Source organism: Eretmochelys imbricata, chromosome 5, assembly GCF_965152235.1.
Source record: "Eretmochelys imbricata isolate rEreImb1 chromosome 5, rEreImb1.hap1, whole genome shotgun sequence".
Classification (NCBI taxonomy): Eukaryota; Metazoa; Chordata; order Testudines; family Cheloniidae; genus Eretmochelys; species Eretmochelys imbricata.
Genome location: NC_135576.1, coordinates 49,428,844 through 49,490,201, shown reverse-complemented (window position 1 = coordinate 49,490,201; position 61,358 = coordinate 49,428,844). Strand labels below are relative to the sequence as shown.

General features: G+C 48.2%; 1 protein-coding gene across 2 annotated transcripts; it reads left to right on the top strand.

Moving 5' to 3' along the window:
* Positions 1-12,090: 12,090 nt before the first annotated feature.
* Positions 12,091-47,003, top strand: TMEM171 (transmembrane protein 171). 2 transcript variants are annotated; one of them, XM_077817077.1, is made up of 4 exons: positions 12,091-12,258; positions 42,165-42,871; positions 45,207-45,348; positions 46,137-47,003. In XM_077817077.1, exons 2-4 carry the CDS (start codon positions 42,244-42,246, stop codon positions 46,324-46,326), a joined length of 960 nt encoding a protein of 319 aa, XP_077673203.1. In that variant the 5' UTR covers positions 12,091-12,258; positions 42,165-42,243; the 3' UTR covers positions 46,327-47,003. The 2 variants fall into 2 exon arrangements, with proteins under 2 accessions (XP_077673203.1, XP_077673205.1); XM_077817079.1 differs by lacking the exon at positions 12,091-12,258 and having other exon boundaries at positions 41,409-42,871.
* The last annotated feature ends 14,355 nt before the right edge of the window (positions 47,004-61,358 follow it).

The window sequence follows — 61,358 nt, the reverse complement described above, 5'->3', positions numbered from 1 at the left end:
ATGGTTTGTCCCTGTAACCTCAACAGGGATTCCTTGAAATACAGCCAGCTCTCCTGGACTCCTTTCCCCTTCATGTTAGTCCCCCAGGGGATCCCACCCATCCGTTCCCTGAGGGAGTCGAAGTCTGCTTTCCTGAAGTCCAGGGTCCGTATCCTGCTGCTTACCTTTCTTCCCTGTGTCAGGATCCTGAACACAACCAACTCATGGTCACTGCCTCCCAGATTCCCATCCACTTTTGCTTCCCCTACTAATTCTTCCCGGTCCTTAAAAGCTCCTCAGGTTCAGACCACGTATAAAGTATTTGAGGGTTCCTCCTTCAAAAGTGCCTCCCCTGCTCCCTGCCATCCTCAGAATCATCATTGGAAGAGTTGGACCCACATGGAGAAGTTCTCTCTATCATAAAAAAGATAGTCTCTCCAGAGACTCTGGATAGGTCATTGTCTATCCCATATTCTGGTTCACTGAGGCCTATTGCAATTTCCTGAGCTTTGCCATTTCACATCCATTTCCAGCTTGTTACTCTTCCATCCAGGCTATTCTTCATCTCCTGAATTTTTACCAAACTATCAACAATTACCTTGGACAGCCTTTGTTAGCCAAAAAGTTTCCTTTGGCTAGGAAGTCCCTGAAGTGACACATTCAGGTAAGACCGCCGACGCTTACTGCTCTCCACATCTGCCGTCTGTCTTGCCTTTCTCCTCGTGTAAGAATCTTCATCTCAACAGTCCCTCCACTTCACCTCAAGGAGGACTGGTGCCACTTGTCTTCTTTTCACTCTTCTCATATGCACTTTTTTCCTGGAAGTTGTAGACCAAAGTGGTGGACTACTATACCAAACTTCCTTGCGAGATCTGCTGTCTGATCACACTGGCTCTACTGGTAGAATGGAAGAAAAGAGGACTATAGCTAAAGGAATGCAAGTAAGAAATTCTCCCACATTTGCTTTTAAACCTAAGTTTCCCTTTGCTCAGTTTCAGTCCATTACTCCTCTATTTATAGCCCCTTGGACCACTGTAAACATTTAGTATTTATACCCTTCAATCTCTTAACTTCAATAAAAGCAATAGAGATGATTATCTTCATTTTACCAGCGATTCTAGTATGGAAAGTTAACTTTAAAAAATGGGTAAGACACTACTTACCTTGCAAGATGTATGAGGCTTAATTAGTTGATATTTGCAAAGTGCTCTTTGATCCTCAAATGAAAAACATTTTACAAACACAATGTGTTGTTAGTACTAGTCATGTGCTGATTCTACCTGCATTTTATTCCTGAGGGCATTCTGTGCCAAAAAAATTAAAATTCTGCACACAATATTTTAAAATTCTGCAAATTTTATTTGTCAAATAAATGTGAAGGCTCCAGCATGGCATTGGGGAGCACAAGCCACTGGTTGCACATAGGTGGGAGATCACTGTGCAACGCCCTCCTCCCCCAGGATACTGACTCAGCAGTGCTGCAACCAACCGTGACACAGCGCAAGGTCCAAGCCTGCCCCAGGAACACCCAGAGCCCTGCCCCTCCGTGCCAGGTGCATTAGGTGTGGGCAGGCAGGATCAGCAATGCAGGATCCAAGTGTGGAGGGGCTTAGTGTAGGGGGAATCCAGATGTGGGTTGAGAGGGTTGTGTGTGGGGCAATCTGTGTGCAGGCAGCTCAGTGGAGGATCTGGGGGCAGTGGGATCTGGATGCACAGGGGCTTGTTGGGGGGTTCTGGGTGCAATAGTAATGGGACTGTCTAGGGGGATCCAGGTGAAGGTGGTTGGGGCTCAGCATGGGGGAGGGAGGAGATAGAGCTTGGCAGGGGTTCTGGGGGGGGGAGCTTGGTGGGGGGTCCAGATGGCTGGGGGAGTGGGGCTCAGGGGGGTGGGGATCCAGGTACAGCTGGTTGGGGCTTGGTGGGGTGGGGATCTGGGTGCAGGTGGCTCGTTGGGGTGGTCCAAGTGTAGGAGGAGTTAGGCTCATTTGGGGGGGGGGGGTCTGAGTGCAGGACCTGGTGGGAGGGTCTGAGTATGAGGGGGTCTGGATGCATGGGGGTTGGGCGGATGCAGAAGTAGCTCCCTGTACAGCTGAGAAGTGATGGTCGCAGGAAGCGGGGCAGTTTGCAAAGCAAGATCTCCAGAATGGTGATGACCTTCAAGAGGAATATTCCAGACCCTTTTGAACCTATGATAATACCTGCATCCTCACCCGGTGGAGCAGTTAACCTCTCAGTACTGTTCACTGTTGACAATTTTAAGGCCTTTCAAGACCTACCAAAACAAATGGTAGACACCTTACAGATCCCTGTAGATGTCATGAAAAACAAGTCACAAACTGTTTGACATCTTACACCCTCTGATTCCAGTCATATTAGTGATGTCCACTAATGAGGGCATCCTTGAGTCAGCCAAGGATCTGTGGCAGAGCCTGGCCACTATCTCAGCCATTTCTGAAGAAGCAGACTGCTTTTACCAATCCCTCCACAGGGATTTGAGTATTTTTACACCCATCCTATTCTAATAGTGGTTCCAGTACTAAAAAAACAAAACAAAATGGCCCTCCTAGATTGATACCTAAAGATATTGTTCCAAAGAAACTAGACCTGTGTGGGGGAAAAAAGGTCTACTCTTCTGCTAGCCTCCAAGTTCATGCAGCAAGTTACCAAGTTTGCTAATGAAGTACGATTACCTCCAATGGGACAAAAATCTCCCAGCCCATGGACAAACTTCTGCAAGACTCAAAAACTGAACTAAAGTCTATTTATACTGAGGATCAGCTGATTGCCAACATGGCATTAAAACCAGCTCTAGATGCTTTCAACACAGCTGCAAGGACAATGGCTACTTCGGTCACAAACGGCAAACCATCATGGCTGCAATAACTGGACATAACAGCAGAGGTTCAGATCATAATTGAGTGCATGCTTTTTGAAGGTCATGACCTTTTCAACTCTAAGACAGATGAAGTGCTGTGGCAGGTAAAGCGTGCAAGAAGAAAGATCCACTAGTTCTATTGGTAACTCCAGCTCCGAAACACAAGGACCGTCATCTGCTGGTTCCATCTAGGAGTGGGGATCTGAACTCATCATTGGTACCGGCTTTCTCGTCCAAGGAGTGCATTGCCTCCAGACACATGACGGAAAAATCAATCTCAACTGTTGGGAACCCCCCCAAACACTGGGATGTATGGGCACATATACAACACTGGAGGATATCTTCCTCTCTTATTCACAGTTTCCCATCCTCTCTGGCCTGGCCTGCTGTGGAACATTACTACACTGGTGGATGATACTACTTCGGTGTATCAGCAGCCATCTCCTCTCCAGCCATCAGGCAGGAGTGCCCCCAGTACCGATGGCCCCACCGTTGGAATAAGAGCAGTTTTCGGACTTGGACAAGTTAGACATGCCAGCCATTCCTCCATCTCCTTGGAGAGAGACAAGCCTGGAAAGGCAGTCAAGGAGATCTGGATGCTACCCGTCAGATATGACTCTCCGATGGACCGCTGGTACCTGATGCCATGGGGTCCTCCACAAATGGCTGATCCCTCTTTCTGGCCCTACTGGTGCTTATGGGATCCCTGTGTAGATGCCTGGGGACCCATCCAGGAATCACACTTCTCCTTTTTGGCACTTGGATCCATCAGAGTATGAGGGGGAGGATATTGACCTGGATCTGCAGGTTCTGACAGTACTGACATGAGTCTTATCCTTGTCTCTGGATGAGGTAGTCACTCTTTCCTCTTCATCTCAGCTGGACCATCCTAGGCAGTACCAGCAGCTACTGCAGAGGATTGCCAATGACCTCCAGATACTATTGGAGAAGATCCAAGACCCACAATACCGGCTCCTGGATATTTTGCAACCTGCAGGCCCAAGTAAGGTGGCATTTCCAGTTAACAAGGCCATCATGGAGCCAGCTAGATTGGTCTGGCACAATCCGTACCATTGATCTGGCACAACCCAGTACCGTGTGCCCCCACACCTAGAAAAGCCAAGACGCACTATTTCATCCCCACCAAGGGAGCTGAATTTCTTTTCTCCCACCCCAACCCTTACTCTCTGGTGGCACACACAGTTACAGAGAGAGCTAGGTCAAAACATCAAAGGAACAAACTGACTGACAAGGGCTCAAAGAGGTTGGACATCTTGGGGAGAAAGTCTTTTCTTCTATGGCCCACAATTCCTTATTGCTAACTATCAGGCCTTGTTAGCGAGAGATGATTTTAACAATTATTGCAGGCTGGTGGACTTTAAGGACAAGCTTCTCCTTGAGTACAGAGCCTAATTTCAGTCCTTCATAAAGGAGGGAAAGAAGATCGCTTCAGGCTACAGTGGATGCTGAAGATACAGCATCCAGATGCCTTGCCACTGGAATAGTCATGAGGAGGGACTCTTGGCTACAGTCGTTGGGTTTCCCCAGGAAGTTCCTCAATACCACATGGGACCTCCCTTTTGACAAGCTAAATCTCTCCAGCAAGAAAATGGATGAGTCCCTACACTTGCTGAGGGACTCAAGATTGACTGTTCTCCCTGGGAATTTACGCCCTGGCTCCAACAAGAAAATACTGCCCCTCCTCAAGCATTCTATCATCAGTGTCCAGCCGAGCCTACATAGAAATGTCAGAGGTTTCAGAGGCCTTGCTTCTTGGCTCCCTCTACCACCATGCCCTCTACCCATTCCCCACTGCCTGCAAAAGGCTACTTTTGACATCTCGGTGGAGACCTGCCTATGACCACAGATACCACCCACCTCTTCCCCCACTATTTTGGGGGGCCATCTTGCACTCTTCACCCACAATTGGGACTTGATAACTACAGATAGTTGGGTCTTGGAAATTATCCATCAAGGATACTCCATCGAGTTCCTTTCCCTCCTCCCTCATAAACCCCTTTCCTGGTCCCCTTTCAGGGACCACTACCATGAGGTGATTCTTCATCAAGAGACTGATTCCCTCCTACAAGGGGCAGTAGAGTGTGTCTCACCTCCGTATCAAGGGAGAAGGTTCTGTTCCCCATATTGTGTAGCCCCCACAAAAGATGGAGGGTGGAGATCCTTTCTGGACCTTCGGCAACTAAACATCTTTATTCAAAAGTCAAAAGTCAGGTTGGCTATGTTAGTATCGATAGCCCCTGCCCCACCGGAAGGATGTGGTTTCACCTTGGCTGAAGCATGCTTAGCGAGGACAGAATCTTCAAAGATTTTAGCTGTTAAGTTCTAGCAAGTGTGCTAGCAAGTGTGCAAGCAAGTACAAACTGCAATTTCTCAAAGGCTTATAAACTGGCCAAATTTGGAAGATCATCATCAAAAGCCACGCCCCCGCCAAACTCCAAGTCTCTGCTCCAAAGCATGGTGGCTCTAAAGCTTTTCCAGACAAAAGGTCACCAGCATTTTTTAACATGAACAAAACATATTTAGGCTTGGTAGGATTTCATTTAAATTAGTAGATGACTGTAAACATCAAATTCAGCCAACATTCCAGAATCGACAAAAAAATCTCCATCAGTAACAGCTCCAGTGCAACCTCCCCCCATACATTGCACCTACAGGGATTGGGTGTCACTGCCCCGCAGCAGCAGATAGAGCCCTCTGCAACCCTTCTGGCAAGGGAGAGAGGGAGCAGGGCCATGACAGCAGACCTACAGAGGGCTTCCTGCACAGCTATGGGGCAAAAGAACCTGGAGCCCTGCAGGTGCAAGGAAGGGTATGGTCCTGGCCAGGAAGACAGAAGATCCCTGGGCCAGGACTGCAAGGAGTGGAACTAGTTCTTGGCTGTAGGGGAGGGCACCCTGCTGCTGAGTGGCTCCTGATTGGGGACAGGCTCACCCTGCTCCTTGCAGTCCTAGGCAGAAGTTTCTGTTCTGTTTTGCCAGGATGTCTTTCCTACACCTTGTGCTAGCAGGGATCAGGTGCCACCAGCCCTTTGGCAGAACAGAAAGTTCTCTGCAGCCTAGTACTGGATTTTGCGCCATGGGGCCGGGCCCACAGTCCAAAGGGGCCTCAGCCTGGACCACTCTTCTCCGCCCCCCGTTCTCTCCTGTGGGGGCAGAAGCTTCTTGCTGCCGGCTCCTGCTATAGCAGGACAGGCTCTGCCAGCAGCCAAGCTCCTCCCCGCCTCTTCCCCAAGGGTGCTACATTCCCTCCCCTCCCCCTCTCCCTGCAGCCAATCAGCTGTTTGCCAGCAGGAGGGAGGGGGATGAGCGGAGCCTCAGCATACTCGCTGCTCCTGGGAGGAGGATGAGAAGAGGCGGGGACAGGACCTTGGCGAAGCACCCCCATGACCCCAGCCCACACCCCTAGCCCCCCTGCCCTGACTTCTGCACACCCCACACATGCCCAGCCCCCCTCACACCCCATGCCTGACTCCTGCACCCCTCCACATCCGCACCCCCACTCTGAGCACCAAACTGGAGCTCCTGCACCCTCCCATTCCCACCTGCACCCCTTGCTGCCCCAGGTAAGCGCTCCACACCCCAAGCTCCTGCCCCAACCCTGAGCCCCCTCCTTCACCCTAGCTCGTGGCCAGACCCACCACCCCGACATTTTTTTAAGATTTTTTTTATAAAGCGCTCTTACCCAAAGCACTTTACAATAGTTAGCTAATGGTACAAACAATATTTGGAAAGATCATTAAGTGGTCCGTCGAGACTCTCCATGATTTCCAAGTGGTCTGTGGACAAATAAATTAGACTACAAGAACAATCAAGGTACTCACTTTATTTTCTGAATTTATTTACTATTACCTATAGGAGGAGGATGAAGAAAAAAATGAAAAATGGGGGTGGGGGGAGATAAGAGAGAATGTTCTTTATCCTGGCTGGGTCATAGAATCATAGAATCATAGAATATCAGGGTTGGAAGGGACCCCTGAAGGTCATCTAGTCCAACCCCCTGCTCGAAGCAGGACCAATTCCCAGTTAAATCATCCCAGCCAGGGCTTTGTCAAGCCTGACCTTAAAAACTTCCAAGGAAGGAGATTCCACCACCTCCCTAGGCAACGCATTCCAGTGTTTCACCACCCTCTTAGTGAAAAAGTTTTTCCTAATATCCAATCTAAACCTCCCCCACTGCAACTTGAGGCCATTACTCCTCGTTCTGTCATCTGCTACCATTGAGAACAGTCTAGAGCCATCCTCTTTGGAACCCCCTTTCAGGTAGTTGAAAGCAGCTATCAAATCCCCCCTCATTCTTCTCTTCCGCAGGCTAAACAATCCCAGCTCCCTCAGCCTCTCCTCATAAGTCATGTGTTCTAGACCCCTAATCATTTTTGTTGCCCTTCGCTGGACTCTCTCCAATTTATCCACATCCTTCTTGTAGTGTGGGGCCCAAAACTGGACACAGTACTCCAGATGAGGCCTCACCAATGTCGAATAGAGGGGGACGATCACGTCCCTCGATCTGCTCGCTATGCCCCTACATATACATCCCAAAATGCCATTGGCCTTTTTGGCAACAAGGGCACACTGCTGACTCATATCCAGCTTCTCGTCCACTGTCACCCCTAGGTCCTTTTCCGCAGAACTGCTGCCTAGCCATTCGGTCCCTAGTCTGTAGCGGTGCATTGGATTCTTCCGTCCTAAGTGCAGGACCCTGCACTTATCCTTATTGAACCTCATCAGATTTCTTTTGGCCCAATCCTCCAATTTGTCTAGGTCCTTCTGTATCCTATCCCTCCCCTCCAGCGTATCTACCACTCCTCCCAGTTTAGTATCGTCCGCAAATTTGCTGAGAGTGCAATCCACACCATCCTCCAGATCATTTATGAAGATATTGAACAAAACCGGCCCCAGGACAGACCCCTGGGGCACTCCACTTGACACCGGCAGCCAACTAGACATGGAGCCGTTGATCACTACCCGTTGAGCCCGACAATCTAGCCAGCTTTCTACCCACCCTATAGTGCATTCATCCAGCCCATACTTCCTTAACTTGCTGACAAGAATACTGTGGGAGACCGTGTCAAAAGCTTTGCTAAAGTCAAGAAACAATACATCCACTGCTTTCCCTTCATCCACAGAACCAGTAATCTCATGATAAAAGGCGATTAGATTAGTCAGGCATGACCTTCCCTTGGTGAATCCATGCTGGCTGTTCCTGATCACTTTCCTCTCATGCAAGTACTTCAAGATTGATTCTTTGAGGACCTGCTCCATGATTTTTCCAGGGACTGAGGTGAGGCTGACTGGCCTGTAGTTCCCAGGATCCTCCTTCTTCCCTTTTTTAAAGATTGGCACTACATTAGCCTTTTTCCAGTCATCCGGGACTTCCCCGGTTCGCCACGAGTTTTCAAAGATAATGGCCAATGGCTCTGCAATCACAGCCGCCAATTCCTTCAGCACTCTCAGATGCAACTCGTCCGGCCCCATGGACTTGTGCACGTCCAGCTTTTCTAAATAGTCCCTAACCACCTCTATCTCCACAGAGGGCTGGCCATCTCTTCCCCATTTTGTGATGGGTCCCAAGGAGGGGCCCCAAAAATGAAGCTGAACACAAGGCTGGGGGGCCCCCACTAACTCTAAATCCACCACTGGCTGTCACATCACCTGGGCTGCGGATACTGTCAGCTGATCCCCACCTGCTAGTTGGGCAGTACAGCAGACATGGTCCTGCCCACTAGCTCCTCTCCAACTCCCTAGTCCACCCACCACTTGCTCCCCCCAGCCGGCTTAAAAATGATTGCCCCCCCCCCCCCGCCTTTTCTGGCAGCCCTGTTGTCAGGTATCCAGTTTTAGACTGGAAACTCCAGTAGAAAACAGGACCTAAGGGCAGGTCTTCACTACCCGGATTGGCAGGTAATGATCGATCTATCGGGGATCGATTTATCACGTCTCATCTAGATGCAAATAAACTGATCCCCGAACGTGCTCCCTGTTGACGCTGGAATTTAGGTTGACCCCCGCCCCCGCCCCCAGTGTAGAGCAGGGCTGAGTGTCCGGTTAGCAGTGCTGACTGGAAACTAAAAGTCCAGTTATAGAAGTAACCACATTAACCTACGCTCCTCCCGCTCCCAACACCCACCCCAAAGGCTAGAAGAGAACCTGTCCTACTGCTGCGGGAGGAGGGGCAGCTCAGTGCAGAGAGAGACAAAGAGAATGAGCTAGAACAGAGGTGGGCAAACTATGGCCCGTGGGACACATCCAGCCAGCGGGACCCTCCTGCCCGACCCCTGAGCTCCTGGCTCCGACCCTGCTGTTCCCCGCAGTCTCAGGGAGCCATGCTGCTGGCACAATGCTCTGGGCATCTGGGCAGCTCAGTTGCAGAGCCATGGCCTGACCCGGTGCTCTGGGTGGTGCAGCTGGAGCACCACCAGCCACTGGTGCTCCAGGCAGCATGGTAAGGGGGCAGGGGGAGTTGGACAGAGGGCAGGGGTGTGGATAGGGGTCAGGGCAGTCAGAGGGTGGGGAACAGGGGTGTTGGATGGGGCAGGGTCCCAGGGGGGCAGTCAGGAATGAGAGGGGGGTTGGATGGGGTGGCAGGGGGCAGCCAGGGGTGGCGGGTCGGGGGTGGTCAGGGGACAGGGGGAAGGGGTGGTTGGATGGGGTAGGAGTTCCAGGGGGGCTGTCAGGGGGCAAGAAGTGGGACGGGTGGTCGGATAGGAGGTGGGGGCCAGGCCACGCCACGCCACGCCTGGCTGTTTGGGGAGACACAGCCTCCCCTAACCAGCCCTCCATACAATTTTGGAAACCCTATGTGGCCCTCGGGCCAAAAACTTTGCCTGCCCCTGGGCTAGAACCAGGTAGGTACCTGCTCTATGTGGGCAGGGTCGGAGGGGAATCCTGTTTACCCTCTCCCCAGCCCTGCTGCGCTTGCTGTTTACCCATGACCCCTCCCTTGCTCCAGGGACCAACCCTAGCTCCCCCCCCCCCACTGTGCTTTTGCCCCTGGCCCCTTTTACAATCATTCGCAAGGGGGGACCCACAAATATGTTTGGTGCTGGGCCCACAAAAAGTTAATCCAGCCCCGCTGTCACGGCTTTTTCACTTACTCATCAGCCAGGCGCAGGGGGCCAACCCCAGACAGAACAGCTCAGCAGCAGAGTCAGTGGCCTCCCGCATGGTCACAGGCTCAACTTTCTCCTTGCAGCCCTGAGCAGAGTGTCTGTTCTGCTTGGCCAGGACTGCAGTCTTCTCCACACCTTGCACTTGGGTGTTTTGTGCCCCTGGGCTGTGCAGAGAGTCCTGCAGCCTTCTTGTCAGTACGGCCCTATCCCTAATCCTAACCCTATCCCACTTAGTTTCCCACAAAAATAAAAAATAAAAAATTGGAAAAAACAAAACTTTATATATGTTGTGTAAAGCCTCCGCTCAATCCAGTAGAATGCGATTGTAAAATCTGTAACTTTTCAGTCATTGCTAGTATGATCATTAAGTTCTGTAACCTTTTGCAAATGTAACTTTTAGTCATTGTTAGCATAGCCTTTTAAATTTTGTAACTTTTGCAAGCTTTGTAACCATTTCAGTTACCACTTGTATAACCCCGGAGCTTTGCAACATCGCATCATGCGATAAGGGCGTGTGAACAAGGGTGTGTGTGTGGGACTGGGCGGAGAGGAACTGCAAACAGAAAAGAGCTCGGAGTCAGGCGTGTCTGATGTAATCTGCTCTGAGAAGGCAATCACGGGATGCTGTAAGGAAAAGAAGAACCTGATATGCATGAAAAGAATAAGGTCTGGGAATGCTTCTTGGTGATGGACACAGAAGGAAAACTCAGTGTATGTGACAGGAACTGCCCAGTTCCAATAAAAGGAAGAAAGCACGCTCACAAGCTCTCTTCTTCTTGACCTGCTCGCCGGCCTGGATCCGTGACCGCAGGCGGACACACCAGATCTACTATACTGCGGCTTCTTGCCTTCCTCTGCTGTCTCTGGATTCTCCACCTACATGAGTGTATGGGTGCATGAGGGTACAAATGCGTTGAACGTGTGTGTGCATGAATAAGCTCCATCCTTTTTCTGTTTGATCCAATAGTGGCATTTAATGAAACGAATATAAATGTAACCCTGGGCTGGTTTCTAGTGAAACTGAGGGTAACCATATTAATCATCAAAATTGAAAAAAAATAAGAACTGAAGTCTAAGCCTACATATATTTTTTCCCTAGCCTCACTCTTGGAAATGGCTGAATACCCCTTTTAGCTTAAAAAATAAAAATCCCCAACTCCACCTGAGGCCCACACCTGGCCTGGAAACACTTCAGCCCTCTGGCAAAATTATAAGCAACTGAAAGCAGGGACCTATAATGAGAAGGGTGGGGTACAATAGTAAATTATGTTACTCCTCCTGATGATAATAAATGACTTGCTAGCCGTTCTGGGGCACTTCTGTATTTTTCTCCTAGCTGGCTTTAAAATACCCCCCCCCCGTGTGTGTTTGCTCCTCAGTTAATCCGCTGGGAAATTTCCCATCTTCCCCAACTAGCAATAGTTTATTTAGAAGTGTATTCTAACCAGTTATGCTCAAATAAATTGGTTAGTCTCTAAGGTGCCCACAAGTACTCCTTTTCTTTTTGCAGTTTTAGGGAGTGCAACCAGGAAGAGCTCTTCAGCTCAGCCTTCCCTTTTCCCTCCAGCCAATCAAGGAGAACAGGGCACCTTGGCTCCAGGCGGTAAAACACGCCGCTCGTCAGGCAAACTGGTGGGGCTGGTCTGGGTTTACTGGTTGGTCCTAACCCAGCGCAGGGAGCTGGACTTGATTTATCCAGGTCCCTTCCCGCTGTACTGGGCTGTGTGTATTATTAACTCACTCCCATGGCAGTGTCCACACCCTTGCCCTGCCGTTGCGGGAGGGGGCGGGGCGGAGGGAATAGGTCCGGCTGTACATTGCACCAGGGGGGCGCGCGCGGGGGAAGGGGGATCTGCCGCACCCCCGGGAGTTTCGGGTCCCTGCGGCTGTTGCGGGGCTAGACACCGCGCCACGACCTCTATGAACCGGCCGCTGCCCCTCCCGCCTCGGGAGCCGCTGGGCCCGGCCCGTCTGCGCTTCCCCCCAGCGCCCTGCGGCTCGCTGCCTCCCTCAGGCTGCCGAGGCGAGGCGAGGCGAGGCGGGGTCCAGCGGCCGGGCTCTGGCCGCCGCGCCGGGGCACAGGGCGCGGCCTGCCCGCCCCGAGCTCAAGGTCGCAGAAGGTGCCAGCCAGAGCCGCCTGGCCCCGAGCCCGCAGCCAGCGCCGCCCATCGCTCCCTGGGCGCCGCCTCAGAGGCTTAAATAGCAGCTCCCGCCGCCGCGCCGGCCAGCACGAGCCGGGCGCGCTGCCCCTGCCCCGCCACCGCCACCGCCTCCTCAGGTAAGGGCCGCGGCAGCCCTGCGCTCCCCGCGGGCTGGGGCTGGGGCGAGGACGGGAAGCGGGCGGATACCGCTCCCCCCCCGAGCAGCGGGAGCCTCGGGATCCGGCGCCGCTGCCTAGGCTGGAGCCGGCAGGGATGGGCGCGTTAGAAACGGCGGGGCAGCTGGGTCCGGGCCCGGTGCGGGAGGGGCTCAGCCGGAGCCAGCCGCGCGCGTTGCGCTGAGGGCGGGGAGAGGCGGAGTGTCGCCGTCCTGCGCCTCCCCTTCCCACCAAGCTCCGCTCCCTTGGGGCCCCTGCGCTTGGGGCCGGTCTTCGACGGGGGTTTACCTCGCGCTGCGTGAGCGGCCGGCGTGACGGGCCGCCCTGGGCGGCGTGCAGAGCTCCGCGGCTGAGCCTCGGCTGGCGGCTGCCCGGCGTTTCCCAAACGCCGCAGCTACGGCTGGGGCGCCCACCAGGGGCTTCTCCTGCGGCAGCAGCCTCCCTGGCGGGTTGGGGCGGGGCTAAGCCATGGCCCCGCCCCCGCCAGCGAGGGTTGGGCCCTGTCCCGCTCAGGAGCCGCAAACCCTGGGGGCAGTGGGGCTGGGGCTTCGGCTTGCGCTCAGGTGTGGCAGGCAGCAGGCTCCGGCCCCAGGCTCACCATCCCCTCCCATGGCCCCCGGCCCCCACCGCCTCCTCTGGCCCCGGGCGTGCAGCAGACGCCTGCCATGGGCTCTGACCGTGGGGCTTCTGGTTCTGTCCCTGGACTCCGACCGTGGGGCGTCGGGCTCTGTCTCTGGGCTTCGCCCACATGGCAGCAGGCTGCAGCCACATGGTTTTGGGCTCTGGCAATGGGATCCAGCCCCAGCCTCTCATCGCCCCTGACCCCACGGTGTCTTCCGGCCCCAGGTTTCAGCCACAGGCCCCAACTTTCATTTTTCTGGGAGGGGGGGATGCTCCTCCACCTTGAGGCTCGGACCCCACTTTGCCCCTTCCCTTAAGGTCCCACCTTCGCTCCACTTCTTCCTGTCCCCCCTCTGCCTTGCCAAACAGCTGATCAGCGAGTGGCTGGTGGGTGCTGAGCACACACTATTTTTTTTCCATGGATGCTCCAGTCCCGAAGCACCCACGGAGTTGGCACCTATGGTTTCGGCTGCATGCTCCATTCCCTGGCCATGGGCACCTGGCTCCAGCCATTGGGCTTCAGCCTCTGGCCCCGGTTGTGCGATGGCGGGAGCCAGCCCCAGGCTAACCCCTCATGCTCCTGTTGCTCCAGCCCCCATGCCTGACTGTGCAGCTATAGGGCTCTGTCCCTGGTCTCTCCCCTATCACTCCTGGCCCTGCTGTCTCCCCCAGTTCCCTGTCCATCCCCCCAGGCACCCACTGCTTCCCTCATCCTTCATCCCTGACCCCCAGCTGCCTCCCTACACACCTCCCCTTCCAGGGTTTAATTTGTCCCCCAGCTTGCCAGGGCTGTGCATGTCTGTTGTGAAAAGTGATATTTGTATGTTTGTTGATATAACTTTTCACTGCCTCCCAGCTAGCTAGCAAGTCTGCTGCTGTGCAAAGTGATATTAACAAACACAAATAGCACTTTTTACAGAAACAGATTTACTGGCTAGCAAGTCTATAAAGAAAAAAGCAACCAAAAGAGCAAAAGAAACAACAACAAAAGGCAAGAACATGCAAAGCACCTTATTACTCCTCATATACCTGACAAGGTTCGAAATTAATGGTATCAACTCAAGAAAGGAACCTGAGTGTCACTGTGGACATTCAGTGAAGACATTGGCTCAATGTGCAGCTGCACTTTTAAAAAAGCAATCTAACTGTTAGGCTGCATAAGGAATGGGATGGAGAATTCATAGAGTCCAAGGCCAGAAAGCAGGGCCATAACCAGGGCAGGGCAAGCAGGGCAGCCGCTCAGGGTGCAAAGCCAAATGGGGCAGAAAAATTATGAAAAAACAGTAGGGAGAGCAAATATGCTTGCTTGCCCCAAGTGCTAATATCCCTAGTTACAGCTCTGCCGGAAGGGACCATTATGATCATCTAGTCCAGGGATTCTCAAACTGGGGGGCGGGACCCCTCAGGGGGTCACAAGGTTATTACATGGGGGGTTGCGAGCTGTCAACCTCCACTCGAAACCCCGCTTTGCCTCCAGCATTTATAATGTGCTAAATATATAAAAAGTGTTTTTAATTTATAAGGGCAGGGTTACACTCAGAGGCACCACGCGGCTCAGCCCCACTCTGGCACTCCGTCCGGGGCACTGGGTCAGGGGCCGCATTCTGCGGCTCAGCCCCGCTCTGTCGGGGCACTGGGTCCGGGGCCGCATCACGCAGCTCCCGGAAGCTGCAGCATAGTCCCGTTCCAGCTCCTACGTGCTCCAATGGGAGCTTCAGAGATGGTGCCTGAGGATGGGGCAGCGTGCAGAGCTGCCTGGCTGCGCCTCCGCGTAGGAGCCAGAGAAGGGACATGCTACTGCTTCTGGGAGCCGCTTGAGGTAAGCGCTGCTAAGAGCCTGCACCCCTATAGCCTCTCCTCTCGTCCCAATCCCCTGCCCCAGCCCTGATCCCCCTCCTTCTCTCCAAACTCCTCCTCAATCCCAGCCCGGAGCACCCTCTTGCACCCCAAACCTCTCATCCCCAGCCCCACCCCAGAGTCCGCACCCCCTCCTGCATGCCAATCCCAATTTTGTGAGAATTCATGGTCCACTATACAATTTCTATTCCCCGATGTGGCCCTCGGGACAAAAAGTTTGCCTACCCCTGAACTATAGTGATGAGTACTACAGGAAAGCCCATGAGAAAATTAACAATTCTGTCTTCAGAGTAGGGCCACACTCTGAATGAGAATAAAACAAAATATTGAATAGCTGCTTATTCAGTGAACACTGTTCATTCTGGGCAATGAAGAGGCAGGGGTCACTGTGGAGAAAAAATGTATGTGATCATGTAATTAAAGACTGTGTCATAATGCATATGCCCCCGAAAGCTGAATTAAGTTTCCACAGGCAACCATAATTCTGGTATTTCTAATTTTTAAGTGTTGACATTGCAACTTTAATAATCTTTTAATTTAGGGAGTTTTTTGTGTGTAATATCTTAAATTTTTCAAAAAAGCAAATTGAAAAAACATGTGGCCTATCTATCATGTGGTTTCCTATTAACACTTCTATGGTACATCAGCAGGGTTGGAACCTTTAGATCCACTTCACAGACCTCTGCCACTTGAGCTAATGGAGTCACTGTTAACAGTAATAAGTTGTCATCCTCTCTAGGTGGACCAGCACCAACACTTTGCCACTGTGTTTCACAGGTTTTGCTGACAGCAGAGGAATGGCAAGACTCAGGAATCTAGGGTTCCATTTCAGGTGTTGGAGAGGAGTGTGCTGTAGTGGGAACAGACACTTCTGCACCATCCCCAGCAATCTGTCCATGTCCTTCCACTGGCTCTTTGTTCCAGTCCCAATCTCCATTCCTCGGGCTTCTCATCCCAGGCCCAGCCTGTCACAGTTCACCACATCACAGTTCTTGAATTAACTGCACCCCTGACTCTCTCATGGTTTTCATGAGGGTGTCCCACGTAGGTCTGAGGCCACTAGCCATCACCTTTCTTGGGGTGGGATGCCTTAATGCTTTCCCTCTAGCTCACAGTCTTAAGCTTCCAATTCTTTCAATTCACTGTGATCATCAGAGCAGGTCTGAGTTCAGTTCAGCACCTGCAGTTGTACTCTCTGAGGCAATGATAGGGATAGCCAGTGATCAGCCAGCTCTCATTAAACCAAAGTACTATTTATTTAGAAAAAAAATTATTACAAAGAAAACACATCTTAAAACAATGACCAGCTAACATGCATCCCTGGTTTTCCAGACAGTCACCCATCTTTCATGTGGAGACTCTGATAGGTTCTAAAATACTTCAGGCCCTCTCACAGGGACTGATTCTGTTGGACACAGTCTCATGCCTGTCAGTTTCCAGATGACGTCTGTGTACCAGCCTCTCCCTAGGTTAGAGCCATCCCTTAAAACAGTCCTTTGTATTTAGGCCTCTAGAACCAGGTTGAACCAGGATATGAACTTCACCCTGGGGTGGTGCTGTGAAACTTCAAAAGGTACTTTACCTGCATTGTTGCAGTATTGGGGATTTGCATTGCATTGAGGATTTGCTGTTGTCTTTAGTTCCTGCAGGAAATGCCCCTTATCTGACCTGTTTGGCCCTGAATACAATCATGAGCCTGCCCATAAAGAGACATATATTATAAAGTTAACACAATAATCTTTGTGTATTGCCTGTTTACATAGAATTGCATCTGTCACACACCACTCCCAGTTCCTTTGTTCAATCTGGTAGCCGCGTTAGTCTGTAGTCAGCAAAAACAACAAGGAGTACTAGTGGCACCTTAGAGACTAACAAATTTATTTGGGCATAAGCTTTCGTGGGCTAAAACCCACTTCATCAGATGCATGGAGTGGATGAATGCATCTGATGAAGTGGGTTTTAGCCCACGAAAGCTTACTCCCAAATAAATTTGTTAGTATCTAAGGTGCCACTAGTACGCCTCACTGTTTTTGTTTTTGTTCAATCTGTGTCCCACCTGCACTCCCAGCCTTTTAGCCCAACCAGTTCCCTCCCTCCTGGCTCCTGTCTACCCAGTCTCTGATCGGTCTTCCTTTCCCCCATGCCGACTTCCATTTGTCTGCCACTGTTTCTCCTTCCTTCCCAGGCTGTTCATCCAATCTCAGTCAGTCTACCTCCTCCCCCCTGCCAGATCCTTGTCTCAGTTTTCTCCCTGCATACCAGCTCCTTGTCAGATCTGGCCCCTTCCTCTCCACTGATTGCTAGTGCTATATTCTTTGCCCAGCTAGTCGCAGACTCCCCACATCCTCATTCAATCTCCATCTCCTTCCTGTCCCCCTAACCAGTCATTTCCCTCCCTGGCTGCCAGTCCCAATCTCTTTTTCCCAGCCTGTCCCACCTGTCTGGCCCTTTGTCTCAAACTACTCTTTCTTCCCTCCCCACTGTCTAGCTCTTGTCCCTGCTGCATTTGAGTCAGACACCTTCCATGCTGCCTGGACCCAGGGCTGAAGGGGTGAAGCCAATCTTCCTCTGCAGCTGTAGTTCCTAGCTGCTGCAGAGCAGAGTGGGACCGGCTTTGGAACTGAGAGCAAGAGAATTGTCACTCCTATGCTCTCCATGCCCCTGCTGGGCTCAGGCACCTTGGAGGAAGAAGGTGACTGAGGTTTCAGATGGCACTCAGTCAAAATGGCTTGATTTCCCTATAGTCTTCACATATGGAAATGAGACTAATCTCCAGTAAAGATGACTGTCCTCTCCCTTGGCTTTTAATTGGGCTCAACAGCTGTTCTCAGGGAAGATGGCTACCTGGAACTCTATGGTTAAAGTATGGGAACAGAGAGGGAAATTGAGAGAAAAAGGAGGGAAAACACAGCGGTCAAGTGAGACCTATAGAAGCAGAATGAGAGTGGGACCAGTGTGGGGATTAGCCACCGGCCAACAGGGCCTGTGCGCAGGGGCCCTGGGGACTGCAGCAGAAGGGATGAAGAGGGCCCCCCCACCTGCTCTGGCCCAGGCCCCACAAAAGCTTAATCCACCTACGTGTGGGACAGGAAACTGGATGTGGTAGGGAGGAAAATAGAGCAGTGATAAGGAAGGTGTATGGAGAGAGTGGCTGGCTAGGACAAAAGGAGTTTCCCATAGTGGAAGGCTCGCACTGTGTGCATTTTTAATGTTAAATTTTGAACCTGGAATAATCACACACAAATTGAGGGCAGGCAGTTTAAAGGTTTAAAAACTCAGGAGGCAGACAAAGAAAAATATTTCTTTTACATCTTGATTATTATTTTTTTTAATAATTAGAGGTGCCAATTCTGATCACAATTACTAATGATGGAAGATCACTCATTACCGAGTATGATCATCTTCCATGGGAGTTATGGGTCCTCAGGTGGCTAATAAGGCCAATCCTTGAACCACAAGCTCTATTACAATGAGGACAGATGTTTTCAGGCTCAGCAGGAGGCTGTTGACCATGACTGGAAACCAGTCTCTCCTTCCTCCTGCACTTCTTGTCCCCTTCGGCTTGTCAGTGAGCAAGTTCAAAATGCAAGGGACCATCACATAGGACTTCACTCCATTTTAAGCGATCCTACGCAAGTGTCTCCCAAGTGTCAATGTCAATATTACACTTTTTTAGGTTGTCCTTCAGCAAGTCCTTGTAACGCTTCCATTGTTCACCCACGTTACGGTACCCTTCTTTCAGCTGAGAGAGCAGGACCTGTTTTGGGAGGCAATGGTCTGGCATCCGGACAACTTGACCAGTCCAGTGGAATTGCTGACAGATGATCATTGTCTCAATACTGGTGGTCTTTGCCTCTTCCAGAACACTAATATTGGTGCACCTGTCTTCCCATTTGATTTTCAGAATCTTACAAAGGCAGCATTGATGGTGCCTCTCAAGGACTTTCAAGTGGTGTCTATAGGTTGTCCAAGTTATGGACTCATACAACAGTGTTGGGAGAATAATGGCTTGATAAACAAGAAGCTTGGTGTCTGTTCAAATGTCATGATCTTCAAAAACCCTGTGCCGTAAACGAGAAAAAGCTACACTGGCACAGCTCAGGCGATGTTGAATTTCTGCATCAATATCTGCCTAGGATGAAAGATGACTTCCAAGGTAGAGGAAATGATCGACATTCTCCAGTGCCACTCCATTGATTTTTATAGATGGGGCATGTAATACCTCATTTGGAGAGGGCTGATAGAGCACTTTAGTCTTCTTGATATTAAGAGTGCCAATGCTTACGCATGTCTTCGTTTCAAACACATGCAAGATCGTTTGAAGATCTTTCTGGGAGTGGGCAAAGATTGTGTTGTAATCAGCATACTGAAGTTCCACAATAGATGTTGTGGAAATCTTACCCTTGGCTTTCAGACTGCTAAGCCTGAACAGCTTTCCATCCATTCTGTAAATGATTTCAATACCAGTTGTCAGAGTAACAGCCATGTTAGTCTGTATTCGCAAAAAGAAAAGGAGTACTTGTGGCATCCAATGAAGTGAGCTGTAGCTCATGAAAGCTTATGCTCAAATAAATTGGTTAGTCTCTAAGGTGCCACAAGTACTCCTTTTCTTTTTGCGAATACCAGTTGTAAGCTTCCCAGCAATTAAGTAAGGAATGATGGCAATAAAAACCGCAAACATGGTTGGAGCGATTATATAGCCCTGTTTGACTCCTGTTTGTACTTTGAAAGGTTCTCAAAACAGTCGCTTTCATGTTATCATCAATTGTAGGACATTGATGTATTTATCAGGACATCCAATCTTAGAAAGTACAGTCCAGAGGGCCCGGCAATTCACTGAATCAAAGGCTTTAGTTAGATCAATAAAAGCCATGTACAGTGGTTGGTTTTGCTCCTGACATTCTTCTTACAGCTGCCGTGCTGTGAAGATCGTATCCGCAGTTCCATGACATGGTCGGAAGCCACTCTGTGATTCCGGTAAAATTTCTTCTGACGGGCAGAAGGTAGGTTGCAAGGATCCGCACCTGCAATGGCTAGGAGGGAGATAGTTTCCACGATAGTTTCCACAATCCACTTTATCCCCTTTCTTGAAGAGGGTGACAATCAGGGCATCCCTCATTTCACTGAGTATCTCCTCCTTTATCCAGATTTTAAGGATAAGCAGGTAAAGCTACCGAATTAGCTCTGGTCCACTGTTTTTAAAGATTTCAGCGGGGATCCCATCTAGACCAGCTGCCTTGTTGTTCTTCATCTGTTTGGTGGCATTGTGTACCTCATACAAATTGGGAGGGTCTCCGAGCTCAACCCTAAATGGTCGTTAAGGGATTTGCTCAAGGACTTCATCCGGAACCATAGAATTACAGTTAAGGAGATCTTCAAAATGTTCTTTCCAGCAAGAATTGATGACTTCGTTGTCCTTCAGAAGTGTGGTTCCGTCCTTAGAGCGAAGAGGATTCGTACCATGACAAATTGGCCCCTAAACAGCCTTGGTGGCAATAAAGAAACCACATGTACTGTGGATTTCCATGAGATGTTGGCATTCTTGCGCTTTCTCAGTCCACCATTTGTTCTTGAGTTCTCTGGTTTTACATTGGCATCAGCTTCTCTCTTTATATTACTATTTATGTCATTCTGCCAAGCACGAAATGCCATTCTTTTCTCATGTATGAGTTGCTCAATTTCAGCATCATTCTCATCAGACCAGTCCTGATGTTTTCTGGTTTGGTAGCCTATAGTTTCCTCACAGGCATTGATTATTACTGCTTTCAACTGACTCCAATGTTCCCCAGTTTTTTCCGGAAACTCTGATGGGAGCTGTTCTTCTTAGATTGCTTGGTCATACTTAATAGGGTCCTTCAAATCTTGAACCTTCAGCTTGTGCCTGACCTGCTTATTTTGCAGCCTCCATTTGGGAGCGATCTTAATTTTCATTGTGGATCGAATAAGGTGATGATCAGTCCAACAGTCATCAGCACTTGTCATTGCTCTTGTGAGAAGTAGGTCACTACGATCTCGGGCATGAGCTATGATGTAGTCGAGGAGATGTCAGTGCTTTGACCATGGGTGTCTTGGACTTTTCCTTTTGTCGGAAAAGAGTGTTTGTAATAATAAGTTCATGTTCAGCACGCTTGGTCAGGAGCAGAATTTCATTTGAATTGCTTTTGCCAATTCTTTTTCCCGATTGTTCCTTTCCACAGGTTTGAGTCTTGTCCAACACATGCATTGAAATCCCCCAGAAGGATGATCTTATCTTCTGTAGGGGTTTCTGATAAAATGGTTTCCAACTGAGAATAAAAATCTTCCTTTACATTCTCATCGGCATCCAGTGTTGGTGCATAGGCGCTCCCAATAGTTGTCTGTTGATTTTTGGTGAGCCTCAATCAGAGTGTCCTAAACCGCTCATTGATGCCAACTGGTACCTTAGAGAGGCACCTTATGAGCTTGTTCTTTATAGCAAAGCCCACTCCATTCAATCGGGGTTCATCTATAGATTGTTCCCTTGCAGAAGTAGGTGTATCCTCCTTTGTCCTTCATCAGCTCTTCTAGTTTCGGACAAAGTAGCAATATCGACGTTAAACCAACTCAATTCACGAGCAATAATGACTGTACATCGCTCTGGTCGGTCACTGTTTGCGTTGTCCATCAGGGTACATATGTTCCAAGTTCCAAAGTTTAAAAGTTTCTTACATTTTCGACCACTGAGGTGGTGATCTCGCTGGATGCAGGTATCCAGCCAGGAAAAACAGAGGCAAGACTATTTTAGAGTACCTTTTCTAACCCTCTGCCCATGTGGGGTGAGCATAGTGGATCCTAAAAAGGACTGCTCAGACATGGGTGCAGCTGTCGAGATGCTCGATCTGCCTCAATCTTTGAGCAAGGCAACTATATCACACACACACACCGCCTGTGTGTCAGTCTGTGACTAGGAACTTCCAATTTTCTCTGTCGTGTTCCCATCACTACTCGCCGATTGCCACCGGACTTTTGACTTGCGCACTGTCATTTTCCCAAAAACTGGAAGATGCCTGTGTGGGACTTCTTTTAAAGTGGGGAGACTGGTGAATAACAGTCACCATGCTATCCTTGACAGATAGAGGATCACCACCTTGTAGTGGTGGAGAGACTTGCATGTCTCAATGACCCCGAGAGCAATGCTGCCTGGAGTCATGTAATCCCTTAGGGTCAGCCATGGCAGAACGGTCAAGGTCGAGGTTCCAGACAAAGTGTGATCCAAGAAGTCCCTAACGGCAGAGCAGACGGAGGATAATTGCACAATGGAGGTGAAACTGTTGTGTAATGTTACAACAGCTGTGAAGGTGGATGAAGGCTGCAGCAGATATAGGATCTCCAATCGTCATGGTGTCAATGAATTGGTTTCAATTGCTAATATATAATATCATATTAAAGTTTGCATTTATGTAGCACTTCAAAGTACTGCACAAACTCTAAAGCACTAATCCTGCAGTTGGGTCTGCGTGCATAGATTTTTGTGCCATGCTGATCCCCTAACTTGGGAAGTATTCGCTAACAGGAGGACAGCAGTATTGTCAACTTGTGATATTTTTTGTTTTGTTTTTAAAGTCCCAGCTCCTTAAGTCATATGATTTAATGAGAATCTCCGCTTTCAAGACAGGGGAAGAGGAAGTAAATTTCTAGCCCTCGTGGTCATGGAGAAAAGTTTGAGACTGTGAACTCTACAGGCATAAAAAGTACCAGTTTATTATGTTTGGTACTTTTTAAAATGTTGATTTGGGCTGTGACTCATGATCTTTGAATGCATGGGGTTGGCACTAATGTGAAAGTTGTAATCTGAGTGACATGCAGGAATGATGTTAAGAGACTGGTCTCTATTTCCTGTCCCTGGTTAACTGACATAGGTCAGGATTAACACCCCTGTGACTCTGTTTATTGTGGCGATAATCACACTGTAATGAGGTGGTGTGGTTCCCCACCGTCCCTCTGGAAACCAGAGTGGGCAGAGCCAGGGAGCTGCTAGGGCCCCGGGCTAGGAAGCAGTGGAATGGGAGGGCCTGCATCCCCGCTGCCACCCAACTTGCGGGTGGCAGAGTGGGCAGAGCCAGAGAGCTGCTAGGGCCCTGGGCTAGGAAGCAGTGGAATGGGAGGGCCTGCGTCCCCACTGCCACCCAACTTGCGGGTGGCAGTCTCCCCCACTCCCAGCCCCTTCGGAGCTAAGGGCCTGGGTTTACTATTATATTCTGTTGTTGCTCAGCCCCTGCCTGAGCGCCTGACTCACTATTGACCTGCCCTGACCCAGGGCCTGGGCTTACTGTGTTTATTTCTACCCTCACAAAGGCTGCAGAGGAAGACTCCTGCAGCCAGACTAATTCCCCGCAAGACCTCTTTAGTGAGGCGGTGTGGTTCCCCGCTGCACCAGAGAGAGATGAGCCCCAGGTAACCTCTCTACACATACAGTGTTCCCTTTAATAGCTATTTGTGTATGTGTATTTAGTGTGTAGGGAATGCTGGTCATAACATTGTCTTAGTTAAAGTTGCAGTCAGACTTGTATTTTCAGTTCTCTCTCCTCCAGGGTGGATTTGATTTAAATCAAATTGATTTAAATTATGATTTACATCACTAATCAGGAAGACTCGATTTAATCATGGATTTCTACATAAAAGTGCATTCTTGTTGGTTGTTATAACCTTAATACACATTCTTCACCACTCAGAGATAAATGTAGGTTTCATTTTTAGAAAGAACACACTATACATTTTTAAACAGTGATTTATTTTGAAAACTTTTCAGATTAGTTTCACAGCTATATCAGAAAATGAATGCTTGTTTGGTTATTTCATTTACCAAAGGTAACTGAAGCAGATAGTTCACCGCCCAAAGACTGCATAAATATCTCCAATTCAACAGGTTAATCATTAATATCTGGAGGATTTTCTTGCCATGATGTATTAGGAGGAGAACATCACCAGACAGACATTTAAATTGTTTTATTTAACTAAAACAACAACTTTGCATATTCTGGATTTTTTTTCTTCAGCAACAAACATATAATACTTTAACAAAACAAGCATATGAATTTTTGAATTTAGTTAAACATTCAAGATTTTTAAAATCAGGTTTGTTTTTGTTAAAATTGTTTTTAACTAAAATAGTTAAAATATTTTTTAAAAAAATTAAATCAACTATGTCAGCCAGGTCAACATGAGAAACTTAAAATATAGTTGCTTCTGCAACTAACTCGGTCATCTTTATCTTCATTTCCCTGTGTTCACAATCTGGAAAAGAAAAACAAGCTTTCCTGCTTTTTCAGGTCCCAAACAATTTCTCAGTTTGGAATGAATTAGTCTAAAGCAGGGGTGGGCGGACTTTTGGGGTCTAGGGCCACATCTGGGTGGGGAAATTGTATGCAGGGCAGGGGGTTGGCGTGCGGGAGGGAGAGCAGGGTGTGTGTGGGGGTGCGGTGTGCAGGAACGGGCTCAGGGCAAGGACTGGGGCAGAGGAGGGGTGCGGGGTGTATGAGGGGGCTCAGGGAAGGGGTGCAGGAGAGATGCGGACTGCAGGAGGGAACTCAGGGCAGGGGGTTGGGGTGTGGCGGGGGCTCAGGGCAGGGAGTTGGGGTGTGGTGGGGGCTCAGGGCAGGGAGTTGGGGTGCGGGGTGTGGCGGGGGCTCAGGGCAGGGAGTTGGGGTGCGGGGTGTGGCGGGGGCTCAGGGCAGGGAGTTGGGGTGCGGAGTGTGGTGGGGGCTCAGGGCAGGGAGTTGGGGTGCGGAGTGTGGTGGGGGCTCAGGGCAGGGAGTTGGGGTGCAGGGTGCAGCAGGGGCTCAGGGCAGGGGGTTGGGGTGCGGGAGGGAGTGCAGGGTGTGGGAGGGGGTGCGGTATGCAGGAACGGGCTTAGGGCAAGGGACTGGGGAAGAGGAGGGGTGCGGGGTGTATGAGGGGGCTCAGGGAAGGGGTGCAGGAGAGATGCGGACTGCAGGAGGGAGCTCAGGGCAGGTGGCTGGGGTGTGGCGGGAGCTCAGGGTAGGGAGTTGGGGTGTGGGGTGTGGCAGGGGGCTCAGGGCAGGAGACTGGGGTGCAGGGTACGGCAGGGGGTTAGGGTGCAGGAGGAGTGCGAGGTGCAGGCAGGGGGCTCAGGGCAGGGAGTTGGGGTGCAGGAGGGGTGCGGGGTGCAGGCAGGGAGTTGGGGGGCGAGGTGCAGGAGGGTTTCGGGCTCCGGCCCGGCGCCGCTTACCTAAAGCGGCTCTGGGGTGGCAGCAGTGCGCACTGGGGCCAGAGCAGGCTGCCTGCCTGCCCTGGCCCCACACTGTGCCGCTCCAGGAAGCGTCCGGAACCACGTCCCTGCGCGACCCCTGGTGGAGGGGGCCACAGGCCTCTGCGTTCTGCCCTTTCCACACCTCCATGTACCTCCTCCGAAGTTTCCATTGGCTGCGGTTCCCTGTTCCCAGCCAATCGGAGCTGTGGGGGGCTGTGCCTGGAGGCAACGGCAATGCACGGAGCCCTTTGCCCACCCCCCGGGGCCCCAGGGACGTGGCGCTGGCTGCTTCTGAGAGCAGCGCGGGGCCTGCGGCACCACGGGGGGCAATCCCATGGCTGGATCCAAAGCCCTGATGGATCTGGATCCGGATCCGGATCCAGCCCGCGGGCCGTAGTTTGCCCACCGCTCATCTAAAGGAAGAAAATATTCTTTCTACACTGGCAGAAGAAGTTACTGCTGTTAAAAGTGAGATTATCACTTCAACAGTCTCTGAATCCAAGTGCTTAAGTGACTTCCACCAGTTCACTAGTGTGACTTTCTTTAAAACATCATCAGCAAACATATATTTCTTGAATAGTTCTCCCTTAAATCTGGAGTTTATTATAGTTGGCATTGTGGAGGGATGATTGCTGGATGTCCATGTCACAGCCAACTCCTCTTCTTCAGCAGTTAAGGTTTGACCCTGGTACCGAGTACTGAGAATATTTGCAAGAAAATGAGCTCGAGAGAGTGCTTGTCCCTTTGGTTTTTTAAATACTTGTAATTTAAATCTATCATTGCATATTTCTCTTTTTAAGATCTCACTCAGTTCCTTCCAAATTTCAACAGTGTCAGCAATAAAACAGATATTTTTCCCTGCATTGTGTTTAAGGCTACAGAAATAGGATTTAGGGTACTCAGCATGTGTTCAACATGTCTCTTAAGCCCAATGTTGAGAACTTTGGCTGTGACAGTGCCATCTATTTTTTTCACGATTTTGTTCACAAACTGTCATCAGATTAGGCCAGTTCTTGATATAGTGCTCAAAACAGTCCACTACTGAGTTCCGTCGCATGTCTTGTGGGAGAGTTAGCTTGGTTCGTCCCACTTTTTTCAGAGCAGCTGCTGCAAAGTGGTTGTTATGGAAGTATTTTGCAATTTCAACAACATTAGCCTTTATTTCTGGAACACTGAAGTCTTTGGCTAGGAGGTGCCGCAAATGAGCACTGCAACCGTATGTTATTAGCTTGAGACTCTCTTCACTCTCTTCTAAATAATTTCTTCTCATCTTGGATACATTTGCAGCATTGTCTGTGACCAAGCTGCGTACTAGACATTTGAATTTTTTTTCCACAGTTTGTTGTAGCTTTTACTGCTGCTACTTGTAAGTATTCTACTGTGTGTGCATTTCCTGATGTATCAATTGTTTCTGTAAGGAAGACATTCCCTCCTTCTGTTGTCACACAAGCACATACAACCGGATCATTGTGGACACTGCTCCACCCATCAAGACCCAGGTTAACAATTTCACCCTCTAGACCTTTTGCACACTGCTCAATTTCTCTTTCATACACTTTATCCAGCAATTTGCCTGCAACATCTGCTCTGTTGGGTAGACTGTATCCTGGTCTTAATGACTGAACCATGTTAATGAAGTGTGGGTTCTCAATCATACGGAAAGGAGAGTTTGTTGCATTAAAAAAATGAGCAATTTTTTCATCAATTACCTCTTTTTGTAATCTGCTGGTTCTTATCACAAACTTATCTATGGTGGTTTCTGGATGATGGCGATTTTTTTTCTTCTTTTTGCTACAGGTGATGTACTGTGGCTATGTGACAAACATGATGTGACTGAAACATTGTCATTGGCAGATAATTCTGAAACTATAGAAAATGATGGTGATCTTGAAGGTGGATAGTCTTCAGAATCCTGTATGTTGAGGATGGATTCTCCTAAACAAAATAAGTCAATTATTTAATTATTATTACCATACTGCTCATCTAGTATAATTCATTGCATTCACTAACACTCTGTACTACTTTAAAGGTGAAATTGTAAAAGGAAGATCTGCCTATTTCAGCTATTTATTTTTTATCACAACTGCATCTAAAATGGCAGTACCATAGAGTAACAACTATATTTTTTGCTCAAACATAAGAATTCAAGAATAGCCCAAAAGGAAGACAAACAGTCCTTAAGAAAGAAGCATGAAATAAAAATGTTTACCAACCTGAAGATCTTGCATGTTCAGACATGTTCCTTTCATCATTTACAATGCAGCTTCCTCCTGAGAAGGAATACTTCTCATGATATTGTTTCATTCGGACAGCCAGACCTTGCATTTCTTTGTTGCACTGTTTGCATTTTGCACACATGCCTGTCTTACCCATAGGTAGAGGAACTTCATTAAAATATTCCCAAACTGGGTCTCTTTTATGGCCTGCTGCCATTATATGTTTTCCTTTCTAGTGGGAGAATGGTATGGTAGATCTCAAATCAATGAAGGCTACACTCAGAAAGACCTCAAGACTTCTGGAAGATGCTGCTCAAACAGTTTCACTTTTGTTTCTACTGCCTGTCCCTCCCTTCTCACATTTATCTCCAGACTTCTTCTCCTTGTCCAGATCTATTCTGCCCCCAACAATCTTCTATTCATTGAACTTTTTGAAACTTTGCACTTTTAGAGCGAGGTAAGGGATTGACTCTGTACACAAATTTGCAGAGGGACTATTTAATAGGGTTGAGGTTTGTTATTTCTCACCTCTCTATATTTATTTATTTATTTATATGTTTAAACATATTTTTGATGTTAACAAGTATGTTACCTCTGGAGACATAAATCCACAGTTTGAGAACTGCAAAACTAAGCAGCTCTGATCATAGAATATCAGGGTTGGAAGGGACCTTAGAAGATCATTTAGTCCAACCCCCTGCTCAAAGCAGGACCAATCCCCAATTTTTGCCCCAGATCCCTCAATGGCCCCCCAAGGATTGAACTCACAACCCTGGGTTTAACAGGCCAAAGCTCAAACCACTTGAGCTATCCCTCCCCCCATGGTATCTTCGAGACCAGACTGAGCACTGAGTCCCATTGCGTAGATAGAAAGATTAACCTAAATAATCTATACAGGAGCCCTTGGGACCCCGTAAGATTGGGTCCCTAATTCTTGAACTATTGGAACTCATCTCCAAAACTTTTCTTAAACATTACATGACTATATTGTCTCATACTATAGCATTAGAATTTATAATCCCTATTCTATGATGAGATATCTTTGAGCTATAATATATCTTTATCTTTAGATAGGTTTTTTCCCCCTCACAAATCTGATTTAAATTAAAAAAATTCATTTTTTTTTAATCATTGATTTTTATCCACCCTGCTCTCCCCTGTTACTCAACTACTTCCACCCCACCCTACCAATTTTGTCTTAACAGTTTTTGGCCTGAACATTTTCATGGTTGCTCTCAAGCCAAAGAAGAACGTTGAGAGCAAACTTTTTTGCATACACATGGACCTGGTGGCATCTGATCTGATGAAAATGCTGACAGGCACACAGTCAGCTATGGGCATAATTCTTTTTAAAATACTCTTTTGGTGGGACTCTTAAGTAGTAGAGCTTAATCATGCAATGTTTTTACCATTAAAGTTTGGTGGTAGCATAAGTGAAATTAGTCCTCCTCTGGATTTTGCTGCATAGAATCTGGTTCTTTGATCTGCAAAGCCACAACAGACTGTTCTGAATGTTCCTTCTTTTGTGGTACTGAAAAAATTAAGAAAATATGTACAAACTCCATTTTTAAATGTATGTGTTTCAACTTAATCATGTAATAGCAAAATTAGTGCAGGAGAAGGAGGCACTGTGTCGGAGTAGTCAAAACAAATTTATGGGCTCTTTAAGAGGTTTTAAATTAGAATTATTTTTTTCATTTCAAATTGTTTCCTTTTGTCCTAACTTCACTTTATTTTCTATTTTGTGCTGGAAAAAAATAGATGGAAATGAATAAAGTATTATTTTATTGAAGGTTTCTCCCTAATTCCACTGTCCCACTACTATAATTGATAATATAATGTGCTTCAAGAGAAAAATAGTTAGACACAGCATAGTCTGAAAAGCTAGTTAGCCATTTTTGTTATTGGTGAAGTTTGTGAGGCCCTATACTCAACTTGATGGCGCTTCTCTGTTTGGATGTAATACAATTACTTTAGAATACCACATCCAATCAATTAAAAAAAGTCAGGAAATATTCTAGGCATCACTGGGCAGAACTCTATTAATTTTGGGGAGGGGGAATCCGAAAACCAGAAGGGGTGAAATGGGGGACATATTGAGCCCCTGGCATCTGTTAGCAGAGCCACATGTAAGGGGACTGTTGCCCCCTTACTAACATTCAGTGGGGGTGTTTTAGTTGCTAGCTCCTAGTACTAAAAAGGGGGAAGGGTTGATGGGGAATCAGGACCCTGAGACTGACAGCCCCCAGGAACAATGGGGAGAGGCCAATGCTCCAGGTTAGCCTGAATGACAGGGCAAGCAGGCTAATCAGGGAGTCAGGAGGCCAGGGAGGTCCTGTCCTCTGTGTGAGCTGGAATTGCTTGTGTCAGACAGAGTGGGGCTGAGCTAAAGAGAAAGCAGGGGCCTAAGCTAAGCTGGGGAGCAGACCTGTGCCAGATCCAGAAAGATCAGAAAAGCAGCCCAGAGAGAGCAGACCCTGTCCTGGGAGCAGAGCTGCAGCCCCAAAGCTAGAGGCACAGCCCAGAGAGAGCAGACTTGCCCTGGGAGGAGAGCTGCAGCAACCAGAGCCAGTGGGGCCATAAAAGCAGCCCAGGAAGCAGGTCAGTGCCGGGAGCAGAGTCACAGAAGCAGCCTGCAGAGCAGACCTGTCCTGGGAGCAGAGCTGTAGCAACCAGAGGCAGATGGGCAAAAGAAGCAGCCCAGGGAGCTGGCGGCAGAGCAGCAGCAGCAGCAGTGCAGAGACAGAGTGGTGCAGCTGGGGCTGGAGCAGTCTGGAGCTGGGTGCGGTGAGCAGCTGGGGAGAGCGATGGGGACCCTGGGCAGCAGGCCCAGCACAGGGAGACGCCCCAGCCAAGAGGCTCTGTAGGCCAGGCTTGGATCATAACCCCGACAGGGTGGGGGCAACACTGGGAAGAAGGTCCCTACCACTTAGAGCCTGAGAGTGTGTGGCCACCACCAGAGCAAGTGTCCAACCCACAGCATCCCTGCAGCAAAGCCAGGGCCTGAGAAGGCGGCCTGGGACTTACAAGGAACAGACTGTGAACTGCCCTGACATTCCAGAGACACTGTTTGTGATGTTCCCTGCCACAGAGCGGGGTGATGTGTTTCCTTTAACCTTTCCCATTTTTCCTTATTCTTTTTAAAATTAATTGTTGATTAAATAACTTGCATTTGCTTTAACGTGTATGTAATGGTCAGTGCGTCAGGGAAGTGCCCAGTGCAGAGAGAGTACCCCGGAGTGGGGACACCCTAGCTCCTGTCCTAGGTGACTACAGCAGGGTTGGGGTTGAGCCCCCCAGGAATCCTGGGCCCAGCCTTGTTGGGGTTACGAGGACTCTGCCAGACAGGAGAGTGGAAGGGGAGTCCTCAGGGGCAGGGAAGCCACTAGGTAAAGGAAGTGGGAGCGAGGACTCAGATCCTTTCGCTAGCCCACTTCACCGGGGTAGTGCAGAAGCCAGGAAAGTTCCCCACAAGAGCAGGACTATTCCTCCGCTTACACACAGTTGCAAGCACCCATGTAATTGTCTATAGATCAAACTAATTGATGGCACCCATTAACATCTTCCAGCATAACAGTATCGCCATTCATCCTCCCAATAGGGTTTAACATGTTGACACCCTGCATGATTTATCATTCAGACAGAAAAAAGAGAAATAATAATAGAGGCTGTTGTAATAACTGGACCTACAACTTTACCCTAATTGTGAGCTCAACTGTAAAAAGTAAGTGAAAGTTCATAAGATGTCACAATAAATTATGACAACAAATGTTGATGGGGGGGTGGAGGGTACAAAAGGGAGCCAGACAGACTAGTGAATTAGTCTAAATGAAAAGGCATACTGATATAATTCAGACTGTTATTATCATGCTTGGTAAACAAGAAAAGCTTGGAATCAGAAAGGAGTGAACCAAAATTGATGTGTCACAAACTAAACCTAGTGGGTGGACAAAACAATGAAGGAATGGGCTATTCTGCTCTTTTGCGGGTCCTTAAAAAAAGACTTTAGGGAGAAAAATTGGCTAATGGAGCAAGGTTCACCATCGTGGCTATAACCCACTATGTCCTGGGACCAGGGCCGGATTAATGCAAGCGCTTTAGGGGCTGCAGCCCAGGGCCTCGGGCTAAGTGGGGCCCTGCAGGGCCTCAGCCCAATGTTCCTTTTCATCCAGCAAGTCTCCGCACCACAGGCCAGACACTGGTCCCCGAGCCTTGATGCCCTCCCTGGGGCCAGAGCCATAAGTGCCAGCTCGCTGATGTGCCCCTGCGGCCCCTAGGCGAGGGGCATTCAGGGAATCTCTGCACACTGCCCCCGCCCCCCTAGCGCCTGCTCCGCAGCTCCCATTGGCAGGGTACCGAGGCCAATGGGAGCTGCAGGGGCGGTGCCTGCAGGCATGGACAGCGTGCACTGCGCAGAGTGGCCTGGCCCCTCTGCCTGGGGGCTGGTCATGCTGGCCACCTTGGGGAGCAGAGCAGCGTGGACCCAGGGCATGCAGGGATCCTGCCTTAGCCCTGCTGCACTGTCGACCAGGAGCCACCCGAGGTAAGCGCCTCCCGGCCGGAGCCTGCACCCCATACCCCCTCCTGCACCCCTACTCCAGCCCGGAGCCCCCTTCTGCGCCAAAACTCCCTCCCAGATCCTGCACCCCGTCCCAGCCCTGAGCCCCTTCCTTCACCCCAACTCCCACCCAGAGCCCGAACCTCCTGCTGCAGCCCGACTCCCTGGCCCCACCCCAGAGCCCACCTCCCAGCAGGAGCTGCACCCACTCCCGCACCCCAATCCCCTGCCTGAGCTCATTCCCCCACTCCAAACCCCCGGGGACCCCACAAAATCTAATAGCCCCAAGCCCACAGGAGAGTTAATCTGGCCCTACCTGGGACCCCAGGCCTTTGTCATCCTGAGAGGTCTGACCTAACCAGGCCAGAGAGGAGGATCCAGATACAGTTCCCAGCTGGAGTCTCCCAGAATCAGCATAGATCTCCCAGTGACTAATGAAAGCAACCTGGGAGATTTTAATAGGATATTTTAAGAAAATGACATTACATCATGTTGGGGGAAAAAAATCTCCAGGAATAGCTTCTGTCAGAGTTGGGAACCCAGATGACATTGCCACTTCTACCAATTCCAGCTGAGTCCCAAACACAATTTGGGGTGGAACAGGATTGGATTTAACAGCCCATCTCTATTAATTTCTTCTCTTTTCCCCAAGAGGACAATTACTACCATCTTTAATACTACCTATGAAACTGTAGGTCAAGTTCATTGCACACACCATTTGCTTGCATTCCTCTGTCCCCCAGCCCCACCCCCTTGTTTTTCTTTCTGAAAAGTCTCTTCAGATAAAGAGCAAGGCATGTTGCTAAAATGGAAGATTTATTTAATACTTTATAGATCAAATGCTTTAGCTGTTTTGCCTTCTTGTTAACTTTTCATCAAAAGATAAAGAAAGGGTTTTGAATGGTATGTTTGCTGTAGTACTAAGCACGCTGAGGTCTCTGTAGCCAAACCTGAATTTTGTCCAACACAGTTTAATTTTGGACAGTGACTGGATTATGTTAACACTTTTAGCCCATATATTCCATCTAAACTAATATAACTGGGCACACAAAGCCCTTGCCATGGGGAATGAGGGAGTCGGAGATCCTGGGATGAGGGGGAGTATGCATACCCCTGGCTATGAGTCGAGGAGGGAGTGGGAGACAGAGCCCCTATTAGGAGGGGGGAGGGGGAGTGAGAGTAACAAGGAATCCCTGAAATAAAAGGGGATGGGAGGGTGCCACACAGGGAACTTGTAGGGAGGAACAGAGGAATGCAAGCAATGGTGTGTGAAATGAACTTGACCTACGGAAGCAACACAGTGTGTGACACTGCTGACCTCTTCCCCTTCCCCGAGAATATTTAGTAACATAAGGAAAAGACTTTTAAAGTATGTTTTGCTTGGTGTTCTTTTGGTTAAGTTTAGAACATTTCAGTTACTTTAGACTTAGCCCAGATTATTGGCTCTGTTAGGGCCACTTTGCACTTGTCCACTGATGTACAGTCATATAGCTTATCATGAGATGATCACCCCGGGATAGGGCTATCTTCAGTGGGCATAAAGCCAACATAAGCTTCTAGGCCAAATTCCCCTACAACAGACTCAGGGAGTATGTCTAGGAAAAGGGACAGTGCCGGGCTGCTGGCAGGCAGCACAATTTGGAGTAGTTATACCGTGGGACCAGTGTGGTTTCATAGCCCATATAAGATGAGAGGAGCGCAAAAGTGGCTTAAAGCCACTTCTTGCAACTCTCTTGGACTTGCACTGTGGGCTCCTCAGTCAGCACTGAAGATTCGGACCTGAGCCTTATAAAATTATTTCATTTGTAAAATTTACATTGTTATGAGTGTTTGAGGGAGGGGAGAGAAGAGAGAGTCGGTTATTTGGCGGGTTGAGGGGGGGGGAGATTTTTTATGGAGGAAAGTTATTCTACATTGTAATTGCATCTGATACTCCTTCCTATATGAGTCTGGTTTGGTTTGGTTTTAACTAAAATTAGCTGCTCATATTTAAGGCTGACGCTTTCAAAAGTGTATCAGAGAATGGATTGCTGGAAATGATTTCTGTGTTGAAACTGCTGGGAGATGTTATTAGTTTGCCTGGACTTCTGTAATTATTTTGATCCCTGTCCTTCTTCATTGCCATTCACTGGAATCAATTTCTGCTTTTTACTTTGCCTGGTAATATCTTTGTGTATTGCTCAACTAGTTCTAATAACCTATTTCAGTGAGGAAACCACGTTCTTTAGAGTGTTTGCAATGTGTGTGTGGTGCAGTCTTCTTTCATTATGCCAAATGTTTTCACGAAGGTTTGGGGCTTTTTACCTGTGTTAGTTTCTGAAAGTACTGTAGTTTTAAGTTATTGAAGGTAAAAAGTTCTTCCCAAGACCTAGCAAATCGGTACCGAACTTCTCCAGTACAAGCCCTGCCATTCTTTGGCTAATTCATACTAAGAAAATGTTTGCAAATAAACTTTCCTTCATAATCTTTACCTTTTATAATTAACTATTCTTCATACAATTACATTTTAAAGGATTTCTGAATCTTGATGTGTAGAAACCAAACCCCTACTATGACCTATAAGAATCTTAGTTCTACACACCACCATTATAGGGTACGGCAGGACTCTTGGACAAAATTGTGAAACAACATATGGTACAGTTATCAGTAACAGTTTTACTGGGGAAGGGCAGATTAGCAGAATCAAGGAAGATCATTAATAAAAATGAATCCAATTTGTATTACTCCAGCAATGTAATGGTCAGCTTCACCAATACTTAGGTTGTACTAAAGCTACTCCTAACTAAGGGATCAAGGTCTTCCGTTTATAGTTCTGTCAAAATGCCTTCTAATTTCTCTTCCTGTAAAGCTTTTCCCAAGTCCATTGCTATCCATAGGGACGTCTCAAGCACTCCACATAGCCAAGGATCCTATTGGTGGCAAACAGTTGCTCAGACTGTTCTTAATAAAGAGGTAGAGCACACTCAGAATCATGAAGAAATACTTAACAGACTTTGAAATGACTGTCTACAAATTAACTGGCCAGTGTAATTAACAGCAGCTAGCTGGATTTTTCTACTTCTTCTGGTATCTCAAGACAGCTGCTGGACTTTGTTCCTCCCTGCAATAAGCTACAGAAACAGCCCCTTCTCTCTTGAAGTTGCCTTACTTTGGAAACATTCGAAGTCTGCAGTCCCTTTGCTTTTCTTTGGTCGTATGCTTATCACGTATTTTGCCTTGCCTCTGTCCTGTATTGCTCTAATTCTCATTATTTGTCAGCCCACAATAAGTAATCTGGTTACTTTGTATCTATTTTTTAATTCCCTCAGAAATGTGGTATTATTCTTAAAAGTAGCTGTGTAAAAATGGCAAGTTAGTCAATAGACTTGCTCCCTGTTGTTGCCAGTTGTGTTTTCATATTCTACTGAAAAATATTAATTTACTCTGGGTTGTGTGTTTTTGTTTGTTTTAGCCCTGTAGGGGTAATACAGCAAATGGAGAGTGAGATGGACTTTGTTTTGGCTCTTTTATGTTCAACAATGTTCTTTCAATTGAAAAATATTTATTGTTGATTCATGAACAAGAAAGATCCAGCTTGACTTTCAGTTTCCAAATTGTCTGAAGGGCTGACAGTTAGAAAACACATTTTTTAAATTACTTATAAACTGAGCAAATTCGTTTCTCACTGATTTTTGAATCAATAATCATGCAACCTCAGCATGCTGTCTCTACAAACTCACTTTTCAGATCAGAAAAAAAGGTTACTCACCTTCTCGTAACTGTTGTTCTTTGAGATGTGTTCACGTCCATTCCAATTAGGTGTGTACGCGCCGCGTGCATGTCAGCCAGGAGATTTTTCCCTTAGCAGCGTTCGGAGGGTCGGCCTGGGGGCCCCTGGAGTCGTGCCTTTATGGCGTCCAATATAGGGCCCTGCCGACCCCCCAACCCGTCAGTTCCTCCTTGCCCACTGCTCTGACAGAGGGGTAGGAGGGTGGGTATTGGAATGGACATGAACAACACATCTCGAAGAACAGCAGTTAAGGGAAGGTGAGTAACTGGTTTTTCTTCTTCGAGTGCTTGTTCAGGTCCATTCCAATCAGGTGTCTCACAAGCCAAAGTTCAGGAGGTAGGGTTGGAGCTGTCTACTGATTGGAGCACAGCTCATCCAAAGGCTGCGTCCTCTCTGGCCTGTTGAGTGATCGCATAGTGCATTGTGAAAGTGTGTATAGAGGACCACGTTGCTGCCCTGCAGATTTCCTGTGTGGGGACTTGTGCCAGGAATGCTGCTGAAGAGGCCTGAGCCTGGTGGAGTGCACGGCGGTCAGCGGAGCGGGCACCTTCGCCAAGTCATAACACTCAAGAATTCATGATACGATCCACGACAAGATACGTTGCGATGAGACAGGGAGGCCTTTCATTGTATCTGCCACTGCTATGAATAACTGGACAGACTTTTGGAACAGCTTCATTCTCTCAGTATAGAAGGCTAGTGCCCTGCAGACATTCAGTGAGTGAAGCCACTGCTCCCTGCCGCTGGAGTGCAGCTTAGGGTAGAACACTGGGAGGAAGGTGTCCTGGTTGATGTGAAACTGGGAGACAACCTTGGGGAGAAAAGCCGGGTGAGGTCTGAGCTGAACCTTGTCCTTATGGAATACAGTGTAAGGGGGCTCTGATGTAACTATTTAAGAAAGAAAAGTGAAGAGGGCCCTGAGCTCCAACACTTTCCTACCTGAGGTTATCGCCACCAGAAACGCCACCTTGTATGAGAGAGAAAGCAGGGAGCATGTCACCAGTGGCTCAAATGTTGGACCCGTAAGTCTGGAAAGGACTAGATTAAGGTCCCAAGTCAGGATAGGCTGTCGTTCTTGTGGGCGCAGTCTGTCGAGACCTTTAAAGAAACGGCTGACCATTGGATTCATGAAGACTGAGTAGCCGTCTGCACCTGGATGGAAGGCGGAAATGGCGGCCAAGTGAACCCTTATAGATGACAGGGACAGTGCCTGCTGCTTAAGATGGAGGAGGTAGTCCAGTATAAATGGCACCAAGGTGAACGTCGGAGACTGATGGTGCTGCTCCGACCAGATGGAGTACTAGCTCCACTTGGCAAGGTATGTTGCCCTTCTGGAGGGCTTTCTACTGCCAAGGAGAACTTGCCTGACTTGATCAGAGCTGGACATGGAGCTTCAACGCTGTGAGGTGGAGTGACTCAAGGTTTGGGTGCCGGAGGCAGCCGTGATCCTGCATGATTAGGTAGGGTGATCAGAGTTGCCACGGACATTTCCAAGAGCGATGTGAACCAGTGCTGGCATGGCCAGGCTAGAGCTATCAATATCACAAGGGCTCGGTCCCTGTTGATCTTGAGGAGCACCTTGTGAACGAGAGGGATGGGCAGGAATGCATATAGGAGATGGCCTCTCCATGGAAGTAGGAACGGATCCACGATCAAGCCTGGGCTGTGATTCAGGAACAAGCAGAATAGCTGACACTTCCTGTTGCGTTGTGTGGCAAACAGGTCTATTTGGGGAAAGCCCTATTGTTGGAAGATTGATCTTGCCTATGTCCGGCCAGAGGGACCACTCGTGGCCATGAAAAGAGTGGCTGAGACTGTCCACCAGTTTGTTCTGTATCCCAGGGAGATATGATGCTTGCAGGTGTATTGAGTGCGCTACATAGAAGTCCCACAGCATGAGGACTTCCTGACACAGGGGAGACGAGGGTGCACTCCTGTTTGTTGATATAAAACATCGCCATGGTGTTGTCGGTGAGGACGGATACACATCTGCCTGATATATGGACTCTGAAAGCCTGGCATGCCACTCTCAGTTCTCTCAGTTCTCTCAGTTCACATGCATCCGACGAAGTGGGTATTCACCCACAAAAGCTAATGCTCCAAAACGTCTGTTAGTCTATAAGGTGCCACAGGACTCTTTGCCGCTTTCTCAGTTCTCTGACATTGATATGCAGAGCGAGATCTGCCTGAGACCAGAGACCTTGCGTCCTGAGGTCTCCCAAATGTGCCCCCCATCCGAGATCTGACTCATCTGTCTCTAGTGAGAGGGATGGCTGGGGGCCGGTGAAGGAGACTACTGCACATACTACCTGTGGGTCAAGCGACCACAGGAGGGAGTCTAGTATTGGGTGCTGTCCAAAGCATCCTGAGCTGGTCGATATCCTGACGCTAGCCATGACTGGAGTGGGCGAAGCCTGAGTCTGGCATGCTGTACTATGTAGGTACAAGCGGCCATATGCCCCAAAAGTTTCAGGCAGTTCCTTGCTGTAGTGGTGGGGAACTGCCTGAGGCCCCGTATTTGTCGCCCAGTGACTGAAATCTGGCTTCTGGGAGGTATACCCTGGCTTGAGTTGAGTCTAACATTGCCCTTATAAACTCTATCCTCTGCACCAGGGACAGTGTTGATTTGGCCTCGTTTAGAAGGAAACCCAGTTCAATGAACGTCCTTCTTATGAAGCTGACCTGCTATTCCACTTGAGGTCTGGAGTGGCCTTTGATCAGCCAGTCGTTGAGGTATGGGAACACCTCTACCTGTTGCTTGTGCAGGAACGCCGCAATGACTGTCATGCACTTGGTAAACACCCAAGGTGCTGCTGACAGGCCAAATGAGAGGACAGTAAACTGATAGTGGCTGTTGTTCACCACAAACCTGAGGTATCTTCTATGGGGTGGAATTACCGCTTTGTGAAAGTCCGCATCCTTCAAATCGAGGGCGGCATACCAGTTTCCTGGATCCAATGATGGGATAATGGAGGCCAAAGAGACCATGCGGAACCTGAGTTTCTTGATGAACTTTGTTGAGTTTCCGCAGGTCCAAGATGGGCCTGAGACCACCCTTGGCTCTTCTACCAAGAGTAGAAGCCCTTGTCCCTTTGCTCCTGAGGAACCTCTTCCACTGCCCCTACCGAGAGGAGTGAGTGCACTTCCTGTATAAGAAGTTGCTCATTAGAGGGATCCCGGAAGAGGGATGGTGAAGGTGGGTGGAAAGGGCCAGAATTCGATGGCATATCCCCTCTCTCTCCTGTGCAGAGCACCCAGCGGTCCGAGGTGATACGGGACCATGCACAGTAGAAAGGGGATAGTTGGGACAAAAAGCTAAGAGAGGTTGGATCCAGCTGCAGTACTGGTGCACCGTCCTCAACCGCACTTTCAAAAGGGTGGTCTGGGGCCAGGCACTGGCTTGGGCTGGCGTGAGCCCTGGCCTGAGGAGGGGTGTTGCCTCCTTCTGCAACTCTTGTTCCTTCTACAAGGAGTGTCCTGGCAGTTCTGAGGCTGGTAGAACCTAGAGGGAGCTTGTGGCCAGAAGTGCCTATGTTGGGTGGCCAGTGTATGGAGCCCAAAGATCTAAGGGTGGCCCTGGAGTCTTTTAGACTATGGAGTCTTTTATCCATCTTATCGGCGAAAAGGGCCGAACCCTCAAAGGGGAGGTCCTGGATTGTTTGTTGGACCTCATGGGGCAGACCAGAGACTTGCAACCAGGAACCTCTCCTCATTACAACCCCCATTGCCATACTACATGAGGCTGCATCTGCTGCATCCAATGCCACCTGCAGGAAAGCTCGGGAGACCAGTTTTCCCTCTTCCACCACTGCCTCCCTGTTTTTAGGGGAGGGTCCCCGGAAGCCCTGGCGCTCTCGCTTATTGGCCACATCAACCACGAGGGAGTCGGGGGGTGGGTGGGTGTATAAGTGTTTGTATCCCTTAAAAAGGACAAAGTACCACCTCTCATTCCTCTTGGCTGTAGGGACCAGAGATGCAGGGGTCTGCCATAGGGTTTTTGTTGTCTCTGAAATCATCCTTATTAAGGGCAAGGTGATGTGGGAGGGACCAGAGGGTGCGAGAATGTCAATGTCTGGGTTGGATTCCTCCATGACCTCCTCCACCTGTATGCCCAGGTTCTGGGCAGCATGACGTAGGAGCTGCTGGAGGACCCTGATATCCTCCAGGGCTGGGGCCGTCACCGTCCCTGCCACCACTTCATCTGGGGAGGATGAGGAGGAGAGGCCTAGCAGCAGGCCCTGCTCACCCCTCAGCGCCCCATGGGTCTCGCGGCATGCGGTATTCCAGAGCTTGTGGTGCCAGGGCTCCTGGGGGCCGAAAAATCGGTGCCGAAGCAGACAGCACCGAAGATGTTGATTCCGGCGGTGCCGATATCGTTGATGCCAGTGGTACCAATGCTGTGGCTGCCAGCAGTGCCGCTGATTGGCAGGTCAGCACCAGAGCTGTAGGTGACAACAGCAGTGTTGGTGGCGCTTCCATCGGTGGTGGTGCTGTCAGTGGACCCAATGGTGCCTGCGGGGAGGAAGGAGGACACCGATGCTGACCTGGACCTTGGGTACTGGACCTGTCCCTGGCACTGGTGATACACCCAGGGTGTCCAAAAGGGCCACTGCATAGATGGTTGCCACTGCGGAGACCATGGTACCGGGTAGGGCGGGTGGTCATGGTGGGATCTGGACCTCCTGGTCCTATCTGACCGATAGGATTCCGATTCCGAGGTCTTTGAGTAGGAGGACCACGGAGGAGCAGTACTCTGGGCCTCTGGAAAGCAGTGCCAAGAGGTCGGGGACTAGTGCAGCTCCTCCGTATGGGTGGGTCGTGCCAGAGAGAAGTGCACTGGAGATAGGGATCAGCACGCCATCATTGCTGGGTTTATCCCTTAATTGGACTTCGGGCCATGCAGTCATCGGTGACTTGTCTCTCCTCTGCTGGGAGGACGGCACAGTGAGGCGTATAAGGTCCCTGGGTGCCTCAAATGCCTCAGGAGTCAAGGGGAGATGGAGGTGATGACCTTGGCAGTCCAGGGACCGTTGAGGGTTCAGACTCGACTGAACCCCAGATGGGGCAGGAGTCAACGAGATCCTGGAAGGCTGGAGAGACAAAGCTGCCTGGCTCAAGGTGTGCTTTGATGCCTCAGGTCCCTTGGTCTTTAAAGGGGGAGAGCGACCCCTATCTGGCCTTTTCTTCCTTTGTGGCACTGAGCACGGTGCCACACTGCAGAGGGTTTCTTATGTGCGGCGCCATGGCGGTGCCAGGAGTCCTTAGAGTCCTTGCTCCACACCAGCTTGCGCACTGTCGGTGCCAGAGCACTTCGGACTGACATGGAAGTGCTCGGCGTGAGTTCTGCAGATCCCAGGTCAGAATGCTGTCAAACTGCTGCTTCCATTAGGAGGATCTTGAGTCTTTTGGTCCCTGTCTTTTAAGGGTCCTAGGGCAAAAACCCTTGCAGATCCTGCACTTGTCCTTTTGGTGCCTCTCCCCAAGGCACCGTAGACAAGAAGAGTGTAGTCACTCTTCAGCATAAACTTGCCACAGTCCTCGCAGAGTTTGAACACTGGAGAGCAGGGCATACCCCAGAACTGGGGGGAAATGTTATCGTGACTCTTGGGGGCCCCCCCCAACTACCTACTAACTGTAACTAATAACTAATGAACTATTTACAACTATTTAAGAAAGAAAAGTGAAGAGGACACTGTCAAACGCGCTTGCAAAGCAAGAGCAACAGTTGTTCCAGCTAGCCATCACTGGTGGTGGGAAGGAACTGAGGGGGTGAGGGGTTGGCAGGGCTCTATATTGGGTGCCATAAAGGCATGACACCAGGGGGCGCCCAGGCCAACCCTATGGACGATGCTAAAGGAAAAGTCCTAGCTCCTTCAGTTATATTGGGACAGGAAATACTTTTAGGGAAAAGAGCTGACATGTCTGTCAGCTGGCTGAAGGAGGAGCAACAAATCCACATGCTTTAAGTAGGTAATACATTTGAAGCTTTATTGGTAAATGTCCTCTATCCCTCAAAAATTGTCCTCTATCCCCAGCAAAATTCCCTCCAATCAGAGCTCTCTTCTAGCAAGCGGGGAAGGACCACCCCTGCATTCCGTCCCAATTCTTTCTCTTGAATGATAGCTCCAATCCTCAGTGTGATGTTCAGCTCCCTAGTTGCCCACAAAGGCCGGACTTTCTCCCAACCCTCCCTTCTCATTATGTCTCCCTTTCTTATACCGATGACTTTCTAAGTGTGTCTCATCAGCCCCTACCTCAGGGGCTTCTGCAGGTTGGAGGGAAACTTGGTGATTTTTTTCTTTTAAGGTACATCCCTCACAGAGTGACCTCATTTTGAACTAGAATTGGATAAATATTATTAATTGTTCCCTTAATAATAATCTTTTATTTACTGAGCTATTACAATTGCTTTGGGTATAAATATTAAGTCAGTGATCTCCCTTTATCTGTCTTATAACCCATGTCCATTTCCATGAAGCTTTTATTCTAAAATGAAATTGTTTGGGGATATACTGGCTTTAAACCATTGGATAGGCTGAGTAATAAGTGCAGAAGAAAAGTACACAATGTAGTTACCTACATATTCTCTCATTTCAGTTTATATATTTGTGTTCACAGGTCTGCAGCAGTTTTCTTCCTCTCTGAACACTATCAGGAGACGATATATTTCTCCTTTGCATGAAGAGACGTTTTTGTAATGTGTGCAGTTGCTGTTTCCAGACCTGGTGGGGAAGGAAATAATGGACATCATAGGAAGTTTTTTTTCCTTTTTGTTTTTGGAGTTGCATTGCTATGCACTGGATTTCTGCTTTCAGTCTTTATTTTACAGACTTGCCCATCTGGAACCTTCAGTGATTGCAACAGGGCCCTTAAGATTGCTGGGCCTGTGGTGGTTGTTGTTGGATTAGTTTGTGTCTTATTGGCACAATCAAGAGCTAGGCTGTACCTAAGTCAGAGACAGATGCAAGGTGAGCAGGTGTACAGCCTCATTTTTTGTCAAGGGAACTGTCAGGTTGCCCAGTTTCTTATCTTTGGGTTTTTGTTTTTAACTAGTGGAGTGCTAATTAGTTTCCTGGGCATTTGGGTTCCTGGATGTAGCCCAGGAAGGCACAGCCTACAGTATAATCAAACCAGCACTTCTGATGTTGAACTCTCAGGCTGTGGATTTCTGCCTCTTCAAATCATGGGTCCTTTGATTGTGCTTATTGGATTAAGTTTCTTCGTAATAGCTCATATTAAAAAGAAAACCAATTTAAATCTCAGCCAAGAATCCTCTGAAAATGGAGAACAGCCTCAGAGTCCAGAATCATTTCAAGTTACAGCAGGTATGTAAATGATTTGCATATACTTTAAATTTGAAAGCTAGTTTTACTGACCTGTACGCTAGTTCCTATTTTGTGTGTGTGGTTTAACATACCAAATGAGAAACATGTTGCCTTTTACATCTGAAACATTCAAATTGTAGTTAATTCAGTCTTCTTTCTTCAGGGGCAAACTGCCTTTTGACTTACAAAAAACCTCCAAAGGCAAATGTGGAAGAAATCACATTATCTGGCATAAGTAATTCCAATCCTACTTCCTTTTCCAGAGAATGGAATAGGCATTGTAAATTGTAGGTGTCATGGCTTTTTTTATTACTATATTGAAAATGCAGTTTAGCTTTGAATTCTGGCCTGTTATCTTGTCCCCTGAAATAGGACTGCAATGATTCAGATGCAGAGGGTACTGCTTGTACTGTTTGTGTCACCATTTTAATTCTGGATGAATACGGTTTGTAAGTTTTAAACTACATTTTTAGTGGTCAGAAGGAATGGGTGACAAATTAACCACTATGCTGCTCAACTGCTACCTGATTGATCAGAACTGAAGTCCATTGCACACAAAATCCTGCCTTCGTCCTCCTGACATAAGGACTATTTAACCTGATGCTTAATAGGAAAAAGTGAAGGTTTGAGAGGCTGACACCAGATATCGGGGTAGAAGTTGTAGAGTTGAGTGAGAGAGTTGTAGAAGAATTGCAATTTAAGAAAATAGTCTTTGAAGGGGAGAAAGCAAAACTAGTACACACACTCTTTTATATGTGGAGAGTTCTAAGAAAAGTAAAATATACAAACACTGTAGGATCAAGCATAGACTTAAAATGTGGATTGCTGCAGGATCATGGTGCGCAAGTCTGTTGGTTCCATCACTTTACCAGAATCATTGTATTTGGCAACACATGCCCTGCTCAACTTCAGTATTAATTTGCTTTATGAACTGTCTTTGCAAGATGCTCCTTGTGTGAGTGTTTAGTAAGCCAACAATCACTTCCTCTCCTACAACCTGTTTGAAAAGATCTAAATTCTGTTGTCTTCCTTAGGTGCACTACTTTCAGAATAAGCTGACAAAACAAACATATGAGGAGCACCCTGTGTGCAAAGCAAGTTCATGTAATAACATCAATGTTAATGTTGGGTAGGCAGGTGTTGCCTAAACACTGTGATTTTTGGGGAGGTGATGGATGGATCAAAAGATTGAAACAACTTGCAAGAACAGAGGTTGAGTTTTACATAGAAAACTTAAGAGGCAAAGACACAAAAAGTGGAGTGGGCAGAGGGGAAGTAGTTGTTGCAGCTGTTTAATTAAGAGAACTAGCTGGCTGTTGGCTGTCCATTAAAAACACTAAAACCCCCACAAAATGCAAAGTTCTGAATAAGAGAGACCATACTCATTGTCCAACTTCATAACATTATCACTAATTAGTGTTCAGATTAAGCACTGCATAATTACAGTTTAGTGTATAACATGTACTGCTTTCTTATAATATGAATTCTATTAGTATTGTGCCTTCAACTATGAAAATGTTATCTAAAATGTCTTTATTAGTTATGCAACTATAGGTACACTGGTTTGATTGTTCTGAAATTGTAACTATCAGAAATCACCATTTGTGCCGACAGTTATAAAATCATTTCATTTAATAATGGCATGTTGCTCCTTAACAGGCAATCAAGTTGCAAGATATAGTAATGGTATAAGTGCAGTTATTACCTCTTTGTATAAATAAGCACTTAAGAACATATAAATCGTAGAAAGCAAGGAACTTCCTGATAATTTGTTAACAGAGGAAATACTGCACATTTGAAGAAAAAATTAAACCAATATGAATTGTTAAGCAGAGCATTGAACATTTTTATTTATAGCATCGTTACAGGTATGCACAGTACTTTATAAAACCAACATTTTAGGCAGGCATGGAGAACTAGGCACATGCGTACTATAGTGATGAGCATGGTATAAAATCTCAGATAGAAAGTGTGCTAATAGCTCTTGCTCTGTATTTAGAGAACACACGTGAGCCTGTCTGCTCGTAGGTTCTGCAGTCAACAGTAAAGGGATTTGTGTCCTTTAGCGAGATGGAACTTTTTTTTATGGCTGCTTTTTTTTTTAGTAAGATGAATCTCTTACATTGTAAAAATCCTCCCAGAATGTGTACATAAAATTGTCCTCTACACCAAGGAATGTCAGAACATTTAAAGTATGCATGAACATGGTGCCTGTATCTATAAAGAAGATAAGCACAAATACTATACTACACTAGTATGAATATCTCTTAGGTTACAATGAGGATCAGGAAATGAGTTGAATTTTCATGTCACTAATTAATTTTTTTCTCTTTAGGTGATGCTGTAATGACATTCCCACCCCTCCCACCACCTTATTTTGCTGACTCTCTATCACCACATGTAACTCATAAGCCACTTGCCACAGAGCTGCCTATGAGTGAAAATCCTCCCTCGTACGACAGTATTGTAAATAATGGGTAAGATAGTCTTCATGTTTATTTTCTAGAATCTGCGATGTTTAACTCATGGGTTGAAGTGTAGCTAGGAAAACACTCTCTTAACCATCATTGATTTTATGTCTGACATCTACAAAATTTTCTAGTAACTCCCTGAATTTCGTCCTTCTGATATTTTACCTTAATTTTAAAATATTCTTACCTTGATTGCAGCAAGGGACTTGGATGCCTGTGTTCTATTTTTGACTTGCTGACTTGTGTGAACTTGAACAATACAGAGACCTTTCTCTGCTTCCGTTTCCCTGGCTGTCAAATGAGAATACTACTATTTATTTAACTACTTCAAAGGCTTTTGGGAGGCTTAATTAAAAGTTGTAAGTCACCTTTCATCTGAGGATCTCAGAGTACAAAGTATTGTCATTTCAGTAATTGGGGTTTTAGAACTCATAACTATTATAAGGAAGGGGAAAGTAGGGCCATAGTAGATTATAAAAAGGCAGGGGGGCAAAGGAACAAAGGAGAAGAGATGAGAAAATCTCTCCCATTCCCAAGTGGCAATTCTGCTCTATGCAGTGTTGTCAGGGGAATATAAAAAGACCTCTTCTTTAGGAAATGCGGAAAGGCCATACTAGTAAACCATGCCATCTGTATAACAAACAGATGTGTATTTGTGGTGAACCAATTTAAAAAAAAAAAGGCAGCTTAAAGACCGGCTTCCCCCACACTGCGTGTGCATGTGTAAAACTCAAGTATGATTTGGCTCAGTGTATAAATGAGATTGGAATGTACTAATGTGTAATGTTTTACAGGGCACAACTTGAACACGTTCAAGGAATGGTTTCCGTTAGAGAGTACGAACCGCCGTATGCAATTCCTGGGAGCAGTTCATCTTCAGACATCTTACCTACTCTGCATCTTTCATCTGAATTACCGCCAAGATATGAAGAAAAAGAAGCAACAGTAAATACTGAATATTCCTCTGGCTCCTCCATGGCTTAGCCTCTTCTGAGCCTTCCGCACAAAGAACTGTGAACTAAAGTTCATTTTTCTATGGAATTGTACACTTCAATTTTAATGTTTTAAATTTATTTTTATAATAAAAATTGTAATGGTTGCATCTATAACCTTAAGACAACAAAACATAAATTACCAGTTTGGGTTTAGAGAAATATTATATAATCCTAGGTTTTTTAGGACAACAGTACTCAACGGTTTGGTGAACTGCAACAGCGTTAGATGTTTGTGTCTTGTTATGGGTATAGTGTCTATTTTTAGCTTTCTTTTATAACAGAGAAACTAAGTAGGACACCAACTTTTTTCAGTGTATTTTGATCTACTCAGATCAATTTGTTTCAGGGCTATGGCAAAGAAACAATTAGAAAGTGGCTTTATAAATATTTGTTGTTCTCTGGAAAGTACTTGTACAATAAGTTTGCAAAATTCCCATTTATTTACTTAGCTTAGATATAGTCTGAACATATTAGCAGTGTCTCATTTTAGTCTGCCTGATAACAAATGCCATATAGTTTAATTTGGAACATTTATGTTCATAGTAGTAATCCCCACAAAAATCAGTTTTAGCCAGCAATTAAGAGCCCTAACTCAAAGCTGAGGGTAGTTAATGCTCTAACACTTTTAACAGATTTCAGAGTGACAGCCATGTTAGTCTGTATTCGCAAAAAGAAAAGGAGTACTTGTGGCACCTTAGAGACTAACCGATTTATTTGAGCATGAGCTTTCGTGAGCTACAGCTCACTTCATCGGTTGCATCCGATGAAGTGAGCTGTAGTTCACGAAAGCTCATGCTCAGATAAATTGGTTAGTCTGTAAGGTGCCACAAGTACTCCTTTTCTTTTTACTTTTAACAGAGGAATGACTGTTTCTATAAGAAATACTAATATAAATCAGAGACTGATTTATAGCAGCAGGATCAGTTTATTTTTGAGTTGGGCTCTCTTGTGTGGCTGAACTACATTTAAAAATCAGTATTTTCCAGGAGCAGAGATTTCTCATCTACAATTGCAAGAAAGGATCTCGTAGCTAGATTCTAAGATATGAAGATGTACCTTTAACTGGCAAGTTCAGAGAGCAAGCGTGGCACAGCTATTAAGACTCCTTTGAGATGCACAGCTCCCTCTCCTCTTATTGACTTCAAAGTATCTTGCAAGAAAGCTCAGCACCTTGCATACAGGAATTTAAGTGCTAAATCCTGCAGGACTTTTTAATTCTCAGATTAAAACTTAATTTTAAAAGAAATTTGGAGCATAAGGCCTTATCTAAAAAGCAAGAGTCCTAGAATTTTATTTTAACTCCAGCAAGGTGGTTTTTTAAATTTAACTACATCTCATCCATTTCCTCCTTAATTTGCACACAAATTATGTTCCTGTGATACTAGGCCCTGATTCTGCCACCTTTGCACTGAATACCACCTTGCTCTGAGAGTAGGCTCTCTGAAATCAATGGGACTGATCATAGTTTAAGGATGGCAGAATTAGGCCCCTCCATGGGGTTTTTCTTGCTGAACTCCCAAATCTTCACCCACTGAAAATGAGAGCCTAATTGTATCATACTACAGGCCTCTGGATGAACTGAGTCAGAGGTATGTGGTGGTAGCCATTCTTAAATGATAATATTTTCGGTAGTCGTCTTACACATCACTTGGTTTTATTTTCTCTATAAGTACTTGTTTTACAAAGGCTTACCTTAGAGCCACAGGACATATTTTGTCACTTCCTAAGTAGCAGGCATATGCATAGTCCCATTGATGTAAGTAACACAAATCACATAAGTGATACTCCACTTGAATAAAGATTATAGAATCTGCCCCACAATTAAGTACAGCCTTAGCTGTACAAGTATAGATCTACAGATGTTGTAAATGAGCACATAGCTCTTAAATATCAATTAGCATACAGACACAGGTAGTCCACAGATTACATTACAAGCTCATAGGTTATGCACATATGTACACGACATTAGCGTGGTGCCGGATATGTATCATAGTAAGTCTGTGCGCATATAAGTAGGTCAGCATGCATAAGTAACCATTCTTCTCCAAGTAGTGTCCCTATGGGTGCTCCATTCTAGGTGTGTTTGCAGCTCCTGTGCTCTTGATCAGAAATTTCATAGTGTCTGTTTGGCCCACGCATACGGGTTACTCAGTCTTGTACTCTGCATTGTTGCTATAAAGTGTTGTGCAGGCAAAGTGCCCTCAGTTCCTTCTCAACTGCCTTGGCCTGAGATGGAGCCTTCACAATTGTCTGTGTTGAATTTTACTTTAGCCGTGACCCCTCAGCTCTTACAGTAGGTTATTATAGTTGTTTCAAAAAAAAATTGTCATATAGTTTCTTCCTTCCTGGGAGTTTTACACTCCTAGAAGGGCATGCCTGGCTCTGACAGGTTTCAAATGCTGCCCGTTGTTCCAGGAGACAATCGTGACAAGAGTGACTGACACTTCTGGTGCATCTGTTGCCTTGGGGAATCTCAAAGGGAAACTTCAGTCTAGCATTAAAATCTAGAGCCAGAAAAAACACGGAGATCAAACTTTGACTCCTTAGGATGGAGAACTTGCTGATCCCAGACTTTGATCCAGGCCAGGAGACCCTACAGTTTGTCAGTCTCTGAATAAGTTGGCCACCTCTACTATCTCCAAGCCATACTCCTCAAGGGCATCTAAGAAGAAGGCCTAAGATTCCTGTCATAAGACTTCCAAAGACCATGCCCTGAGTTCTCCAAGCAGGGAATCTACCTCAAAGAAGATGAGGTCAACAGTGACTCCAGCCACTTTGGCTCCCATCAGTCTCTGACACTGTATGCATGAGATTGCTGGTTCCTCAGTACCAAGGACAGTGTTAAATCTAGAGACTCCAAAATGTCAGGTTCTGATAGACCCTTGGTACTGTAAGGAGCAAGGCGGCAAAAAAGGCTATACCCCTTCACACTCACTATCGAAAAAGACCACTCTGGCTCAACTCCCCTTGGACCACTCAAGATTCACAGTACTATCAACTCCCTCAGCTACCATTATTTCAGCTCAGGTCATGGATACGGTACCGACAACACACTCAGTACTGCGGGAGTTTCATTTTCCGCAAGACTTGGCTGTGTCCAAGACACCTGACTCACAGTTCTTGGTACTGAAGCCCTCTAGATTCCCAGACATGCATCTGGTGCTGAGAATTGTACCTCAAGTTTCTTCTGCTGCTCCACCACTTCAGCATGACTTGGGAGAGGAGGATTCTGATGAAAATCTTGCTTTGGACGGTCTAATATCTGGCCATAGCACTCCAATCCATTCCCATAGAGGCGCTTTTCCAGACGTCTCTAAGGAAGTTGATCTCACTCATGACCGATGTAGCTACAGCCACCATCTTGCTGATATGAGCACCCATAGATGCCTCCACCTATGCCATATGCGCCACCCCCTTGACCATACTGGGCCCCCTACGCGGCCTACTGTCAGCAATTCTCTAGGGCTGAGAGAGACAACTTTTATCACCCTCTCTCTCTAGGAAACAGAAACTTCAGGAAGAACCTCTGAGGAACAAGAGATAGGGCTGATGAAGAGACCTCTGCATCAGTCAACATCTCTTCTTTATCCCAAGATGAAGCGATTATGCCACCTCCACCATCCTGGGCTTATGATTTTAAACAATTTTAGGACCTTATTAAGAGGGTCGCGGTTTCTTCACAGATCCCTCTTGAGAAAGTTAAAGAACCACATCATAAGTTGATTGACATCTTTCATACAGTTTTATCTGCCCGCATCACCCTGCCTGTTAACAAGGTCTTCCTGGACCTATAAAGCTTATCTGGCACAGCCTGGCCTCAACGCCACCCACATGCAAGAGACCAGACAAAAAATATTATGTTCCTTCTAATGACTCAGAATTTTTATTTTCTTATCCTTCTCCCAGCTCCTTGATGGTCGAGGAGGTTAATGAACATGAAGGGCAACACCATGCTAAATCTACACCCAATGATAAAGATCATAAGCACCTCAACTACTTGGTAGAAAGTCGTATTTGTCAGCTACTTTACAATTCAGAATTACCAACTACCAGGCTGAACTCCTTATTGAGCTTCTACCAGAAGAACACAGAAGGCAATTAGTACAGAAGTCCAGCTGTTCACCAGAACATCTCTGCAGGCCTCTCTCAACGCTGCTGATACCACCGAACATTTGATTTCTACATCAATAGTTATGAAGAGGGCCTCCTGGCTTCAGCTCTCAGGATTTCCAAAGGAGGTCCAGAATACTGTTGAAGACCTTCCTTTTGAGGGCACTAAACTATTCACTGACACTATAGACAAGTTTCTGCATATGTAAGCAGTCGAGGGCCACTTTACGTTCTCTGGAGAGCTATACGCACATCCAAAAGAGAAAAGTTAATAGGTCCCAGACATCAGAGATCCCACTCAATTCTCAGGTGCCCAGAGATCATATGAACCTCAATTCAAGAGACAGAGGTTCCAGAGAGAAAAAAACATCCACTTCCCAACCTCACAAACCTCTGCTTCAAAACACCAATTTTGATGGAGGGGTGGAGGTCCTGAGCTGCCGTCCCTTTTCATACCAACTGCAGCGTTTCACCTGCCTGCCTCCTTTCAGCAACTCTTTACCACTTCCAGCCTGCTTGCAAATCGCTTACTACAGACAATTGGGTTTTGGAGATCATCTCCACAGGGTACTCCATCCACTTCACTTTTGCCTGCCAACTCCCCTTCCCCATCCCTGTTCAGGGACCTCTCATAAGCACCTTTTTAAGACAGGAAACAAACTCTCTCCTACACTTAGGCACTATAGAACCAGTTCCCATGCAGCACAGAGGAGGGGTTTTATTCCAGGTACTTCCTGGTTCCAAAAAAAGAATGGCAGTTGAAGACCCATCCTAGATTTAAGGCTACTCAACACACTTGTAAAAGCACAAAGATTCAAAATGGTCACACCTTGAAGCAATAATTCCATCTCTGGCTCAAGGAGATTAGTTCTCAGCTCTCAATCATCAAGACACATTTCCATACTAATCCACCCATCTCACAAAAGGTTCCTATGTTTTACTGTCAGTCAGGACCATTTGTAATATAAGGTGTTTCCTTTTTGGCCTCTCATCTGCTCCAAAGATCTTTTCAAAGGTCATGTCTTTAGTAGAGGCACACCTCCGCAGAAAAGCAATTCTGGTGTTTCCTTACCTAGACAATTGGCTTCTAAAAGTTTGCTCCCAGGATAAAACTGTAAGGGCAACTTGCCAACCCATACACCTCTTCCTCGCACTGGACCTACAACTGAACATTCAAAAATCCACCTTGATCCCTTACAAAGGTTAGAATTCATAGGCGCTTATCTCCTGATGCAAGATTTGTGGCCCTTTCCCGTGTAGTCAAGCTATCCAAGAGAAGCCCTCAGACACCTGTCAAGAATTGTCTTTGGCTGTTGAGACATATGGCAGTTGGTACTTTCATTATAGACAGTGCAAGACTGCAGGTGCTTTGCTTCCAGATGTAAGCAGTGTCAGGATGAGCTCCACCCTGACATCTGGTGGTGAGGTGTGGCAAGTTGTGGAAAAGAACTTCAGGGGCTGATCTCATTTGCATAGGCACACCCACCCCGCCTAGAATGAGGCCATAGCTGCCCAAATGGTCACTTTGGCTGCTGTGGGATCCCCAGTGTCTCTGTTATTGGGGCAGGAAGAATAAATTGTTATTACCCTGATTATGGGAACTGTACTTGGCCTTTTGTTATGATGGAGGGACTCACCATCAACTAAGTAGCACTTGCTAGGCAAGGGTCATGGGTTCCAAAACTCTGTGAATTGAGAGAGGCTGGGGACAAGTATTAATGCTTGGTAGTATGGGCCTCTTGGTGAGGGTCTTAGATGCTAATTGCACTTTCTTCTCTCTTCACTGTGGAATATCAGAGCTAATTTTGATTTCATTAGGAGTCTAGTTACAGGCTGCTGAGCTCACTTTGGGCTAATAGTGTAGCAGCATTGAGGCTCCCCTACTACAAGCTGAATTCACCAAAGAGCTGAACTGACTAAGAGCTGAAATCACTGAGCGTTGTGTTAAGTAGTGGGGGAGCCTGAAGATATATTGTGGAGCAGTTTGCGGGATGGCTGGAGTGCCTTGTGGACAGGCTGGGGGAGCAGTTCATAGGATGGTGCGAGCTGCTAGTGGGGCGCAGAGCAGTTCGTGGGATGGCGGGAGCTGCTTGTGGGCTGCAGAGGGGAGCTGAGCAAAGCAGTTTGTGGGGCGGCTGGTGGAGCAGAGCGAAGGCCTATGGAGCTGTGGGGCGGTCAGCTTCAGATCATGTAAGGTGCCTCTTACCCCCGCCCTCATCTCCACCCAGGTTGGGAGGTAAAGCTCTGCAGATAAACTTTCGAACTCTGGGGCTGCCCTGACCAGGGACAGAGACTTTTGGGTCATTGGACTTTTGGGACTTTGGGTGATTTGGGGTTGCTGGACTCAAGAACCAAAGGGAAAGGGCATGCCCCAATTTGCTTGGGGTGGGTTTTTTGCTCATGGGTTGTGTTGTGAATCCTGTTGGTGGTGTTTCCCCAACATAATGCCACATTGTTTCTCTCTGTTATTAAAAGGCCTTTGCTACACTCAGACTATGTGCTTGCCAGAGGGGAAGTATTGCCTCTTGGAGGCACCCAGCAGGGGTGGTATATATTTGTCCCAGGTCACTGGGTGGGGGCTCGAGCCGGTTTGCATGGTGTTATTGGAATGGATCCCCTAGATATTGAACCCGGCCCTTGTTGCTGCCAACTCTAATGGGCAGAAGGGTTACACAAGGATGGCCCAGGACTGTTTATTCACTGAGCAGACACAGTCTAGCCACACTAATGCCCAAATCCACCTTTGTAAAGGAATCTCTCAATTGGTGCAAATACCCTCCCAATGTCTGCGCAGGAGTCCCTTTTACCTGCCCTTCCCTTGACACTTGTTATAACAATGGATACATGCCTCCTAAGTTGGGGAGCGCATCTGGACACCCCTATGGTCAGAGCAAATGGACACCTCCAGAGGCGACTGTGCATATCAACCTCCTAGAACTCAGGACAGTCAGATATGCTTGTCTCCAATTTCTACCATTGATCGGGGGCAAACATATAAAAGTCATTATGACAACATGTCATGCATGTTCTGTAGCAACCGACAAGGAGGGGCAAGATCCCCCTCCCTTTGCTACAAAGCTGTCAAGCTTTGGAATTGGTGCATACACAATCAGATCATCATCACAACAGCTTACCTTCTGCGGATGCAGTCAGCAGGCACTTTTCTCAAGACAACGAATGGGAGACAGATTCCATCATAATTCACAACATATTTCAACAATGGGGCACCTCTCAGATAAATATGTTTGCTATGGCCATGAACAAGAAATGCGTCCAATTCTTCTCCAGAGGCAAGCTGGGTCACCAGTCCATGAGGGATGCCTTTTACCGTCAGTGGTTGTTGGGTCTAATGTTTGCATTTCCCCCCCAACACCTCTAATATCAAAAATTCTACTAAAAATAAAAAAGGACAAAGCCAGAGTTAATAGTTCCGACCTGGCCCAGACAGATATGGTTTCTCTACCTGATACAGTTGGTCATGTATTCACCAATCATTCTCCAGGTCACCCCTCATGTTCTCTCCCAGAATGACGGGAAGATCCTTCACCCCAGAGTTCTTTGCCTCAAAGCAGGGCTAGGTGATGGTTCACCGGATTAGAAATAACCTGTTCAGAGGAAGTAAAAAATTAACATACTTATTTTGTTATGCGGTTAGTGATTAGAGCTGGTCTGTGCCTCCAGTGGGGCCGTGGGAGGCAAGAGGTAAGGCAACCTGAAAAATCAGAAACCGTGGAAACACTAAGTTCCACTCAGTCATATCCCTCAGAACGTGCCCAGACAAAGCATCAAGCATATCCAAAAGAAATAGTGAAAACAGCTAAGCTGTCAAAATACTAGCTAGCCTCATAGCAAAATTACCAGGTTTCTTTACAAGAGTTTTAAGTGCACAGTAACATCGATGTGGATAAAATGAGACCCTTGCTATGCTTTTGAATGAACTCATACAAAAAATTGATAAAAGACAAATTCATCCAACACTCATAGGTGAACCCTTTTCACAAAGTAATCACATCTGCCATCTCAGTTCTTTTCATCCTGAAAGGAAACCTGCACACCACCCTGAAAACATGAGTTTGAGAGCTTAAATTCATAATATTGCTAGACACTAAAAATCATGGACATAATAAAGACACTGGTTTTATGGTTTATTTCAACAAACTGCAGTCCACTATCGCCTCCCCCTTTTTGTCCTATGAATACAGCAGCGTTATGTGGCCACTTCACCTTGAATGGTCTCTTAAAATACATGTTAACTACTTATACTAAACAATTTATGCCACCTTGTATTTAGCTGTGACACTCTGAGTACATTTCCCAGATCTGAAAAAGAGCTCTATGTAAGTTCGTCTCTTTCGCCAACAGAAGTTGATCCAATAAAAGATATTACCTCATCCATCTTGTCTCTAAAATCCTGGGACCAACACAGCTACATCAGTACTGCAAATAACAGTGTCTGCTAGTCAGAAAATGCAGACTTGGAGACTTCCAGTATTGGAGGCACAACCAGTCTTGGATACCAAAGTGACATGCTCAGAAAGAGAACCAGTATTAATTTGCATCAAGCCACCGTACACTTTTTCAAATGTAGTCAACATCCGTTGGGCTGCTACGTCATAGTCTGACAGTCTATAATTGTGGTCTCACTCCAGCACCTAGGGGACAAAATTAAATTAAAATCTCAGATTCAGCCAACAGGCCCAAAGCTTGAACGCTGCTAGAGACTAGGGGTATGCCTACACTTAAAATGCTACAGCAGCAGCTCTTCAGTGTAGATACATATACCGATGAGAGGGGTTCTTGCATCAGTATAGGTAATCCACTTCGGTGAGAGGTGGTAACTAGATCAATGGACGAATTCTTCCGTTGCTCTAGCACGAGCTATACCGAGGATGTGGTTGGCTTCGTTACATCTCTCAGAGATGTGGATTTTTTATACCTAGAGAAACAGCTATACCGACGTCAGTTCCTAGTGTAGCCCAGCCCTAAGTTACCCTATCATTCCCAGCAGCAGCTTGTCCATAACATATGAGAAGTAATTTGCTGGACTAGTATAAAGCCGCTTGTACTTCTGCAACATGTGCTCTACCTGGTCTGAGGCTGAACAGAGGGATGTACAGCCTGCATCTTTGATCTAGTCAAGATATGACTGAGGCAGGAAATGGGCAGGGGCCAAAGGTACTTTAACCTGGCTTTTGCACCTCCCCCTATTCCTGTCCATTTGGAAACCTGAGGTAAGGTGGAGCAGCCTCAGGGCTGCTCTAAATTTAAGCTAGATTTCAGCAGCCCCCCAAGTAACAGTTTTGGCAGAAGAAAGCAACCAACACCCAGACTGCCTCTGCCATACCTTCCACAGTGGGGGAGGCACTGTGGACCTCTTATGCTAGATCATTTTACCTAGGGAACATTGTTATGCCAGGGGACAGTATATGTTTTGCCAGTGGTGCAGAGCAACGTAAAGAGGCTGCAACATAGTATAGCACTGGTCCCTGCCCTTCCAAGAGTGGCCACTTCTTAAAAAAATTCTCTTCAATATAAGCAAGGTAATCATGTATTAATTAAAACAAGTAGCTCTTTATTCTTCTATAATGTCACTATATTTCCATGTTTTACAGCAAAAATTAGCATGACTTATTTGCTAAAGCATTGCTAAACCTTTGGTCTCCAGTGTGGTTCTATATGCTGCTTAACCTGAAAACAACCTGGGTGCGAGCATGCTTTTAAGAGCAGTCATAGGCCAGATTTCTTTCAGAGGGGGCTGAGCACTTGGGACTGAGGCACTGCAACACTCAGTGCTGTCTTGCCTAACTTCTAGGCACCTCGAACATCAGCGGCCCACCACTGCTATCCACAAAGCCTAAGTCAGGTGCCTAGGTACCCTATATGGATGGGTCTGAGTTAGGCACCTTATAATATGATCCACAAAAGCCAGCACGCTAGGCAAGGAGCTACCTAAGCTAGCCAATGGGAGCTGCTGATTGGGTGAGAAGGGTGTGCATAAAGCCCTACCCCTTTCTCAGAGAGACGTGTCTTTGTACCAAGCCATGAAGGGGAATCCCTCTCCTGGTGTTAGCAGAGATGGATTAAGATTTATTGGAGCCCTGGGCACAAAGAATTTTTGGATCCCTCACCTCCTCAGCTCCATGGGGGCCACGCCCCCTGCTCCTCCTCTTCCCCCAAGGCCCCGCCCCTTGGCCAGGCCACAAGCCGAAGCTGATCTGTGGTAAGAGCCGCCCCAGCCACCCAGGGAGATGGGTCACTGTGAGGAGGCCAAGACCAAAGTGGCAGAGGAATTCCCCCACATCACCCTGCGCCCCACTGCCTCCCTCCATTGTCCTGAGGTTCCTTTCATGGCCTTGCATCACAGGCCCTCCCTGCTCCTTGTATCTTGACCACAGCAGACACGCATGCACACATATCCATGGCGCCCAACCGTAAGGCCAGCCCTATTATTTCCAAACTCCACTGCCTTCGTGGATTATTGGCATCAGGATACACCTGCCAAAAGTAAAACTCGCAGACAGAGAGTGGCATAAGCTCTAGCAGGCTACTAGCATTAAGATTTACACCCGCTCCTCTAGTGACCGAGATTCATGCTTTCAGTATAGTAGGCTGTATACAACAGGGCCACAATGACTGGATTCACATTCGCGAGACAAGGTGGGTGATGTAATAGCTTTTATTAGACCAGCTTCTGTTGCTGAGTGAGACAAGCTTTTGCACTTACAGCCCTGAAGAGAGCTCTGTGGAAGCTCGGACGCTTGTCTCTCACCAACAGAAGTTGCTCCAATAAAAGGTGTAACCTCACCCATCTTGTTTCTAATACCCTGGGCCCAACAGGGCTTCAACAATACTGCATACAAAAATGGAGGATTCACATTACTAGCCCAGAGTGACCATCGCACCAGGGCACTATGTTCAGGATTCATATTTCTAGCGTAATGTTGTCTTTGTACCAGGGCATGAATATTACCAGCATAATAAAATTCTTATAGCAGGGTGTGAGTGCCAAAAATACACAATACACGCACACTGGGATCAGCACAGCAGGATAGCAGGGTTGGAGGGCATGTGCACAGTACAGTGGAGATGCATGCCATCCCTGAGTGCAAGGGTTCCTGCAAACAGCTGTAGTAACAGCAGGATCTACACTAGTGGCCCAGTAGGAGTTGCATGGCAGGGCACTAATTCACAATCCCAACGCAATGGGATCCAAGCACCAGGTCTTTCACATCAGATTTTGTACTGCCAGAATAGTGGGAGGGAATTATAGAAGTTGAAGGAGAAAAAGCCCTCTGTGCTCATCCTATCTTGGTCTAGCTCCCTGCCCATGCAGGGCTGCTCCTTACAGCATGTTTTGTCCTGTCCCCTTTTGGCTTGTCTATTTGACCGCTTACGTCGATGAAAAAGCCACATTCCCCCGAGCGACGTAAGTTAAAGAGCTGTCTACACCGCACCCACTGACAGAGCTTCCAGCGCTTGTTGAGGTGGAGTAATCACACTGATGGGTGAGCGCTCTCCCATCGACCGATCACGTCTTCACCCGACATGCTACATCGGTGCGGCTGCAGCGATACACCTGTGCTGATGTAGCGTGGTAGTGAAGACAAGCCCTTGGGGTTTCCAGTCCTTCCCTGGGGAAACTGTTCCGCAGCCTAAGACAGAGATCACACTGCCAGGAAGGTTTCCCTTGATAGATTTGCATTTCCCCCTCTTAATTTTGTCCTGTTACTCGGAGCAGAGCAGGGTAACAGTCTCAGTGTGAGAGCTGCACACCAGCCCCAGTCAAAGGAGACCCTCACCTCCACGGTCTTGGTGGGGAGGTGTCTGTTTCACCAGAAGGTGGAGGGAGAAGGGTGTTGCACCTTGAGCTCTGGAGAGAGGACGTAAATGGGGAGGGGTGCAGAGATGCTTGGCTTCTTGCAGACAATTTAAATCGCAACAGGGACGTGTCCCAGGAAGAGAGAAGACCCAGGTGAGTGGGGGGCTTTGGGTGTGTCCCAGGGGGATCCCAGGTCTGTAGAGAATATAGCCTCTGGAGTGGGAGGATCCCAGGCTCTGGGGGCAAATGGCCCGGGGGATACTGGGTTCTGTGCAGCGGTGCACCATGAGGGGTGGGCACAGAGGGAGGCAAGGCAGAGGCTACCAGAGTCACTGCCCTCCAGGCCCTGCATTCAGCACCGCAGCTGCCGCAATCTGCGGCCAAAAGTTGTAAAGTCTCATCCCAGCTGCTGCAGCGCCTGGAGCAGAACGAGAGAGCAGGTACCTGGGAGCACCCTGGGGGTGCCAGAGTCTGCTGGGATGGGGCTTGGCTGAGCCACAGATTTAAACACTGCTGAAAGGGCTGCGAGAGCAGACATGGGCCCCGGGGGCAGGTGTGCACCCCCATAAGTATAGTTTGACTGCTATATCTGGGGTGGGGGCGGGGAAGGGGAGCATGTGCATGCTGAAGCCAGTTCCCCTGGCTCACTGGCTCTCTCCCCAAGCCTGGAGTGGAACCTGGGCAGTGCTGTGGGGGGCAGCTTCATTGGGAGGGGGGAGGTCGGATGCTGCAGCTACTCAGGAAAGTCAGATGCACAGTGCCTCTCCCCACGCTTCCTCTCCCAACTGTTCTTTGCCCCTAATCCCCCCACAACCCCTTACCCCACGGCCTCTTCCCCACACCCTACCCCACCCTCCTTCCCCCATTCTTACCCCACTCCCTCATTATCCCCCCCACTCCCCTTCTCTTCCCCCCACCCACTGCCTCTTCCCCCACTCCCTTCCCCCATTCTGCCCCCTCCCATTTCCATCCCCCAACTCCCCCATTCCCCACTGCCTCGCCCCCCCAAACACCACCTCCCTTCCCCACTTCCTCTCCCAACCACACTTCTCTTCCCCCACTTCCTTTCCCCCTTTCCTCCCCACCCCCAACAGACTGAGCAGAGCTGCTTGGCCAGCAGCGGATTAAGATTTGTTGGGACCCTGGGCATAAAGAACATTTGGTCCCCCACATCCTTCCCCCAACCATGGGGCCCTGCCCACAACTCCTCCCCTTCCCCCAAGGGGTGGTACACCCTAGGGGGCAGGGATATAGGCCAGGGGCTGCTCTCAGGCAGGTGAAGGGTCCAGGGCTACCCACAGCTGCCTGGGTGCCTCTTATCATAGCCTAAGGCAGTAGTCCCAAAACTGTGGTGGGATGCGGTGGGGCCCGGGTCAGCCCCCCAAGGGGGATGGGCAGGGAGCGCCACCCAGCCCTGCTGTGCCCCCAGCTCCACTCTGGTCCCATCCACAACACCACACATGGCTCTGCTCCCGGCCCCAGCTCTGCTCCTGGCTGGGGCCACAGCCACACCTCCGGTCCTGCTCCCGACCATGGCCTCTGGCCCCACAGCAGTCACTGGCTCCCTTCTCGGCCCACCCCGCCAGCCCCAGCTCCCGGGGCCGAGCACAAACTGGTTAAGGGGGGGCACAACTTATGCCAGCTCCAGGCAGTAGGGGCAGGGGGGAAGGGAGAGGGGGCTTGGGCCAGCTCCATGCAGGGCAATGGAAGAGGGAGCTTGGGCGAGCGGCTCACCTACCTTTGCCCAGGGCTAGGGTGGGGACAATACACCCTCCTACAGCTGTGTCTTTTGGCCTGGCCGGAGGCAGGGCCTGAGGAGGAAGAGGAGGAATGGGGCAGGGGGGAAGAGGAGGAGCAGGCCAGATTGCTGGCGCTCCTACAGGGGCCCCCAAATTGGCTGGGGCAGCTGGGCATGGGCTCCCATGGGCCAATACAGTAATCTCCCACTGTGCTCAGCGCTCGCATAAATGGGGGGAGGCAGTGGCACGTGCCCCCACACATCACCCCTGTTTTGGGGGGGGGAAGTGACCCACAGACTGCCCCACAGAGAACGCTCTTACCCCCACCTAAGTCCCTCTGCACTTGGATCCTGCTGCCGGGCTGAGCCTGCTCACCCACACCTGGTGCACCTGGCTCAGAGGGGCAGGGCCCCAGGGTGTTTCTGGGGCAGGCCTGGCCCTCACACTGTGTCAGGGTCGGATGCAGCCTCACTGCCGAGTCCCTGTCCCAGGGTGGGGTGTGGGAGGGGTGCAGGGTAATCTCCCACCTCCATGCAACCAGTGGCCTGTGCTCCCCACTGCCATGTTGAAGCCTCCACATTTATTTACTCACAAATAAAATTTGCAGAATTTTAAAATATTGTGTGCAGAATTTTTAATTGTTTGGTGAAGAATCCCTGCAGGAATATGGGGTGCTGTGCAGCTGTGATGGTAGGACTGTGAGGAAGGTGGTGGGCAGTGGGGAGATCTCTGGGCAGAGGGGGGGCTCTGGGCGAGAGGTGTGGTGTGCAGGGTGCTGTGCAGTTGTGGTGGGGGGGCCAGTGGGGGAGGTATCTGGGAGGGTGGGGGTTGGGCATAAGGGTGGGGCACTGGGCCCCGGGGTGGGGTGGTGCAGGCCTGCCCTCAAGGGGAAGGGGCATGCTGGCAGCACAGGGCTGGTCAGGCCAGTGTGCGTCTGGCAGCCGCAGGTTTGTAAACGGTGCCCTCCTGCTGGGCTGTGCAGAGCGGGGCTGCTCCTGCCACACTGTGCCTCATTGCCCTTCACTCTGGAGATGGATCATCCCACTCCCCTGCACTTTGCCCCATGGGGGCCCACAAATACATTTGGGGACAGGTCCACAAAAAGTTAATCCAGCCCTGCTGGACTCCCCCCAGCTCCAGCGCTTCTGGGCCCCCAGAGTCTCCACCTGCCCCTGGGCCCCCCACCACAGAGAGCTGAGCTTCCTGGGTGGCTCTGGCCCGGCTCCAGCTTCCAGCCTGGCTAGGGGACAAGAGCTTGGAGGAAGAGGAGGAGTAGGGTGGAGGTGCCCTGAGTGAAGGAGAAGAGAAGCTGGGGGTGGGGCCACAGTTCCAGTGCTCCTGGAGGCCCCCAAA

Coding starts and splice junctions, on each gene's coding strand:
- TMEM171 (XM_077817077.1), top strand. CDS start 42,244: ATGTGTGCAGTTGCTGTTTCCAGACCTGGTGGGGAAGGAAATAATGGA. Junction 42,872..45,206: donor ATCATTTCAAGTTACAGCAG/GTATGTAAATGA, acceptor TTTTCTCTTTAG/GTGATGCTGTAATGACATTC. Junction 45,349..46,136: donor GACAGTATTGTAAATAATGG/GTAAGATAGTCT, acceptor AATGTTTTACAG/GGCACAACTTGAACACGTTC.